Here is a 60,948-nt window from a genome sequence, read left to right as displayed (position 1 = left end):
TGATCAGGAGAATGGGAGGCACTGTACTGTCATGTGATCAGGATAATGGGAGGCACTGTACTGTCATGTGATCAGGATAATGGGAGGGTCCATACTGTCATGTGATCAGGATAATGGGAGGGTCCATACTGTCATGTGATCAGGATAATGGGAGGGTCCATACTGTCATGTGATCAGGATAATGGGAGGCACTGTACTGTCATGTGATCAGGATAATGGGAGGGTCCATACTGTCATGTGATCAGGATAATGGGAGGGTCCATACTGTCATGTGATTAGATAGTATAAGAGCTGCACAACATGAGAATTCTTAATTCCTCAATTTTATTGAATAGTAGTAATAACGCCTCCCTGTGTAACATGAGTTGGTTGAAGAAGGCTTAAAGGGAACCTTAACTGAGAGTGATATGGAAGTTTCCTGTAAACAATACCAGTTGCCTGGCAGTCCAGCTGATCTCTATGGCTGAATCACACCCTGAAACAAGCATGCAGCTAATCCAGTCTGACTTCAGTCAGGGCACCTGATCTGCATGCTTGTTGAGGGGCTGTGGCTAAAAGTATTAGAGACACAGGATCAGCAGGAGAGTCGGGCAACTGGTATTATTTTAAAAGGAAAAATCCATCTCCTTCTCAGTGTAGGTTCCCTTTAAATAGCCATGTTCCACTGAAGAGAAGCAATCATTCTGCACACCAATAAGTCTGTCCAATCTGTCATAGATCAGATCTGTACAATCCACCATGAGATGGACAATTACTATCCCCCTTCCTCCATAGTAACAGAAGCCTAACGGCTAGCACTACGTCTACAGTATCAGCCCCTACCTGTTTCACAAGATTTAGTCCCGATTCTGCTAATAATAAAATCTATAGAAACTTCTATGAAGCTGGAAACTCCCACACACTGGTAGAAAATGAGACATTTACTTCTTAAGTCTGTGCCTGAAATAAATTAAACATCTATATCCCCTAAACAACATTAAATTTTTCTCTGTTTTGTGCTGAAAAGTAAGGCTTTATTAGCTGCTTCTGCTTTAGAATCCCTTTCCTTGGAGTCTCAGGAGACCGTCCTTTCTTAGTTCTCAGAGTCACATCTTCAGTTGTTGGTCCACCAGGCCGAGCCCCGGCTTACTGATGGGAGTCACATCTTCAGTTGTTGGTCCACCAGGCCGAGCCCCGGCTCACTGATGGGAGTCACATCTTCAGTTGTTGGTCCACCAGGCCGAGCCCCGGCTTACTGATGGGAGTCACATCTTCAGTTGTTGGTCCACCAGGCCGAGCCCCGGCTCACTGATGGGAGTCACATCTTCAGTTGTTGGTCCACCAGGCCGAGCCCCGGCTCACTGATGGGAGTCACATCTTCAGTTGTTGGTCCACCAGGCCGAGCCCCGGCTCACTGATGGAGTCACATCTTCAGTTGTTGGTCCACCAGGCCGAGCCCCGGCTCACTGATGGGAGTCACATCTTCAGTTGTTGGTCCACCAGGACAGCAGGCCGAGCCCCGGCTCACTGATGGAGCCCTACAAAAAATAAAACCATACTCAATCTAGTTGTCAACATATTATTGTCCAGTCTAGATGGGCTCAAGGTCGTCCAACATGCACACAAACACGCGGCCAACACAACAAACCACATGACCTGACAAACCACATGACCTGTATGTCCACCCGCCTAGACGGCTAAACAACCAACACAATTAACATACTGCGCACGCAAGAGGAATGACGGACTACACATTTAAAACAAGTACAAGTCTTTTATTCAACTTGTACACACACACCAACTGCACGATATCAGACCAACATAGATCCGACCGTTGGATCGGGCAAACTGCCTGTTATCAGTTGCTTGTCAAGTTGTTTGCAGGCGTACACATGCCTGATTGCCATCCAACAGTCTAAAGTCACATGATAATCAGGCTGCAGGTTGGTCCGTGTGTACTTAGCTTAAAGGCTCGTACACGCTCAACAAAACTGCCTGATTGTTGTCCTACTTTAGCCTGTTTTAGACTGCTGGATGACAATGAGGCGTGTGTACGTGAAAACAAGTACAAGTTGTTTAATGTGTAGTCAATCTTTCCACTATTGTGCGCAGAATGTAAATGAGTCGGTAGTTTTTCCATCAGGTCGTGCGGTACGTCAGATCGTGTGGTTCGTTGCGTTGTGCGGGTGGTCGTTTGCACATTGTGCGCATGTTGAACGTGTATATGTAGCTTGAAGAGACTCTGTAACAAAAAAAAAAAAAAAAGTTCCCCTGGGGGGTGCTCACCTCGGGAGGGGGAAGCCTCAGGGTCCCAATGAGGCCTCCCCCTCCCCTGTAGCTGCAGGCAGTCCAGCGCTGGCTCCCCCGAAGTGCCCGGCAATACAGACTCGACAAGCCTGACAAGCGCTGATATATTTACCTTCCCTGGCTCCAGTGGGGGCGCTGTTGTGCCTCTCAGCACGGAGATAGGCGGAAAAAGCCGATCTCTGCCGAGTCCGCTCTACTGCGCAGGCACAGGAGACTTGCACCTGCACAGTAGGGCAGACCAATAGAAATCGGCTATTTCCGCTTATCTCTGAGTGGAGAGCGGATACTGCGCCTACAACTTTATTACTACTTATCACAACGAAACAATCTATATGTTTTTTCCGCCACCAATTAGCCTTTCTTTGGAGGGTACTTTTTGCTAAGAATTATTTTATTCTAGAAGTGTTAACAGGAAAAAATGTATTTCTCAGTTTTCGGCCGTTATAGTTTTAAAATACATGCTACCGTAATTAAAATCCACATTATTTGCCCATTTGTCCCGGTTATTGCAACGGTTAAAATTTTTACCTAGTAAAATGTATGGCGCCAATATTTCATTTGGAAATAAAGGTGCATTTTTTCAGTTTTGCGTCAATAACTATTTACAAGCTTAGAATTAAAAAATGTTTCCGCAAAATATACCCTCTTCACATGCATATTAAAAAGGTTCAGACCCTTCGGTAACTTTTTTTTTTTTATTTCCATTTAAAATTTTATTTAGGTAATTTTTGGTGTGGGAGGTAAACAGTTAATTTTAAATATAATAATATGGGTTTATTTTATTAAAAAATGTATGTAGATGTAGTTTTACTATTTGGCCACTGTGAGATTTTTATATTTTTTTAGCTCTGAAAGAAAAGTGCTCACTTCCAGGAAGAATAAGGAGGATGGGAATTTTTTTTTGTCAGAAAAACCGCGGCCTCTGATGAAAAGCCGCCTGTTTTTCTGCCAGGGACTTAGATTAATGAAAGGGAACTATGTTCCGATTCATTGATCTCCGGGCTACCAGGGGGCGACACGGGGGCGCGCGCAGAAGCTTGGACGTGACAATCACGTCCAGGTGGCTTAAATGTAAAATGAGGTCAAAATACGTCTTTTATTGAAAAAAAAATAATGTAGATGTAATTTTACTATTTGGCCACAAAACGTCCTTGCGGATGATGCCACCGTCTCATGCACGGCTGCGTTCATTCACACGGGGACTTGGATCAATGAACGGGAACTTCAGTGATCTAACGGATAACGATCTACGGCGGAAGTTGGGGCAAGCATGAACGCGTGGCGGGAAGGGACGTAGTAGCTATGCCCCTGCACGGAGTTATGGCAATTTGCAGGGACCTAGTTACTCGTATCGGGGAAGTGGTTAAACTCTGTATATTTAGGATTAGATACCCTCTTTCCCTGAAATTAAGACATCCCCTGAAAGTAAGCCCTAGCAGCAGTAAGTGGAAAAGGTGTGACGACTTGTGTTATTACAGAGCCCATGGTCTCACAGGTATGACCAAGGTTCCATCATTGGGCCAATCGCTACACTCGCTGCTACTCAGCGAGTGCAGTGATCGGCCCAATAACAGAGCTATGGTCCCGCCTACAGGATCATCGGCTCCAGTACAAACACATGTTGCCGTACTTCTTCCCCATAGGCTGAAGATCGGGGACACAGCAGCATGGAGCTGGGGGGAAGAAAATGATTAGGGGGGTATTGCAGGAAGCGGGGGACAGCGTGACATGGAGCTAGGGGTAAGAGGAGGATGCAGGGGGACATTGCAGGAAGCGAGGGACACCAGGAGGACATAGGGTTACATGGGACTCAGGGGATAGAGGAGGACACAGGTACAGAGGGGGACGCCCGGAGGGCACTAAAGGTACAAGGGGGACACAGTGGCAGACAGTAGGTGGATCCAGCAGAGGAAGAGGCAGCACAGTGGGGAAGGCAGGAGGACACACGGCACAGGAACTTATGTGTTTATAGAAATATAAGACATCCCCTGAAAATAAGCCCTAGAACACCAGTTGGAGCAAAAATTAATGACACGGTGTTATTTTCAGGGAAACAGTCTCCCCTCCATTGCCCCTCAATCTTCTTATCTGGATGTAATTTGAAATGAAGATATATTTTCCCATAAATTACAGACTAATGTAGCATCAATCTATAACGGAAGTGCCATTCTCCTCACACATGTCCTTGTATTACTGATACTCACCACCAGGGTGTAGGGCGCCTCCTTGCGCTGGGTCTCCTCAGTAGCGGTGGACGTAGCGGAAGGATCTGCAGAGCTGGGTCCAGTGGGCGACGTGTCTATAAATGTCTCATCCACCACACGGAAGCGGATATCCTCTCCAATGTCCATGTAGAGATCATGAGCTCCTTCTTCTGTCTCATATTCCCAAACCCAGACCTGCTCGGCCTCATCGCTGGAGGACAAGTTCAGGGAAAATACATCAGCACACGGCTTATATGTGACCTCCAGTGTCAAGCAAAGGAGGCCAATCTGATCAAATCTGATGGGAATAACTCTCCAAACATGTTTAATCGAATATTCATCTCTCCCCCCCGGCATGCTGCAAAGGTAACCATATGCACGGCACCCACAGTAATACAGCCCCGTAAAAGAGAAGGACAGCCCATCACAAAGCTACTCAGTACAAGTAGGAGAGATCATGGAAATACCGGGATCTACCGCACACAGCTACCATCATAATCCTTATCAAGGCCACCACTAGCGATGGTGTCACGTTCTCATATCCATCCTCTTTTCAACACTTTCTGCCTGTCGCCTCCCTGGAAACTCACTGAAAGCCCACCTGTAACCGGAACTCTTAATTGCGAGCTGCTGTGCATGAATTTAGAAAATGTTCAGACAGTATTGCGAGAGGCACGTCGCTCTCGTAGCCTCTGAATGGCCTTCCCCATGCAGCAACTGTCACAAGGACACTTAGTTTTGGGGAGTTTCAAGGGTAGGCCGATACGTGGGAACCAGGTGTAGGCTGATATGGGGGGGGGGGGGGGGGGGGGGGGAGAACAGGCGTCGGCCGATACGTAGGGGCCAGGTGTAGGCAGATATGGGCGGGGACAGGCATTGGCTGATACATGGGGGCCAGGTGTAGGCCGATATGGGGGGAGGGAGAACAGGCGTTGGTCGATACGTGGGGGCCAGGTGTAGGCAGATATGGGTGGGGCAGTTATCGGCTGATACGTGGGGGCCAGATGTAGGCAGATATGGGCGGGGCAGGCATCGTCCTATACGTGGGGGCCAGGTGTAGGCAGATATGTGGGGGCCAGGCATTAGCTGATACGTGGGGGCCAGGTGTAGGCAGATATGGGCGGGGCAGGCATCGTCCAATATGTGGGGCCAGGTGTAGGCCGATATGTGCGGGGCAGGCATCAGCTGATTTGTGGGGGCCAGGTGTAGGCAGATATTGGGGGGTGGAACAGGTGTCGGCTGATTCAGAGGAGCCAGTTGTTGGGGGCCAGGTGTCTGTCACCACCCTTGACAGACACCAGATGTAGGCCGATATTTGGGAGGGCGGGGCAGACATTGGCTGATACGTGGGGGCCAAGTGTAGGCCGATATGGGTGGGGCAGGCGTCGGCTGAATCGTGGGAGACAGTTGTTGGACAATATGTGTGTGTGTGGAGGTGGGGGGGAGGTGTAGGTGGATATGTGCACAGGTAGAGCAGATACTCTAGTGTTCTCTATGAAGCACTACAACTAACAATGCTATACAGTAATATAATCTGAGACAGTTCATCACCAAAACATGACAGAAGGACTTTGCCCATAAGCTTACAATCTATTGCTGCTGCACTCTATAAATGGATCCTGAAGTCCAGTCAGGGGCCTGCGTGACAACTCATGGTTTACTGCTGGAAATATGAAATAACGGTCCTATATGGAGAATGTGCTGTGTCTGCAGGCCGCAGCCAGGAGGAGCTCCGTGGGGAAGATTCAGGTCCACAAACTGACAGAAGACTGTAAAGGATACAACTTAGCCGGCTGCTGTAAGGACTCCGGAGGTATAACGATGTCATCAAAGAAGCCAAGTGACACTGCAGAGGAGGAGGAGGAGGGGAAATGTTATCTTTCCAGGGCTAGAAACCCTTCCGAGCAACATAAACAACCCAGGCCAGTGAGGAGCAGCCCGGTGCTAGTCGAGCAGCAGAAATGCCGACATCAGACCAACAAGCTGTTTGATTTGTTTCCCCGATATATGGAACTCTGCCGGGGACAGGGGAATGTGCCATTCCCAGAATGACCGCTCCTGGCCTACCGACAGCCGGCAAACCTAAGAGAACATCTGGCCAGGAGTTCCCAGCTGCCACCTGAGAAGAACGTCACATGTCCCTGTGGGCAGAAGAGCGGTAGGACCTGCCGCCACATACTATGCACAGCTCGTTAATACCGGACTCTGCTGGTGCTTTCCACGTCCGGGGAACATACACATCATCCAACGTCCAAGTGATAGATTTTGCTTTGATAAGAACCCAAAATCTATTGCAAAATGTACGGCAATCTGATTGGACCGGTTGGAAATATATTTATCTATCTTACCATCTATCTGCCGAGCAATTAAGCATTGTTCTACTCAGCAGGAGACGACCAGAAGACAATGCACCAGAGATAATGACCAGTCTCTACCAGGACTTTACAGAAAATAATCTAATTACAGAAAATGTTACAGAAAGATCTAACAGAAAATTGTATAGTGTGTACTAGGCATTAGACTGGCAGACTTTTTAACACTTCTGCTGTCTGGCTAAGCGATAAGTTAATTGTTGTGCGTGTTTATCTGTAGTGCCAAATGCTGCCAGAGTTCATTAAAACACCGAGGATGTCTTTTTAGGCCTGGTTCACATTAGCGTTCGCTGTCCGGATTCGCCGTGCCGGATCCGGACCGTATACTGTAGAAACAGAACGGACGTTCGGCATACCAATGCAAAGTCTATGCGGCCGTTCACACGCGTCCGTTCCGTACAGAATGGAGCCGGATCGGATCCGGACTCGACACTTTTCCAACATGCTCTATTTTTGGGTCCGGATCATCCGGCTGACGCACCCGGACCGGATCCTGACTGCACCATCCGGATATGGAAACCTATGGGGAACGGAAAGCACAGAACACACTGGCTACAAACACCTGACGTTCTACACCACTTCCTATGCGTTTTCTAGCGGCCATTTTGGATGGGGACACATGGGCCCAGCATATCTGGAGTGGAGCAGCAGTGACTAATGTGCTGGAGCTGTTTGTCAGTATGTCAGAGGTGGAGGTGAGGCCTAAACAGCGGAGGACCTGATTCTACAGGTGCACCTTCTGCTGACCTCCCAGACCCCAGGAATTTATATAGTGTGTATCTCTTTTAAAAAACGGATCCGGATCGCAGCCGTATTCATACCTGATGATACGTATGCAAACGGACCGGATCCGGTCCGGACATCCGGTCCATTTTTTCCAAAAACGCAAGTGTGAACGGGGCCTTACATTTCCAATGTGGGAGATACTGCTGGAGTCTCTTCTCCAGTTCTCCCAAAGCTGTCCCAACGTGGTTGACATGTAAGGGTTCGTTTAGGTGTGGATACAATACCTGCAGGTACTGTTGTGTCCACAACCAGACACGTGAGATCATTTCTATCTCTACAGGTAAGAGATTTGAGATGAAACAATACATCAATTGCAATTCTAGCAATGTTGTTTATCTTATCGCCTGTGTTGCTTGTGGACTACAGTACGTGGGATGTACCACTCGCCCTTTAAGACAACGCATCTCAGAACATTTTAATGGGGCAGCTAGATGTATTAGAAATGAAGCCTATGTTACTCAGGTCTCTAGTGTATCCAGGCATTTTTTGAAGGAGCACCGGGGGGACATGGGCAGTTTCACTTTTCAGGGTATAGATAGAGTGGTTTGTCCACCTAGAGGGGGTGATTTACATCAGATTTTATTCAAATGGGAAGCCTTGTGGATATGGAGGTTAGGCACACGGACACCTACAGGCCTAAACTCAAGAATGGATATTAGTCTAGCCTATGATGTGATGGTTTGACCTTTTTATATATACAAGTCTGTTAGCCCTCCTCTCCATTCTTGTTCCTATTTTCCTTCCTCTATCCCCTTTTTCCCTCCCCTCCTCCTTCATTTCATCTCATTTAAAGGACTTACGAGGTAAAATCTTTAAAAAAGTCAAATACCTCATTTAATGCACGGAGGACGCTGTCTGCGCCCTCCCACCGGGGCCCCTGCGCTCAATATCCCCCGGGCCGGGTCCCGACTGCTCGGCCCGGGTCGGGCTCTCTTGGCTGCACAAAGATGGCCACATGAGCTGGCCGCGGCTGCGCAGTCCGCTTAGCCGCGAGTGTGGCTGCGCAGCTCTAGGGCCAACCCCCCGATCCACGCTACAAGTTGCGGAACGGCACGGAGGGCACGGACGGCGTCCTCCGTGCCTTAAATGAGCATACAGGTATTTGACTTTTTTTGAGATTTCACCTCGTAAGTCCTTTAACATGTATGTTCTCAATCTGTGCATTTATCTTGATGCTTGACCATACCATCATTGGTTTTTTAATGTTTCATTATTATATGTTTGTATATTGGCCTTTGCAATTTTATATGCATATTGTCTATGTTACTTTAAGAGGAAAGGCCACGCCCATTGGGGGCAGGCACTTGACTACTTAAACTTGTGATGATGATTAAGGAGCCTTTCAGAGCTCCGATACGCATCAGCCTTTTAAAGTGGATCCGAGACCAAGTTAGGATGTCCGCATTTTTGTGCTGGTGGACATATTTTGGGGGCATTAAACCCTTTAAATAGCTTTGTTTTGAATATATTTCACAATAAAAACCTTATAAAAATATTAAGCCACGCCCCCCCAGCGCATCTAACGCCGCGGCGTTCAGTCCTGGAATGCAAAGGGTCATGGGATCTAATTATAGGCAGGAGGAGGCAGAGGCGGTGATTCAAGTCTGGAGCTGCTGAACTCTCGCGATACTAGCGTGAGCAGCACAGTCAGTGGTGATTCTAGGAGGAGTGACACCCGGACACAGAGTGTAGCGAGGATGCAGGGAGGGGGGTGCGACCTCACTCCTCCATCACTCACCACGGACCCCCCTCGTGTCAGAGCGCAGCGTGTAGTCTCACTTTGCTCCCATCCCTCCCTCACCATGGCCCCCTTCTTCTGCCTGTGTGTGTGTGTGTATCAGAGCACAGCGTGTCTCTTACCAGTGCTGCTCCTGGACGTTCCCTGGATGTGTTGAATCCGTGCAGGCAGCTGGCAGCTCTCTGCATGTCTGTGTAAACGCGACATGCAGAGAATAGGAAGTGGTGAGAGCTGCTGGCTGGACGGTGTACCATAATTTCTGCCTGCACGGCTTCAACACAGGGAACGTCCAGGAGCAGATGAAGGGGGCCATGGTGAGGGAGGGATAGGGAAGAATTTGTATAGCAGCCACACTGCCTGGAGCTGGAGGATCGGATGTCAGGTGGTACTTTAGCTGCAGCCCCCCCCCCCCCCAACTATCCCTCCAGCTTTTATTGCTCCCCCATCCAGAATTCTCACAACCCCCTCCCCACCCTGAATGACCCTTTCCTCACCATGCTGCAGCCTGTCACCACTTTTCCACTCTCTCCCATCACCTTCAGAATGTTGCTAGAATTTCTCATCTACTCTCCCCTTCTCTACTACCACCTCACTCTGCCACCCTTTCCTTGCCTGCTGACCCCCTCTCTGCCACCTGTCACCTTTCTGCCATCCTCCCCTCCCTTTGTGGGGCCCTCTCTGCCACTTTCCCCCTCCTGTCACCCCAATACCCCTCTCCTCTCCTGTCTCTTCTTTGCCATTCTCCCCAGCTCACACTGAGCATGCACGGGATTTCAGAGGCAAGGGGAGGAGAGGGGCGTGGTGTTATCACAGGTTGAGGTGTGGAGATGCATAGCTAATTACCTGTGTAATGATTACAAGCCTAACATGGCAGCTCTCATTGTGTCACAGGAAGAAATGTTCATATATTGTTTAAGCTGTATGCAGCTAGATTTACTGTGTAAACCATCTAAATTTTAGATAAGATACAAAGACAAGTTACTTGTTATAGTTAGTTTTTCACCTCGGATCCGCTTTAAGTATCCTCTGATGTGCTAATAAATCTGTCGAGCCATCTATCTTCCCACAAATCTCATGGTGTATTCCCAGCATAAGGGACTGTGTGACGTCACAGAATCATATAAAGGTCTGTATGTTACATCCACTGCTGTACGGTTCTGACCCAGCTCTGCCTGAAGAAGAGACGTAACGTTTGGAAAGCTTGCAATAAACCTGTACAGTCTGTCATTAAAGGTATCGCCGGAATCAACACTTGTTAGTTTGATGTCTGCATAAGGAACCCGTCAGCTGCAGCCACACATATATACAGAGCTACAGAGCACCCAGCAAGCTACTGGTGAACCACAACTCCCAGCAGTGTGTGAGGGGCTGCAATGGTCCTAAAAGCCCCCTTACTAAAATGCTATGGAAAACAAAAGATTGCTGCAATAATTCAGGTTGGAGTGAGCTCCGAGATGTCTCCCACAATCCATCACTGCTGAATATGCAAATTGTCCATTGTTGTCCCTGTCAGCTCACTCCAGCCTGAATTACCGCAAATTCCTTCTGCTTTAGGAAAGCAATCTTTTGTTTTAGATATACAGTGGTGTGAAAAACTATTTGCCCCCTTCCTGATTTCTTATTCTTTTGCATGTTTGTCACACTTCAATGTTTCTGCTCATCAAAAACCGTTCACTATTAGTCAAAGATAACATAATTGAACACAAAATGCAGTTTTAACTGATGGTTTTTATTATTTAGTGAGAAAAAAACTCAAAACCTACATGGCCCTGTGTGAAAAAGAAATTGCCCCCTGAACCTAATAACTGGTTGGGCCACCCTTAGCAGCAATAACTGCAATCAAGCGTTTGCGATAACTTGCAACGAGTCTTTTACAGCGCTCTGGAGGAATTTTGGCCCACTCATCTTTGCAGAATTGTTGTAATTCAGCTTTGAGGGTTTTCTAGAATGAACCGCCTTTTTAAGGTCATGCCACAACATCTCAATAGGATTCAGGTCAGGACTTTGACTAGGCCACTCCAAAGTCTTCATTTTGTTTTTCTTCAGCCATTCAGAGGTGGATTTGCTGGTGTGTTTTGGGTCATTGTTCTGCTGCAGCACCCAAGATCGCTTCAGCTTGAGTTGACAAACAGATGGCCGGACATTCTCCATCAGGTTTTTAGGTAGACAGTAGAATTCATGGTTCCATCTATCACAGCAAGCCTTCCAGGTCCTGAAGCAGCAAAACAACCCCAGACCATCACACTACCACCACCATATTTTACTGTTGGTATGATGTTCTTTTGCTGAAATGCTGTGTTACTTCTACGCCAGATGTAACGGGACACACACCTTCCAAAAAGTTCAACTTATGTCTCGTCGGTCCACAAGGTATTTTCCTAAAAGTCTTGGCAATCATTGAGATGTTTTTTTAGCAGAATTGAGACGAGCCTTAATGTTCTTTTTGCTTAAAGGTGGTTTGCGCCGTGGATATCTGCCATGCAGGCCGTTTTTGCCCAGTCTCTTTCTTATGGTGGAGTCGTGAACAATGACCTTAATTGAGGCAAGTGAGGCCTGCAGTTCTTTAGATGTTGTCCTGGGGTCTTTTGTTGCCTCTCGGATGAGTTTTCTCTGCGCTCTTGGGGTAATATTGGTCGGCCGGCCACTCCTGGGGAGGTTCATCACTGTTCCATGTTTTTGCCATTTGTGGATAATGGCTCTCACTGTGGTTCGCTGGAGTCCCAAAGCTTTAGAAATGGCTTTATAACGTTTACCAGACTGATAGATCTCAATTACAGTACTTTTCTTCTCATTTCATCCTGAATTTCTTTGGATCTTGGCATGATGTCTAGCTTTTGAGGTGCTTTTGGTCTACTTCTCTGTGTCAGATAGCTCCTATTTAAGTGATTTCTTGAGTGAAACAGGTGTGGCAGTAATCAGGCCTGGGGGTGACTACAGAAATTGAACGCAGGTGTGATAAACCACAGCTAAGTTATTTTTTTAACAAGGGGGGCAATCACTTTTTCACACAGGGCCATGTAGGTTTGGAGTTTTTTTTTCTCACTAAATAATAAAAACCATCATTTTAAAACTGCATTTTGTGTTCAATTATGTTATCTTTGACTAATAGTTAACGGTTTTTGATGAGCAGAAACATTTAAGTGTGACAAACATGCAAAAGAATAAGAAATCAGGAAGGGGGCAAATCGTTTTTCACACCACTGTATGCAGCATACAGATGGTTGTTTCGGGAGAAGTGGCGGTTTAGGACTTGTGTCAGATGTGAGTTGCGTTATCTGCTCCAGAAGCAAGGTGAGATCTCCGCAATGAGCGCACCTGGAGGAATGTCGGAGCATCTGGAGGTATTTTATTACTGGGGATTTAAGCTGCTTCGTGTTGCAGAGTCCAGGATAAGAAACAGAGGAACCTCTCCCAACACTGGAGGAGACGGAACAACTGACACACGCTCTCCATCCTCTCCACTCTATACAAAGTATGGAAAGGTCTACTACAACACTTCCCATCCCCCGATTTTGCACGTGGGCCTCAGGGCTGCCAAATCCCCCTTTAAATGTGGACTCATAAGTTATACAGGTTCTGGGGCTACTTACACATAATCAGTGCCTAAACTGCATCTAACTAGCCACAAGACCTGTATAACGCATGTGTCAGTAGCTAAAGGGAGGAGGTGGCAGCAGTTGTGGCTCTCAGACTCGGACATAGATCAGGAACAGAGGAGGACGACTTTCAGAAGGTTGTGGTCAGAAAGCTGAAAACCTCAGAGAAAAACCTGAAACACAAAAGAAGAAGAAGGTGGGAAGTTTTAGCCAAATTATCAGTAATGGGGGGGATGCCAAGAAAGATAATTATGGAAATGTCAGCTGGTCGATTTCTAGGCTAAACTGCTCCCATGGCAAGGGCATAAAAATTGCCCCCAGTATAGCTAGCCAGGCATAGGTGCCCCCAGTATAGGTTGGCCAGGTATAGATGCCCCCAGTATAGGTAGCTAGGTATAGGTGCCCCAGTATAGGTAGCCAGGTATAGGTGCCCCCAGTGTAGGTAGCTAGGTATAGGTGCCCCAGTATAGGTAGCCAGGTATAGGTGCCCCCAGTGTAGGTAGCCAGGTATAGATGCCTTCAGTATAGGTAGCCAGGTATAGGTTACCCCCCAGTATAGGTTAGTCAGGCATAGGTGCCCCCAGTATAGGTAGCCAGGTATAGGTGCCCCCAGTGTAGGTAGCCAGGTATAGGTGCCCCCAGTGTAGGTAGCCAGGTATAGGTGCCCCCTCAAGTATAGGTTAGCCCAGGTATAGGTTCCCCCCAGTATAGGTTAGCCAAGTATAGGTTCCCCTCAAGTATAGGTTAGCCAGGTATAGGTTCCCCCAGTATAGGTTAGCCAGGTATAGATGCCCCCAGTATAGGTTAGCCAGGTATAGGTTCCCCTCAAGTATAGGTTAGCCAGGTATAGGTTCCCCCAGTATAGGTTAGCCAGGTATAGGTTACCCCCCCCCCCCCCAGTATAGGTTAACCAGGTATAGATGCCCCAGTATAGGTTAGCCAGGTATAGGTTACCCCCCCCCCAGTATAGGTAGCCAGGTATAGGTTCCCCCACAGTATAGGTTAGCCAGGTATAGATGCCCCCAGTATAGGTTAGCCAGGTATAGGTTCCCCCAGTATAGGTTAGCCAGGTATAGGTTCCCCCAGAGTAGGTTAGCCAGGTATAGGTTCCCCCCAAGTATAGGTTAGCCAGGTATAGATTCCCCCAGTATAGGTTAGCCAGGTATAGGTTCCCCCCCAGTATAGGTTAGCCAGGTATAGGTGCCCCCAGTATAGGTTAGCCAGGTATAGGTGCTCCCAGTATAGGTTAGCCAGGTATAGGTTCCCCCCAAGTATAGGTTAGCCAGCTATAGATGCCCCCAGTATAGGTTAGCCAGGTATAGGTCCCCCCCCCCCCAAGTATAGGTTAGCCAGGTATAGGTTCCCCCCAAGTATAGGTTAGCCAGGTATAGGTTCCCCCAGTATAGGTTAGCCAGGTATAGGTTCCCCTCAAGTATAGGTTAGCCAGGTATAGGTTCCCCCCAAGCATAGGTTAGCCAGGTATAGGTTCCCCCAGTATAGGTTAGCCAGGTATAGGTTCCCCCCAGTATAGGTTAGCCAGGTATAGGTTCCCCCAGTATAGGTTAGCCAGGTATAGGTTCCCCTCAAGTATAGGTTAGCCAGGTATAGGTTCCCCCCCAGTATAGGTTAGCCAGGTATAGGTTCCCCCAGTATAGGTTAGCCAGGTATAGGTTCCCCCCAGTATAGGTTAGCCAGGTATAGGTTACCCCCCCCCCAGTATAGGTTAGCCAGGTATAAGTGCCCCCAGTATAGGTTAGCCAGGTATATGTGCCCCCAGTATAGGTTAGCCAAGTATAGGTGCCCCCAGTATATTTTAGCCAGGTATAGGTGCCCCCAGTATATGTTATCCAGGTATAGGTGCCCTCAGTATAGGTTAGCCAGGTATAAGTGCCCCCAGTATAGGTTAGCCAAGTATAGGTGCCCCCAGTATATGTTAGCCAGGTAAAGGTGCCCCCAGTATAGGTTAGCCAGGTATAGGTTCCCCCCAGTATAGGTTAGCCAGGTATAGGTTCCCCCCAGTATAGGTTAGCCAGGTATAGGTTCCCCCCCAGTATAGGTTAGCCAGGTATAGGTGCCCCCAGTATAGGTGCCCCCAGTATAGGTTCCCCCCCCCCATTATAGGTTAGCCAGATATAGATGCCCCCAGTATAGGTTAGCCAGGTATAGGTTACCCCCCAGTATAGGTTAGTCAGGTATAGATGCCCCCAGTATAGGTTAGCCAGGTATAAGTGCCCCCAGTATAGGTTAGCCAGGTATAGGTTACCCCCCAGTATAGGTTAGCCAGATATAGATGCCCCCAGTATAGGTTAACCAGGTATAGGTGCCCCCAGTATAGGTTAGCCAGGTATAGGTTACCCCCCAGTATAGGTTAGTCAGGTATAGATGCCCCCAGTATAGGTTAGCCAGGTATAGGTTACCCCCCAGTATAGGTTAGTCAGGTATAGATGCCCCCAGTATAGGTTAGCCAGATATAGATGCCCCCAGTATAGGTTAGCCAGATATAGATGCCCCCAGTATAGGTTAGTCAGGTATAGATGCCCCCAGTATAGGTTAGCCAGGTATAGGTTACCCCCCAGTATAGGTTAGTCAGGTATAGATGCCCCCAGTATAGGTTAGCCAGATATAGATGCCCCCAGTATAGGTTAGACAGGTAGAGGTGCCCCCAGTATAGGTTAGCCAGGTATAGTTTCCCCCCACTACAGGTTAGCCAGGTAAGTGCCCCAGTATATGTTAGCCAGGTAAAGGTGTCCCCAGTATAGGTTAGCCAGGTATAGGTTCCGCCCCACATAGTTAAGCCAGGAATAGGCTCCCCCCAGTATAGGTTAGCCAGGTATAGGTGCCCCCGGTATAGGTTAGCCAGGTAAGTGCCCCAGTATAGGTAGCAAAGCAAAAGTAGCACCAGACGGTACCCACTGCCAATCCCACATCCCCCCCCCCCCCCAATCTGCACAAGATACATATTATCTTCATTGCTATATGCCTTTGCACAAAATGAACTTTTTTGAAAAGAGTTAAATGTGAGGGCATTTGCAATGAAATCACGGTTAGCACTGTGGAGCTTTCATCGTGTCTTTTTGTTGCTCCTGTAATTAGTTATCAGCGAGTCTTACTATAGCTGAACGAGAAAGTGTAATTTGCATAATTAAATGTTTAGCCCTTTAAGTGAGAAAATAGAGAACACAGCCTAGGACTATGCAGGCGTGGCACTGAATACACACGTGTTATCTCGTGTCACGTCACTTCCGGTACCCTTTACACGTCTCCTTGTTGTTCCACAAAACTCTGACTTTATAACTAGATAAGATTCCACTGATTTAGAATAAAACTGCTGAGTATTCCGTCTCACTCACCATGGACTCCTTCTGGGCTGCAGCCTTTGATTTTTCCCATCAAGATTTCATCAAGGAATGGGTGGAAGACAACATACCGGAAGTGAACTGAAAGAGAAAACATACAAACTGTAAGGGCCGGAGCCCACGAATGCAGTTGTGCGCAATTGTGTCCGCTTTTCAGCATCTGTAACATTGATGTGTTTCTGAAAAGCGGACACAACTGCGTACAACTGCGTTAGTGGGCTCAGGCCCTTAACAAGACAACAAACTGACACACGCCTGGCACCACACATACACTGCCACTAGCCAACACTGCCACACCTCCAGCACCACACATACACTGCCACTAGCCAACACTGCCACACCTCCAGCACCACACATACACTGTCACTAACCATAAGATCCCGTGTAATAGGCAGTGACACTCACCTTTCGTGTGAGAGGCTCCGTCTCCCGGGAATATGTAGGAATCCTCCAGCTTAGTGATGTCATAGAGACAGATGCAGAGACCCATGTTATACACAACCTATGGGAGCAATCAGATCAGTGTGAGCGTCAGATAAACCTGAGACTGCCGAGCGTCCCCTGACAACAGCAATAATCCCAACACAGGATAAACCACATCCTGATCCACAGCTGCATATCCCACCAGCCACGGATCTCCTGCCAACACAGGATAAACCACATCCTGATCCACAGCTGCATATCCCACCAGCCACGGATCTCCTCCCAACACAGGATAAACCACATCCTGATCCACAGCTGCATATCCCACCAGCCACAGATCTCCTCCCAACACAGGAGAAACACATCCTGATCCACAGCTGCATATCCCACCAGCCACAGATCTCCTCCCAACACAGGAGAAACACATCCGGATCCACAGCTGCATATCCCACCAGCCACAGATCTCCTCCCAACACAGGATAAACCACATCCTGATCCACAGCTGCATATCCCACCAGCCACGGATCTCCTCCCAACACAGGATAAACCACATCCTGATCCACAGCTGCACATCCCACCAGCCACAGATCTCCTCCCAACACAGGAGAAACACATCCGGATCCACAGCTGCATATCCCACCAGCCACGGATCTCCTCCCAACACAGGATAAACCACATCCTGATCCACAGCTGCATATCCCACCAGCCACAGATCTCCCAACACAGGAGAAACCACATCCTGATCCACAGCTGCATATCCCACCAGCCACGGATCTCCTCCCAACACAGGAGAAACCACATCCTGATCCACAGCTGCATATCCCACCAGCCACGGATCTCCTCCCAACACAGGAGAAACACATCCTGATCCACAGCTGCATATCCCACCAGCCACGGATCTCCTCCCAACACAGGAGAAACACATCCTGATCCACAGCTGCATATCCCACCAGCCACGGATCTCCTCCCAACACAGGATAAACCACATCCTGATCCACAGCTGCATATCCCACCAGCCACGGATCTCCTCCCAACACAGGAGAAACACATCCTGATCCACAGCTGCATATCCCACCAGCCACGGATCTCCTCCCAACACAGGAGAAACACATCCTGATCCACAGCTGCATATCCCACCAGCCACGGATCTCCTCCCAACACAGGATAAACACATCCTGATCCACAGCTGCATATCCCTCCAGCCACGGATCTCCTCCCAATACAGGATAAACCACATCCTGATCCACAGCTGCATATCCCACCAGCCACGGATCTCCTCCCAACACATCGCATCGCCCCCCTAAAATCCATCATGAACGCAGCAGCCAGACTCATCTACTCCTCCCACCGCTCTGTCTCCACAACTCCCCTACGCAAATCCCTTCATTGGCTTCCAATTCACTTCAGAATCAGCTTCAAGATCCTATGTTTGGCATACAAATCCTTACACAAGTCCTGCCCAACCTACATCTCTGACCTGGTCAGCAGATATACACCTGGCCGCCCACTTCGCTCCTCCAACGACCTCCTCTTAACCACCCCACGCATCTCGCACTCCCATGCCAGACTGCAGGACTTCACTAGAGCTGCCCCTATCCTGTGGAACTCTCTCCCGCTGCCCATCAGGCTCGCTCCCACCTTCAACACCTTCAAAAAAGCACTCAAAACTCACTTCTTCAAGGAGGCCTACATCAACTCAACACTACCCTAATCCTTTCTGCCAATAACTTCTTGATGCACCCCCTCCTTTTGTGTCACCAGCCCCTCCCTCTAGATTGTAAGCCTTTAGCAGGGCCCTCTTCCCTTGTGTATCATACTTGACTGTGTGCACTTTACCCAAAATTTGGAACTGGTAATTTTTACCACTACCATTCCAGTTTATGATCTGGTATGTACTACTATCTGCATTGTGTTGTGTATCTTATTGCTATTACCTGTATTGTTGTATCTATGGTCTGTTACCTGTATTGTTCTGTCACCCCTGTTATCATTGTCTGTAATCCTATTTATTGTACAGCGCTGTGTAATTAGTTGGCGCTATATAAATCTAATAAATAATAATAATAATAATAATAACACAGGATAAACCACATCCTGATCCACAGCTGCATATCCCACCAGCCACGGATCTCCTCCCAACACAGGATAAACCACATCCTGATCCACAGCTGCATATCCCACCAGCCACGGATCTCCTCCCAACACAGGATAAACCACATCCTGATCCACAGCTGCATATCCCACCAGCCACGGATCTCCTGCCAACACAGGAGAAACACATCCTGATCCACAGCTGCATATCCCACCAGCCACGGATCTCCTCCCAACACAGGATAAACCACATCCTGATCCACAGCTGCATATCCCACCAGCCACGGATCTCCTCCCAACACAGGATAAACCACATCCTGATCCACAGCTGCATATCCCACCAGCCAGATCTCCTCCCAACAGAGGAAACATCCACTCCCAGGGTCCCCCAGTGTCCTCCCCAGACTCTGCTAGCCGAGTGCTCATCCAGCTAATTATGGTGAGCACCCGGATGTCATCGCCTCTTCATCCCCCTCCTGTGCTGTAAGCCATACATGTCAAACTCCGGCCCTCAGGCCACATCTGGCCCTCAGAGCCATTAAATGTGCCCCCCCCCCCCCCAGTGGTTACCCCACTTTGCATTATGTTTGGCCCACTCTAGACCACCAGGGAAGCTATATTGGAGGTGAAGCCCTAGATCACCAAGGAAGCCATATGGGGGAGGTAGGGGGAAAGCACTAGACACCAAGGAACTGTATAAGAGAGGGTGGGGACCTCTAGGCACCAGGGAACTGTATAAGGGAGGAGGGCGGTCCGTAGACATTGAGATTGGCCCATGACTTGGTCCCAGTGTTCAATTTCGGCCCATTTTTTATTTGCGTTTGACACCCCTGCAGTAAGCAGAGTTGCACCGGCCCTGCATTCCCTGATACGCTCCACCCGCCTTTGTTTTTCATGCCTCCTGCCATGTTGTTGTCCAAAGTACAATACACACAACTGTGGCTCACACACCCATATTCATATGTGACCATTCCTGAGCCAAACTTCAACCATCATAGACTACTCATTTACCTTACCTGGTTCACCTTTAGGCATTCTATACAATCTATATGTATTATAGATACACTGTGAGATACCATAGAACCCCTTATAGGACTTGCAGAATCCAGGCCTGACCACCAGGGGGAGCTGAACTATATTAGGCTGATTGTATTATATGTATTATAAATATATAGTCTGATACCACAGGACACCTTCACAGGTCTTGTGGAGTTCAGGCCTGACCACCAGGGAGAGCTGCACTATATTATAGGCTGATAGTGTATTATATGTATTATAGATATATAGTCAGATACCACAGGACACCTTCACAGGTCTTGTGGAGTCCAGGCCTGACCACCAGGGGGAGCTGCACTATATTATAGGCTGATAGTGTATTATATGTATTATAGATATACAGTCAGATACCACAGGACACCATCACAGGTCTTGTGGAGTTCAGGCCTGACCACCAGGGAGAGCTGCACTATATTATAGGCTGATAGTGTATTATATGTATTATAGATATATAGTCAGATACCACAGGACACCTTCACAGGTCTTGTGGAGTCCAGGCCTGACCACCAGGGGGAGCTGCACTATATTATAGGCTGATAGTGTATTATATGTATTATAGATATACAGTCAGATACCACAGGACACCTTCACAGGTCTTGTGGAGCCCAGGCCTGACCACCAGGGGGAGCTGCACTATATTATAGGCTGATAGTGTATTATATGTATTATAGATATATAGTCAGATACCACAGGAGGCCTTCACTGGTCTTGTGGAGTCCAGGCCTGACCACCAGGGGGAGCTGTACTATATTATAGGCTGATAGTGTATTATATGTATTATAGATATATAGTCAGATACCACAGGAGGCCTTCACAGGTCTTGTGGAGCCCAGGCCTGACCACCAGGGGGAGCAGCACTATATTATAGGCTGATAATGTATTATATGTATTATAGATATATAGTCAGATACCACAGGACACCATCACAGGTCTTGTGGGGTCCAGGCCTGACCACTAGGGGGAGCTGCACTATATTATAGGCTGATAGTGTATTATATGTAATATAGATATATAGTCAGATACCACAGGGCACCTGCACAGGTCTTGTGGAGTCCAGGCCTGACCACTAGGGGGAGCTGCACTATATTATAGACTGATAGTGTATTATATGTATTATAGATATACAGTCAGATACCACAGGACATCTTCACAGGTCTTGTGGAGTCCAGGCCTGGCCACCAGGGGGAGCTGCACTATATTATAGGCTGATAGTGTATTATATGTATTATAGAGATATAGTCAGATACCACAGGACACCTTCACAGGTCTTGTGGAGTCCAGGCCTGACCACCAGGGGGAGCTGCACTATATTATAGGCTGATAGTGTATTATATGTAATATAGATATATAGTCAGATACCACAGGACACCGTCACAGGTCTTGTGGAGTCCAGGCCTGGCCACTAGGGGGAGCTGCACTATATTATAGGCTGATAGTGTATTATATGTATTATAGAGATATAGTCAGATACCACAGGACACCTTCACAGGTGTTGTGGAGTTCAGGCCTGACCACCAGGAGGAGCTGCACTATATTATAGGCTGATAGTGTATTATATGTATTATAGATTTATAGTCAGATACCACAGGACACCTTCACATGTCTTGTAGAGTCCAGGCCTGACCACCAGGGGAACTGCACTATATTATAGGCTGATAGTGTATTATATGTATTATAGATCTATAGTCAGATACCACAGGACACCTTCACAGGTCTTGTGGAGTCCAGGCCTGACCACCAGGGGGAGCTGCACTATATTATAGACTGATAGTGTATTATATGTATTATAGATATATAGTCAGATACCGCAGGACACCTTCACAGGTCTTGTGGAGTCCAGGCCTGACCACCAGGGGGAGCTGCACTATATTATAGGCTGATAGTGTATTATATGTATTATAGATATATAGTCAGATACCACAGGACACCCTCACAGGTCTTGTGGAGTCCAGGCCTGACCACCAGGGGGAGCTGCACTATATTATAGGCTGATAGTGTATTATATGTATTATAGATATATAGTCAGATACCACAGGGCACCTTCACAGGTCTTGTGAGGCCAGGCCTGACCACCAGGGGGAGCTGCACTATATTATAGGCTGATAGTGTATTATATGTATTAAAGATATATAGTCAGATACTGCAGGACACCTTCACAGGACTTGTGGAGTGCAGGCCTGACCACCAGAAGGAGCTGCACTATATTATAGACTAATAGTGTATTATATGTATTATAGATATATAGTCAGATACCGCAGGACACCCTCACAGGTCTTGTGGAGTCCAGGCCTGACCACCAGGGGGTGCTGCACTATATTATAGGCTGATAGTGTATTATATGTATTATAGATATATAGCCAGATACCACAGGACACCCTCACAGGTCTTGTGGAGTCCAGGCCTGACCACCAGGGGGAGCTGCACTATATTATACAGGGCTGTGGAGTCGGAGTTGGAGTCGGGGCAATTTTTGGCACCCGGAGTTGGAGTCGTGGTTTCAGAAACTGAGGAGTCGGAGTCGCATGATTTTTGTACAAAATCCACAGCCCTGTTAAGTATTAGACTAAGGAGTCGGAGTCGAGGAGTCGGAGTCTGAGCAATTTTGGGTACCCGGAGTCGGAGTTGGAGTCGGAGTTGTGGTTTCAGAAACTGAGGAGTCGGAGTTGGAGTCGGAAGATTTTTGTACCGACTCCACAGCCCTGATATTATAGGCGGATAGTGTATTATATGTATTATAGATATATAGCCAGATACCACAGGACACCGTCACAGGTCTTGTGGAGTCCAGGTCTGACCACCAGGGGGAGCTGCACTATATTATAGGCTGATAATGTATTATATTTATTATAGATCTATAGTCAGATACCACAGGACACCTTCACAGGTCTTGTGGAGTCCAGGCCTGACCACCAGGGGGAGCTGCACTATATTATAGGCTGATAGTGTATTATATGTATTATAGCTATATAGCCAGATACCACAGGACACCTTCACAGGTCTTGTGGAGTCCAGGCCTGACCACAAGGGGGAGCTGCACTATATTATATATGATAGTGTTTTATATACAGTCCGATACCGAGCCAGGATCTGACCACGGAGCCAGTATTTCCCCTCTGCTCACCTTATTTGCTAGCTTCTTGTTTAGTTCTTCAGCAATCGAGTCATTAAGTTTGCGGTCAAACTGCCACGGGGTTGTGCGCACGGTGTCCACCATCTCCACCAGGACAAACATGGCGGCAGGACCTGCACACCAAACAAAGGAGGTGTTATGACATGTCAATCCATCAAAAAATGCGATGCCTGACGAAGGGAAAACTATACACCAAAAGCTGTCAGCCAATAAATGCGCTGATTCTGTGACACGAGTGCAACGTATAGCGCAGACAACGTGCAGAGCAAAGCACGGATAATGCGCAGCGCAAAGCACGGATAATGCGCAGAGCAAAGCACGGATAATGCGCAGAGCAAAGCACGGATAATGGGCAGAGCAAAGCACGGATAATGCGCAGCGCAAAGCACGGATAATGGGCAGAGCAAAGCACGGATAATGCGCAGAGCAAAGCACGGATAATGCGCAGATAATGGGCAGAGCAAAGCACGGATAATGGGCAGAGCAAAGCACGGATAATGCGCAGAGCAAAGCACGGATAATGCGCAGAGCGAAGCACGGATAATGGGCAGAGCGAAGCACGGATAATGGGCAGAGCGAAGCACGGATAATGCGCAGAGCGAAGCACGGATAATGGGCAGAGCGAAGCACGGATAATGGGCAGAGCGAAGCACGGATAATGGGCAGAGCAAAGCACGGATAATGGGCAGAGCAAAGCACGGATAATGCGCAGAGCAAAGCACGGATAATGCGCAGAGCAAAGCACGGATAATGGGCAGAGCAAAGCACGGATAATGGGCAGAGCAAAGCACGGATAATGCGCAGAGCAAAGCACGGACAACGCGCAGAGCAAAGCACGGATAATGCGCAGAGCAAAGCACGGATAATGCGCAGAGCAAAGCACGGATAATGCGCAGAGCAAAGCACGGATAATGCGCAGAGCAAAGCACGGATAATGCGCAGAGCAAAGCACGGATAACGCGCAGAGCAAAGCACGGATAATGCGCAGAGCAAAGCACGGATAATGCGCAGAGCAAAGCACGGATAATGCGCAGAGCAAAGCACGGATAATGCGCAGAGCAAAGCACGGATAATGCGCAGAGCAAAGCACGGATAATGGGCAGAGCAAAGCACGGATAATGCGCAGATAATGGGCAGAGCAAAGCACGGATAATGCGCAGAGCGAAGCACGGACAACGTGCAGAGCAAAGCACGGACAATGTGCAGAGCAAAGCACGGATAATGCGCTGAGCAAAGCACGGATAATGCGCTGAGCAAAGCACGGATAATGCGCTGAGCAAAGCACGGATGATGCGCAGAGCAAAGCACGGATGATGCGCAGAGCAAAGCACGGATGATGCGCAGAGCAAAGCACGGATAATGGGCAGAGCAATGCACGGATAATGGGCAGAGCAAAGCACGGATAATGGGCAGAGCAAAGCACGGATAATGGGCAGAGCAAAGCACGGATAATGCGCAGAGCAAAGCACGGATAATGCGCAGAGCAAAGCACGGATAATGCGCAGAGCAAAGCACGGATAATGGGCAGAGCAAAGCACGGATAATGCGCAGATAATGGGCAGAGCAAAGCACGGATAATGGGCAGAGCAAAGCACGGACAACGTGCAGAGCAAAGCACGGACAATGTGCAGAGCAAAGCACGGATAATGCGCTGAGCAAAGCACGGATAATGCGCTGAGCAATGCACGGATAATGCGCTGAGCAAAGCACGGATGATGCGCAGAGCAAAGCACGGATGATGCGCAGAGCAAAGCACGGATGATGCGCAGAGCAAAGCACGGATGATGCGCAGAGCAAAGCACGGATAATGGGCAGAGCAAAGCACGGATAATGGGCAGAGCAAAGCACGGATAATGCGCAGAGCAATGCACGGATAATGCGCTGAGCAAAGCACGGATAATGGGCAGAGCAAAGCACGGATAATGGGCAGAGCAAAGCACGGATAATGCGCAGAGCAAAGCACGGATAATGCGCTGAGCAATGCACGGATAATGCGCTGAGCAAAGCACGGATGATGCGCAGAGCAAAGCACGGATGATGCGCAGAGCAAAGCACGGATGATGCGCAGAGCAAAGCACGGATGATGCGCAGAGCAAAGCACGGATAATGGGCAGAGCAATGCACGGATAATGGGCAGAGCAAAGCACGGATAATGGGCAGAGCAAAGCACGGATAATGCGCAGAGCAATGCACGGATAATGCGCAGAGCAAAGCACGGATAATGGGCAGAGCAAAGCACGGATAATGCGCAGAGCAAAGCACGGATAATGGGCAGAGCAGAGCACGGATAATGCGCTGAGCAAAGCACGGATAATGCGCAGAGCAATGCACGGATAATGCGCTGAGCAAAGCACGGATAATGGGCAGAGCAAAGCACGGATAATGTGCAGAGCAAAGCACGGATAATGGGCAGAGCAAAGCACGGATAATGGGCAGAGCAAAGCACGGATAATGCGCTGAGCAATGCACGGATAATGCGCTGAGCAAAGCACGGATGATGCGCAGAGCAAAGCACGGATAATGCGCAGAGCAATGCACGGATAATGCGCAGAGCAAAGCACGGATAATGCGCAGAGCAAAGCACGGATAATGCGCAGAGCAAAGCACGGATAATGCGCAGAGCAAAGCACGGATAATGGGCAGAGCAAAGCACGGATAATGCGCAGAGCAATGCACGGATAATGCGCAGAGCAAAGCACGGATAATGCGCAGAGCAAAGCACGGATAATGGGCAGAGCAATGCACGGATAATGCGCTGAGCAAAGCACGGATAATGGGCAGAGCAAAGCACGGATAATGGGCAGAGCAAAGCACGGATAATGGGCAGAGCAAAGCACGGATCATGCGCAGAGCAAAGCACGGATCATGCGCAGAGCAAAGCACGGATAATGCGCAGAGCAAAGCACGGATGATGCGCAGAGCAAAGCACGGATAATGGGCAGAGCAAAGCACGGATAATGCGCAGAGCAAAGCACGGATAATGGGCAGAGCAATGCACGGATAATGCGCAGAGCAAAGCACGGATAATGCGCAGAGCAAAGCACGGATAATGCGCAGAGCAAAGCACGGATAATGGGCAGAGCAAAGCACGGATAATGGGCAGAGCAAAGCACGGATAATGGGCAGAGCAAAGCACGGATAATGGGCAGAGCAAAGCACGGATAATGGGCAGAGCAAAGCACGGATAATGCGCAGAGCAAAGCACGGATAATGCGCAGAGCAAAGCACGGATAATGCGCAGAGCAAAGCACGGATAATGTGCAGAGCAAAGCACGGATAATGCGCAGAGCAAAGCACGGATAATGCGCAGAGCAAAGCACGGATAATGTGCAGAGCAAAGCACGGATAATGCGCAGATAATGGGCACGGATAATGCGCAGAGCAAAGCACGGATAATGCGCAGAGCAAAGCACGGATAATGCGCAGAGCAAAGCACGGATCATGGGCAGAGCAAAGCACGGATAATGGGCAGAGCAAAGCACGGATAATGGGCAGAGCAAAGCACGGATAATGGGCAGAGCAAAGCACGGATAATGGGCAGAGCAAAGCACGGATAATGGGCAGAGCAAAGCACGGATAATGGGCAGAGCAAAGCACGGATAATGGGCAGAGCAAAGCACGGATAATGGGCAGAGCAAAGCACGGATAATGGGCAGAGCAGAGCACGGATAATGCGCAGAGCAAAGCACGGATAATGCGCAGAGCAAAGCACGGATAATGCGCAGAGCAAAGCACGGATAATGGGCAGAGCAAAGCACGGATAATGGGCAGAGCAAAGCACGGATAATGGGCAGAGCAAAGCACGGATAATGGGCAGAGCAAAGCACGGATAATGGGCAGAGCAAAGCACGGATAATGCGCAGAGCACGGATAATGGGCAGAGCAAAGCACGGATAATGCGCTGAGCAATGCACGGATAATGCGCTGAGCAAAGCACGGATGATGCGCAGAGCAAAGCACGGATGATGCGCAGAGCAAAGCACGGATAATGCGCAGAGCAAAGCACGGATAATGCGCTGAGCAATGCACGGATAATGCGCTGAGCAATGCACGGATAATGCGCTGAGCAAAGCACGGATGATGCGCAGAGCAAAGCACGGATAATGCGCTGAGCAAAGCACGGATAATGCGCTGAGCAATGCACGGATAATGCGCTGAGCAAAGCACGGATAATGCGCAGAGCAAAGCACGGATAATGCGCAGAGCAAAGCACGGATAATGCGCAGAGCAAAGCACGGATGATGCGCAGAGCAAAGCACGGATAATGGGCAGAGCAAAGCACGGATAATGGGCAGAGCAAAGCACGGATAATGGGCAGAGCAAAGCACGGATAATGGGCAGAGCAAAGCACGGATAATGCGCAGAGCAAAGCACGGATAATGCGCAGAGCAAAGCACGGATAATGCGCAGATAATGGGCAGAGCAAAGCACGGATAATGCGCAGAGCAAAGCACGGATAATGGGCAGAGCAAAGCACGGATGATGCGCAGAGCAAAGCACGGATAATGCGCAGAGCAAAGCACGGATAATGCGCAGAGCAAAGCACGGATAATGGGCTGAGCAAAGCACGGATAATGCGCAGAGCAAAGCACGGATAATGCGCAGAGCAAAGCACGGATAATGCGCAGAGCAAAGCACGGATAATGCGCAGAGCAAAGCACGGATAATGCGCAGAGCAAAGCACGGATAATGCGCAGAGCAAAGCACGGATAATGGGCAGAGCAAAGCACGGATAATGGGCAGAGCAAAGCACGGATAATGGGCAGAGCAAAGCACGGATAATGGGCAGAGCAAAGCACGGACAACGTGCAGAGCAAAGCACGGATAATGCGCTGAGCAAAGCACGGATAATGCGCTGAGCAATGCACGGATAATGCGCTGAGCAATGCACGGATGATGCGCAGAGCAAAGCACGGATGATGCGCAGAGCAAAGCACGGATAATGCGCAGAGCAAAGCACGGATAATGGGCAGAGCAAAGCACGGATAATGGGCAGAGCAAAGCACGGATAATGGGCAGAGCAAAGCACGGATAATGCGCAGAGCAAAGCACGGATAATGCGCAGATAATGGGCAGAGCAAAGCACGGATAATGGGCAGAGCAAAGCACGGATAATGGGCAGAGCAAAGCACGGATAATGGGCTGAGCAAAGCACGGATAATGCGCAGAGCAAAGCACGGATAATGCGCAGAGCAAAGCACGGATAATGCGCAGAGCAAAGCACGGATAATGCGCAGAGCAAAGCACGGATAATGCGCAGAGCAAAGCACGGATAATGCGCAGAGCAAAGCACGGATAATGCGCAGAGCAAAGCACGGATAATGCGCAGAGCAAAGCACGGATAATGCGCAGATAATGGGCAGAGCAAAGCACGGATAATGGGCAGAGCAAAGCACGGATAATGGGCAGAGCAAAGCACGGATAATGCGCAGATAATGGGCAGAGCAAAGCACGGATAATGCGCAGAGCAAAGCACGGATAATGGGCAGAGCAAAGCACGGATGATGCGCAGAGCAAAGCACGGATAATGCGCAGAGCAAAGCACGGATAATGCGCAGAGCAAAGCACGGATAATGGGCAGAGCAAAGCACGGATAATGGGCAGAGCAAAGCACGGATAATGCGCAGCGCAAAGCACGGATAATGCGCAGCGCAAAGCACGGATAATGCGCAGAGCAAAGCACGGATAATGCGCAGAGCGAAGCACGGATAATGGGCAGAGCAAAGCACGGATAATGGGCAGAGCAAAGCACTAATAATGCGCAGAGCAAAGCACGGATAATGCGCAGAGCAAAGCACGGATAATGCGCAGAGCAAAGCACGGATAATGGGCAGAGCAAAGCACGGATAATGCGCAGAGCAAAGCACGGATAATGCGCAGAGCAAAGCACGGATAATGCGCAGAGCAAAGCACGGATAATGGGCAGAGCAAAGCACGGATAATGGGCAGAGCAAAGCACGGATAATGGGCAGAGCAAAGCACGGATAATGGGCAGAGCAAAGCACGGATAATGGGCAGAGCAAAGCACGGATGATGCGCAGAGCAAAGCACGGATAATGCGCAGAGCAATGCACGGATAATGCGCAGAGCAAAGCACGGATAATGGGCAGAGCAAAGCACGGATAATGCGCAGAGCAAAGCACGGATAATGCGCAGAGCAAAGCACGGATAATGCGCAGAGCAAAGCACGGATAATGCGCAGAGCAAAGCACGGATAATGCGCAGCGCAAAGCACGGATCATGCGCAGAGCAAAGCACGGATAATGGGCAGAGCAAAGCACGGATAATGCGCAGAGCAAAGCACGGATAATGGGCAGAGCAAAGCACGGATGATGCGCAGAGCAAAGCACGGATAATGCGCAGAGCAAAGCACGGATAATGCGCAGAGCAAAGCACGGATAATGGGCAGAGCAAAGCACGGATGATGCGCAGAGCAAAGCACGGATAATGCGCAGAGCAAAGCACGGATAATGCGCAGAGCAAAGCACGGATAATGCGCAGAGCAAAGCACGGATGATGCGCAGAGCAAAGCACGGATAATGGGCAGAGCAAAGCACGGATAATGGGCAGAGCAAAGCACGGATAAAGCGCAGAGCAAAGCACGGACAACGTGCAGAGCAAAGCACGGACAACGTGCAGAGCAAAGCACGGACAACGTGCAGAGCAAAGCACGGATAATGCGCTGAGCAAAGCACGGATAATGCGCTGAGCAATGCACGGATAATGCGCTGAGCAATGCACGGATGATGCGCAGAGCAAAGCACGGATGATGCGCAGAGCAAAGCACGGATAATGGGCAGAGCAAAGCACGGATAATGGGCAGAGCAAAGCACGGATAATGTGCACAGCAAAGCACGGATAATGCGCAGAGCAAAGCACGGATAATGCGCAGAGCAAAGCACGGATAATGCGCAGAGCAAAGCACGGATAATGGGCAGAGCAAAGCACGGATAATGGGCAGAGCAAAGCACGGATAATGGGCAGAGCAGAGCACGGATAATGCGCAGAGCAGAGCACGGATAATGGGCAGAGCAAAGCACGGATAATGGGCAGAGCAAAGCACGGATAATGGGCAGAGCAAAGCACGGATAATGCGCAGAGCAAAGCACGGATAATGCGCAGAGCAAAGCACGGATAATGCGCAGAGCAAAGCACGGATAATGGGCAGAGCAAAGCACGGATAATGGGCAGAGCAAAGCACGGATAATGGGCAGAGCAAAGCACGGATAATGGGCAGAGCAAAGCACGGATAATGGGCAGAGCAAAGCACGGATAATGGGCAGAGCAAAGCACGGATAATGGGCAGAGCAAAGCACGGATAATGCGCAGAGCAAAGCACTGATAATGCGCAGAGCAAAGCACGGATAATGCGCAGAGCAAAGCACGGATAATGCGCAGAGCAAAGCACGGATAATGGGCAGAGCAAAGCACGGATAATGGGCAGAGCAAAGCACGGATAATGCGCAGAGCAAAGCACGGATAATGCGCAGAGCAAAGCACGGATAATGCGCAGAGCAAAGCACGGATAATGCGCAGAGCAAAGCACGGATAATGCGCTGAGCAAAGCACGGATAATGGGCAGAGCAAAGCACGGATAATGGGCAGAGCAAAGCACGGATAATGGGCAGAGCAAAGCACGGATAATGGGCAGAGCAAAGCACGGATAATGGGCAGAGCAAAGCACGGATAATGCGCAGAGCAAAGCACGGATAATGCGCAGAGCAAAGCACAGATAATGCGCAGAGCAAAGCACGGATAATGCGCAGAGCAAAGCACGGATAATGCGCAGAGCAAAGCACGGATAATGGGCAGAGCAATGCACGGATAATGCGCTGAGCAAAGCACGGATAATGGGCAGAGCAAAGCACGGATAATGGGCAGAGCAAAGCACGGATAATGGGCAGAGCAAAGCACGGATCATGGGCAGAGCAAAGCACGGATCATGGGCAGAGCAAAGCACGGATCATGGGCAGAGCAAAGCACGGATCATGCGCAGAGCAAAGCACGGATCATGCGCAGAGCAAAGCACGGATAATGGGCAGAGCAAAGCACGGATAATGGGCAGAGCAAAGCACGGATAATGGGCAGAGCAAAGCACGGATAATGGGCAGAGCAAAGCACGGATAATGCGCAGAGCAAAGCACGGATAATGCGCAGAGCAAAGCACGGATAATGCGCAGAGCAAAGCACGGATAATGGGCAGAGCAAAGCACGGATAATGGGCAGAGCAAAGCACGGATAATGCGCAGAGCAAAGCACGGATAATGCGCAGAGCAAAGCACGGATAATGCGCAGAGCAAAGCACGGATAATGGGCAGAGCAAAGCACGGATGATGCGCAGAGCAAAGCACGGATAATGGGCAGAGCAAAGCACGGATAATGGGCAGAGCAAAGCACGGATAATGCGCAGAGCAAAGCACGGATAATGCGCAGAGCAAAGCACGGATAATGCGCAGAGCAAAGCACGGATAATGCGCTGAGCAAAGCACGGATAATGCGCAGAGCAAAGCACGGATAATGGGCAGAGCAAAGCACGGATAATGCGCAGAGCAAAGCACGGATAATGCGCAGAGCAAAGCACGGATGATGCGCAGAGCAAAGCACGGATAATGGGCAGAGCAAAGCACGGATAATGGGCAGAGCAAAGCACGGATAAAGCGCAGAGCAAAGCACGGACAACGTGCAGAGCAAAGCACGGACAACGTGCAGAGCAAAGCACGGACAACGTGCAGAGCAAAGCACGGATAATGCGCTGAGCAAAGCACGGATAATGCGCTGAGCAATGCACGGATAATGCGCTGAGCAATGCACGGATGATGCGCAGAGCAAAGCACGGATGATGCGCAGAGCAAAGCACGGATAATGCGCAGAGCAAAGCACGGATAATGGGCAGAGCAAAGCACGGATAATGGGCAGAGCAAAGCACGGATAATGGGCAGAGCAAAGCACGGATAATGGGCAGAGCAAAGCACGGATAATGGGCAGAGCAAAGCACGGATAATGGGCAGAGCAAAGCACGGATAATGCGCAGAGCAAAGCACGGATAATGCGCAGATAATGGGCAGAGCAAAGCACGGATAATGGGCAGAGCAAAGCACGGATAATGCGCAGAGCAAAGCACGGATAATGGGCAGAGCAAAGCACGGATAATGGGCTGAGCAAAGCACGGATAATGCGCAGAGCAAAGCACGGATAATGCGCAGAGCAAAGCACGGATAATGCGCAGAGCAAAGCACGGATAATGCGCAGAGCAAAGCACGGATAATGCGCAGAGCAAAGCACGGATAATGCGCAGAGCAAAGCACGGATAATGCGCAGAGCAAAGCACGGATAATGCGCAGATAATGGGCAGAGCAAAGCACGGATAATGGGCAGAGCAAAGCACGGATAATGGGCAGAGCAAAGCACGGATAATGCGCAGATAATGGGCAGAGCAAAGCACGGATAATGCGCAGAGCAAAGCACGGATAATGGGCAGAGCAAAGCACGGATGATGCGCAGAGCAAAGCACGGATAATGCGCAGAGCAAAGCACGGATAATGGGCAGAGCAAAGCACGGATAATGGGCAGAGCAAAGCACGGATAATGCGCAGCGCAAAGCACGGATAATGCGCAGCGCAAAGCACGGATAATGCGCAGAGCAAAGCACGGATAATGGGCAGAGCAAAGCACGGATAATGGGCAGAGCAAAGCACTAATAATGCGCAGAGCAAAGCACGGATAATGCGCAGAGCAAAGCACGGATAATGGGCAGAGCAAAGCACGGATAATGGGCAGAGCAAAGCACGGATAATGCGCAGAGCAAAGCACGGATAATGCGCAGAGCAAAGCACGGATAATGGGCAGAGCAAAGCACGGATGATGCGCAGAGCAAAGCACGGATAATGCGCAGAGCAAAGCACGGATAATGCGCAGAGCAAAGCACGGATAATGCGCAGAGCAAAGCACGGATAATGCGCTGAGCAAAGCACGGATAATGGGCAGAGCAAAGCACGGATAATGCGCAGAGCAAAGCACGGATAATGCGCAGAGCAAAGCACGGATGATGCGCAGAGCAAAGCACGGATAATGGGCAGAGCAAAGCACGGATAATGGGCAGAGCAAAGCACGGATAAAGCGCAGAGCAAAGCACGGACAACGTGCAGAGCAAAGCACGGACAACGTGCAGAGCAAAGCACGGACAACGTGCAGAGCAAAGCACGGATAATGCGCTGAGCAAAGCACGGATAATGCGCTGAGCAATGCACGGATAATGCGCTGAGCAATGCACGGATGATGCGCAGAGCAAAGCACGGATGATGCGCAGAGCAAAGCACGGATAATGCGCAGAGCAAAGCACGGATAATGGGCAGAGCAAAGCACGGATAATGGGCAGAGCAAAGCACGGATAATGGGCAGAGCAAAGCACGGATAATGGGCAGAGCAAAGCACGGATAATGGGCAGAGCAAAGCACGGATAATGCGCTGAGCAATGCACGGATAATGCGCAGAGCAAAGCACGGATCATGCGCAGAGCAAAGCACGGATAATGCGCAGAGCAAAGCACGGATAATGGGCAGAGCAAAGCACGGATAATGGGCAGAGCAAAGCACGGATAATGGGCAGAGCAAAGCACGGATAATGGGCAGAGCAAAGCACGGATAATGGGCAGAGCAAAGCACGGATAATGGGCTGAGCAAAGCACGGATAATGCGCAGAGCAAAGCACGGATAATGCGCAGAGCAAAGCACGGATAATGCGCAGAGCAAAGCACGGATAATGGGCAGAGCAAAGCACGGATAATGGGCAGAGCAAAGCACGGATAATGGGCAGAGCAAAGCACGGATAATGGGCAGAGCAAAGCACGGATAATGGGCAGAGCAAAGCACGGATAATGGGCAGAGCAAAGCACGGATAATGGGCAGAGCAAAGCACGGATAATGGGCAGAGCAAAGCACGGATAATGGGCAGAGCAAAGCACGGATAATGGGCAGAGCAAAGCACGGATAATGCGCAGAGCAAAGCACGGATAATGCGCAGAGCAAAGCACGGATAATGCGCAGAGCAAAGCACGGATAATGCGCAGAGCAAAGCACGGATAATGCGCAGAGCAAAGCACGGATAATGCGCAGAGCAAAGCACGGATAATGGGCAGAGCAATGCACGGATAATGCGCAGAGCAAAGCACGGATAATGGGCAGAGCAAAGCACGGATAATGGGCAGAGCAAAGCACGGATAATGGGCAGAGCAATGCACGGATAATGCGCAGAGCAAAGCACGGATCATGGGCAGAGCAAAGCACGGATCATGGGCAGAGCAAAGCACGGATCATGGGCAGAGCAAAGCACGGATCATGGGCAGAGCAAAGCACGGATCATGGGCAGAGCAAAGCACGGATCATGGGCAGAGCAAAGCACGGATCATGGGCAGAGCAAAGCACGGATCATGGGCAGAGCAAAGCACGGATCATGGGCAGAGCAAAGCACGGATCATGCGCAGAGCAAAGCACGGATCATGCGCAGAGCAAAGCACGGATCATGCGCAGAGCAAAGCACGGATCATGCGCAGAGCAAAGCACGGATAATGGCCTTGATTCACTAACCGGCGCTAAGCCGGTTAGTGTGCCTTATCACTTAGTGGGCACAAACTACAGCGCTAACCTTATCTGAGGTTAGTGTGCCTTATCTGAACTAAAAGATGCACAAAGCTACATCATGCAATGCACAGCGTAATGCGTAGATTTTTGCGTGCGGTGCGACGATAACGGCGCACCCGCTATACTGTATATTAGTGCCGGTTAGTGAATCAAGCCCAATGTGCAGAAGCGGCTGCGCATGTACGCGGGGGGGGGGGGGGGGAGCAGCTGCACATGTACGCGGGGGGGGGGGAGCAGCTGCGCATGTACGCAGGGGGGGCTGCACATGTACGCGTGGGGGGGGAGCGGCCGCGCATGTACGTGGAGGGGAGGGGGCAGCGGCTGCGCATGTATGGGGGGAGCGGCTGCGCTTATACAGGGAGGGGGGAGCGGCTGCGCATGTACGCAGGGGGGGGGGGGAGGCTGCACATGTACGCGGGGGGGGGGGGGGGAGCGGCCGCGCATGTACGTGGAGGGGAGGGGGCAGCGGCTGCGCATGTATGGGGGGAGCGGCTGCGCTTATACAGGGAGGGGGGAGCGGCTGCGCATGTAAGCGGGGGGGAGCGGCTGCGCATGTACGCGGGGGAGCGGCTGCACATGTACATGGGGGGAGGGGGGAGCGGCTGCGCATGTATGTGGGGGAGCGGCTGCGCATGTAAGCGGGGGGGAGCGGCTGCGCATGTACATGGGGGGAGGGGGGAGCGGCTGCGCATGTATGGGGGGGAGCGGCTGCGCATGTAAGCAGGGGGGAGCGGCTGCGCATGTACGCGGGGGAGCGGCTGCACATGTACACGGAGGTGAGGGGGCAGCGGCTGCGCATGTATGGGGGGAGGGGGGAGTGGCCGCGCTTATACAGGGAGGGGGAGTGGCTGCGCATGTATGGGGGGCAGCGGCTGCGCATGTATGGGGGGAGGGGGGAGTGGCCGCGCTTATACAGGGAGGGGGGAGCGGCTGCGCATGTACGCGGGGGGAGCGGCTGCACATGTACATGGGGGGAGGGGGGAGCGGCTGCGCATGTATGGGGGGAGGGGGCAGCGGCTGCGCATGTATGGGGGGGGGGGAGCGGCTGCGCTTATACAGGGAGGGGGGAGTGGCTGCGCATGTATGGGGGGGCAGCGGCTGCGCATGTATGGGGGGGGCAGCGGCTGCGCATGTATGGGGGGGAGCGGCTGCGCATGTATGGGGGGGAGCGGCCGCGCATGTACGCAGGGGGGAGCGGCTGCAGACGGAGGGCAGTGGTGATGCAGCGCCCCCGGGAGGCAGGAGGGGGTAACAGCAGCACAATGTGACGGGCAGGCTGGAATGTGGGGACACCCGGCCTGTGCGGTCACATGACTCTCCTGTAACACGTGACACACCGGCAGACAGACGGTCAGTGTGGAGGGGGAGGGGTAAGTCTCCGGAGCAGTGCTTTTCAGCGCTGCTAGCTTTGGGCGCAGCCAGCGCCGCCATAGACTGTAATGGGAATCAGTCTATAGCGGCGCTCAGTGAGGAAGGTCGGCTCCGTCAGAAGACGGAGCCGAAGTTGTTTAAAAAACACAATAATTCGGCCTCCAGCAATCGCTGGAAGCCGAATTATTTCATTCCCCCACTATCCATGTCGGCCTGGAGGGGGAATAGTAATTAAAACGCCCCGGACTTGTGCAGAAGCAGGACCAGCCATTTAACAGCTGGATCCTGCGCCCAAGTCTACCAGCGCCGTATTCAAATGTACGCTAAGTCTCTCGGCTCAGCTCACATATTACATATTACTGTATAATATCCACAGCACAGCTCACCTCCCGCGTGTCCCCGGCCACTTCCGGCTCCCTCCGCACATGCGCACTGCATCCGACACGCAGCAACGGCATCGCTATTCACTGCTGGCCACACAGCGCCATCTGGCGGCCATTCACGTCACTGCTGCTCCAATACCTCCATCTGGCGGCTATTGATCTTCTGGTCACACAGCGCCATCTGGCGGCCATTCATTCCTATTACAGCGATAGTCTCTGCTTGTTAGAAGATAATTACGTTCATTTTTAACCTCCATATTCATTGACATCACTTATGGTGTTTTATTTGCACTCTCTCGTTTCCATGTCTTTTCTTAATTTGCACCATCTTGTGGTTAATGTTCCCATTTTACTTACAGCAGACAGACCTGGACTGAAGATTATCACATTAGGAGGCTCATCAGCTCTTTGTTGAGAGTTTCCACATTCAGAATTATTGCAAATTCTTTCTGTTTTAGGAAAGCAAGCTTTTATTTTTCTTAACATCTTAGTAAGGGGGCTTTTAGGACCATTGTAGTCCCTCACACACCCCAATGAGTTCTGGGTCACCATGAGCTTGCTGGTTAGTCTGTACCTCTCGGTGTTACAAGTCCTACTGCATAGAGCCATAGTAATCCATGCCATGCACTGATGAGGATCAAACAATCTGAAACAGTCTGTATGCATGTTGGATTATTATGGCTCTGTACAAATTAACAAGCTGACACATCATTGCATTCCAGCGGTTCTGGAGGTGTGTTTAGCTTCTAAGGGTAGAATGGTTAATTTGCATATATTCAGCAGTGGTGCTCTGGGAGACATCTCGAGCTCACTCCAACCTGAATTATCGCAAATTCTTTCTGTTTTAAGAAAGCAAACTTTTGTTTTTCTTAACATCTTAGTAAGGGGGCTTTTTAGGACCATTGTAGTCCCTCACACACTCCAATGAGTTCTGGGTCACCATGAGCTTGCTGGTTAGTCTGTACACATTCAGAATAGACTTGTGTATGGCAATGAAGATACAGATAACTGCCGACCTTTCAGGGTCTCCGTGCAGCGTTCATTCACCGCCCAGTTTCTTTGCTGAGTCCATAAAGGAGATTTGGTGAATGATCCATCCGGCTTCAGTCCTGGTCCTGGATGTGTTTCCTGTATCATCTCCTCCTCTCCAGTCTCCCTCTTGCAGTCATTATATTAAGAGGCCTCTCTCTTCACACAATGCTAGTTCCAGACAGCAGCAATCACATGTGGTGGACAGGCTGACCCCATTCACTTCTATACAGCTAAGGTTAGAGGGGGTCATGTGGTCAGGAAATACTGGAGGGGCCATGTGATCACAAATAACCTTTGCCTAGTGCTACACTGCTACTCTGTCTGCCCTGACCTTTGGCTAGTACTACTCTGCCTGCCCTGACCTTCACCTAGTGCTACTCTGCCTGCCCTGACCTTTGCCTAGAGCTACTCTGCCTGCCCTGACCTTTGCCTAGAGCTACTCTGCCTGCCCTGACCTTTGGCTAGTGCTACCCTGTCTGACTTGCCCTTTGCCTATTGCTACTCTGCCTGCCCTGCCCTTTGCCTGGTGCTACTCTGCCTGCCCTGACCTTTGCCTAGTGCTATTCTGCCTGCCCTGACTTTTGCCTAGTGCTACTCTGCCTGCCCTGACCTTTGCCTAGTGCTACTCTGCCTGCCCTGACATTTGGCTAATTCTACTCTGCCTGCCCTGACATTTGGCTAATTCTACTCTGCCTGCCATTACCTTTGGCTAATACTACTCTGCCTGTCCTGACCTTTGCCTAGTGCTACTCTGCCTGCCATGCCCTTTGCCTAGTGCTACTCTGCCTGCCCTGACCTATGGATAGTATTATTCTGCCTGCCCTGCCCTGCCCTTTGCCTAGTGCTACTCTGCCTGCCCTGAACTTTGGCTAGTATTACTCTGCCTGCCCTAACCTTTGCCTAGTGCTACTCTGCCTGCCCTGACCTTTGCCTGGTGCTACTCTGCCTGCCCTGACATTTGGCTAATTCTACTCTGCCTGCCATGACCTTTGGCTAATACTACTCTGCCTGTCCTGACCTTTGCCTAGTGCTACTCTGCCTGCCATGCCCTTTGCCTAGTGCTACTCTGCCTGCCCTGACCTATGGATAGTATTATTCTGCCTGCCCTGCCCTTTGCCTAGTGCTACTCTGCCTGCCCTGACCTATGGATAGTATTATTCTGCCTGCCCTGCCCTTTGCCTAGTGCTACTCTGCCTGCCCTGAACTTTGGCTAGTATTACTCTGCCTGCCCTAACCTTTGGCTAGTGCTACTCTGCCTGCCCTGACCTTTGGCTAGTACTACCCTGCCTGCCCTGCCCTTTGCTTAGTGCTACTCTTCCTGCCCTGGCCTTTGCCTAGTGCTACTCTGCCTGCCCTGACCTTTGCCTAGAGCTACTCTGCCTGCTATGACCTTTGCCTAGTGCTACTCTGCCTGCCCTGACCTTTGGCTAATACTAGTCTCCCTGCCCTGACCTTTGGCTAGTATTACTCTGCCTGCCCTTTTCCTAGTGTTACTCTGCCTGCCCTGACCTTTGCCTAGCGTTACTCTGCCTGCCCTGACCTTTGCCTAGTGCTACTCTGCCTGACCTGACCTTTGGCTAGTACTACTCTGACTGCCCTGACCTTTGGCTAGTACCACACTGCCCGCCCTGGCCTTTGGCTAGTATTACTCTGCCTGCCCTTTGACTAGTACTACTCTGCCTGCCCTGACCTTTGGCTAGTACTACTCTGCCTGCACTGAACTTTGGCTAGTACTACTCTGCCTGCCCTGACCTTTGGCTAGTACTACTCTGCCTGCCCTGACCTTTGGCTAGCATTTGTCTTGACCTCGACCTTTCTTGACTTTTGATTGATCATGGCCTGCCCTTGACCACCACTTACCTGATCCAGTTTTCAAATGTTACCTTGCCCGTGCCAGTACTCTTGTGGTGGTATCCTCTGTTCTCTCCATCACTGGTGGCCTGCAGGGCAATTCCAGGGCTAATAACCTGGAGGCTACAAGGCAGTATAATTGTCCATCACCCGTTTGGGGTGGCGTCTTATCATCCCTTTCACAGTGCTCTGGTGCATAACTGTAGACCCTCCAATTTCTGGAAGAGACCACGCCTACTGCTAGTGTCCTGGAAGAGACCACGCCTACTGCTAGTGCCCTGGAAGAGACCACGCCTACTGCTAGTGCCCTGGAAGAGACCACGCCTACTGCTAGTGCCCTGGAAGGGACCACGCCTACTGCTAGAGCCCTGGAAGAGACCACACCTACTGCTAGTGCCCCAGAAAAGACCATGCCTACCGTTAGAGCCCTAGAAAAGACCACGCCTACTGCTAGTGCCCTGGAAGAGACCACACCTACTCCTAGAGCCCTAGAAGAGACCACGCCTACCGCTAGAGCCCTGGAAGAGACCACACCTACCGCTAGACCCCAGAAAAGACCACGCCTACCGCTAGAGCTTTTGAAGAGACCACGCCTACTGCTAGTGCCCTGGAAGAGACCACGCCTACTGCTAGAGCCCTGGAAGAGACCACGCCTACTGCTAGTGCCCCAGAAGAGACCACGCCTACTGCTAGTGCCCCGGAAGAGACCACACCTACTGCTAGTACCCCGGAAGAGACCACACCGACTGCTAGTGCCCTGGAAGAGACCACGCCTACTTCTAGTGCCCTGGAAGAGACCACGCCTACTGATAGTGCCCTGGAAGAGACCACGCCTACTGCTAGTGCCCTGGAAGAGACCACGCCTACTGCTAGAGCCTTGGAAGAGACCACGCCTACTGCTAGAGCCCTGGAAGAGACCACGCCTACTGCTAGTGCCCAGGAAGAGACCACGCCTACTGCTAGTGCCCCGGTAGAGACCACGCCTACTGCTAGAGCCCTGGAAGAGACCACATCTACTGCTAGAGCCCTGGAAGAGACCACACCTACTGCTAGAGCCCTGGAAGAGACCACGCCTACTGCTAGTGCCCTGAAAAAGACCACGCCTACTGCTAGTGCCCTAAATGAGACCACACCTACTGCTAGTACCCTGGAAGAGACCACGCCTACTGCTAGTGCCATGGAAGAGACCACATCTACTGCTAGTACCCCGGAAGAGACCACGCCTACTGCTAGTGCCCTGGAAGAGTCCACGCCTACTGCTAGTGCCCTGGAAGAGACCACGCCTACTGCTAGAGCCCTGGAAGAGACTACGTCTACTGCTAGTGCCCTGGAAGAGACTACGTCTACTGCTAGTGCCCTGGAAGAGACCACACCTACTGCTAGTACCCTGGAAGAGACCACGCCTACTGCTAGTGCCATGGAAGAAACCACATCTACTGCTAGTACCCCGGAAGAGACCACGCCTACTGCTAGTGCCCTGGAACAGTCCACGCCTACTGCTAGTGCCCTGGAAGAGACCACGCCTACTGCTAGAGCCCTGGAAGAGACTACGTCTACTGCTAGTGCCCTGGAAGAGACCACGTCTACTGCTAGTGCCCCGGAAGAGACCACGCCTACTGCTAGTGCCCTGGAAGAGACCACACCTACTGCTAGTGCCCTGGAAGAGACCACACCTACTGCTAGTGCCCTGGAAGAGACCAAACCTACTGCTAGTGCCCCGTAAGAGACCACGTCTACTGCTAGAGCCCTGGAAGAGACCACACCTACTGCTAGAGCCCTGTAAGAGTCCACGCCTACTGCTAGTGCCCTGTAAGAGACCACACCTACTGCTAGTGCCCTGGAAGAGACCACACCTACTGCTAGTGCCCTGGAAGAGACCAAACCTACTGCTAGTGCCCCGTAAGAGACCACGTCTACTACTAGTACCCCGGAAGAGACCACACCTACTGCTAGTGCCCTGGAAGAGACCAAACCTACTGCTAGTGCCCCGTAAGAGACCACGTCTACTACTAGTACCCCGGAAGAGACCACACCTACTGCTAGTGCCCCGGAAGAGACCACGCCTACTGCTAGTGCCCTGTAAGAGACCACACCTACTGCTAGTGCCCTGGAAGAGACCACACCTACTGCTAGTGCCCTGGAAGAGACCAAACCTACTGCTAGTGCCCCGTAAGAGACCACGTCTACTACTAGTACCCCGGAAGAGACCACACCTACTGCTAGTGCCCTGGAAGAGACCACACCTACTGCTAGTGCCCTGGAAGAGACCACACCTACTGCTAGAGCCTTGGAAGAGACCACACCTACTGCTAGAGCCCCGGAAGAGATCACACCTACTGCTAGTGCCCCGGAAGAGACCACACCTACTGCTAGTGCCCCGGAAGAGACCACGCCTACTGCTAGAGCCCTGGAAGAGACCACACCTACTGCTAGAGCCCTGGAAGAGACCACACCTACTGCTAGAGCCCTGGAAGAGACCACGCCTACTGCTAGAGCCCTGGAAGAGACCACGCCTACTGCTAGTGCCCTGGAAGAGACCACGTCTACTGCTAGAGCCCTGGAAGAGACCACGCCTACTGCTAGTGCCCTGGAAGAGACCATGCCTACTGCTAGTGCCCTGGAAGAGACCACGCCTACTGCTAGAGCCCTGGAAGAGACCACGCCTACTGCTAGTGACCTGGAAGAGACCACGCTTACTGCTAGAGCCCTGGAAGAGACCACGCCTACTGCTAGAGCCCTGGAAGAGACCACACCTACTGCTAGAGCCCTGGAAGAGACCACACCTACTGCTAGAGCCCTGGAAGAGACCACACCTACTGCTAGAGCCCTGGAAGAGACCACGCCTACTGCTAGTGCCCTGGAAGAGACCAAGTCTACTGCTAGAGCCCTGGAAGAGACCACGCCTACTGCTAGTGCCCTGGAAGAGACCACGCCTACTGCTAGTGCCCTGGAAGAGACCACGCCTACTGCTAGAGCCCTGGAAGAGACCACGCCTACTGCTAGTGCCCTGGAAGAGACCACGCTTACTGCTAGAGCCCTGGAAGAGACCACGCCTACTGCTAGTGCCCTGGAAGAGACCACGCCTACTGCTAGTGTGCAATACGGGGTGGATGGATGATGTCAGAACCTGAACAATTTGTTTTGCCAGATAAGTTTGCACTTACAAGGAATTTTACATGGGAGTTGCTTAAAGGACAACTGTAACGAGAGGGATATGGAGGCTGCCATGTTTATGTCCTTTTAACCTCCCTGGCCTTCAATTTCCCCAGAATTTCTGTGCAAAAAGTGATCCAATTAATTTGTATAACCTTTTTTTTCCTGTAACTTGCCAAAATGTGTCAAGCAAGGGTCTAGTATACAGTGCAGGAGAGTATTGACGTGTATGCATGTCACTACTGTTCACTAGGGATGGCCCGAACGGTTCCCGGCGAACTTCCGTGGTTCGCCTTCGCGGAGAACCGGGAACTTTTGAGGAAGTTCGGTTCGCCCTCATAGTGCATCATGAGGGTCAACTTTAACCCTCTACATCACAGTCAGCAGGCACATTGTAGCCAATCAGGCTACACTCCCTCCTGGAGCCACTCTACCCCTTATATAAGGCAGGCAACGTCAGGGATTTCACTCACTCGTGTGCCTGCAGTAATTCTAGAAGGGACAGCTGCTGCAGACTCTCTCATAGGGAAAGATTAGTTAGGCTCTTGGCTTGTTAGCTTGCTCCTGGCTGATTCTTATTGCTAAAATAGCATCCCTCAACAGCTCTTTTGAGAGCTAATCCTGTTCTTGTGATCTATTTTTTGTGTGTGTGTGTCCCACTGACACTTGTGTTGCATAGACAGCCTTGCTAATTCATACTGTGTGTGCCACTGCCAGGCCCAGCACATTCAGTGACTACCTGTGTGTGTGACAGGTACACATTGTAATACCCATCACTGCATATACCTATTACCTGTTGTTCACAGTGCACCTACCTACACACATGAGCTGAGCGCACGCAGTGTGATATACCACTCTGTGCATACCTGTTAACTGCACCTGTGTGACTGCACATTGTATTAGTCAAGTCAGTGCATACCTTTCACTTCATCCCCCCCCCCCCCCAATATGGACAAAAGAAAAGGCAGAGGCAGGCCACCTGGCAGGTCTGTTCGAGGTCACACTGTCGTGATTTCATGCGGCCCTCGACCAAAGTAGAGTGTTCAGAATAAGGCACGTGCCATCAACCCCCAATATTGTCAGGACGCAGTTAACTATTTAACACAGAACACCTCATCTTTCTCAGCTTCTGCACGGAAGCGTGACATATCTTCCTCCTCCTGCTCTGATTCTGGCACCCCACTTAACACTCAGTCGGCCGCCACCACCAAAGTGCCATCACCCCAGGGCTCAGCGTTGTGGAATTTTTGTGTGTGTCTGCCTCAGATGAGAGCAATGCCATCTGTACTCTCTGCCACCAAAAATTGAGCCATGGAAAGACCAAGACACGCGTAGGGACAACTTCCTTACGAAGGCACATGATTACAAAGCACAAACTGCAATGGGATGACCACCTGAGGAAAGCAGCACACAAAAGCAAATCCACACACCACAGTGGAAGATACCAGGCCGCAATTATTTCTCAAAAAAGGCGATACCCAAACTGTACCGTGATGTTGAAAGGCAAGTGGTGACATCTCTGGCACACAGCGTTGGGTCAAGGGTCCATCTGACCACGGATACCTGGTCTGCAACGCACGGTCAGGCCTGCCCAAAGACTAAGTCAGTCGCCACACACAGCATCTCTGCCTGCACGCCGTGTGACTGGCTGCCCCAAGACTAAGTCAGTCCCCACACACAGCATCTCTGCCTGCACGCCATGTGACTGCCTGCCCCAAGACTAAGTCGGTCCCCACACAGCATCTCTGCCTGCAGGCTGCTTGACTGCCTTCTCTGCCACCACCAACAGGGTCCACCAGGACTCCTGGCAGATACCTGAATTTTTAAGGCCGCTGCTAGCATAATAATTTTTCTGCTGCGTACACATGCCTGACTAATGTTTCTGGCTGCACTGCGGCTGCAACAACAAAACAAAAGGCATGTACATGTGTCAATTCCCCTTCGTGATCATTACCTTGCCGCGGTGAAGGGGCTTGCGTATCACAATGAAGCAATGACTACCGGCTATATGAGTGTCTCGGGTGGGAGGGGGGGGATAATAATAAGGTCTTTGCTTCATTGTGGACAGACCAGATTTGATCAGCTGGACAGTCACTGTTGTTCTGTCATTGAGCTACCTCAGCCCGGCGACCATATGGGCTTGAAAACCGCCATCACCTGCACTCTCGTCATGGTGCGCACCAGTCCAGCACGGCCGTCACTACACAAACAGCTGTTTGCGGTGCGTTACACAGTGAGTTTGGTGTGTCAGTGTGAAGCAGTACTCTAATTACACTCCCTGATTGATGTATACACATGCAAGATGTTTGAAAGCACGTTAGGCCTGCAATTTAGCATTCAATGTGATTTCTGCCCCTGAAACGCTGCTGTGTGTCACATCCAGATTTTTCCCCGGGACTTTTGGCGTCTATAACACTCCGCCATGCCCCCCTCCAGGTGTTAGACCCCTTGAAACATCTTTTCCATCACTTTTGTGGCCAGCATAAATGTTTCTATATTTCAAAGTTCGCCTCCCCATTGAAGTCTATGGTGGTTTTCAAAGGTTCGCAAGTTCGCAAACGTTTGCGGAGGTTTGCGAACCTAAAATCGGAGGTTTGGGCCATCTTTACTGTTCACAGCATGTTTTGTATTGACGTGTATAACTGTCAATACCGCTAGGGAGGTTAAGCAATACCAGCTGCCTGGCTATCCTGCTGATCCTCTGCCTCTAATAATTTTAGCCACAGACACTCAACAAGCATGCAGCAGATCGGGTGTTTCTGACATTATTGTCAGATTTGACAAGATTAGCTGCACGTCTATTTCTGGTGTGATTCAGACACCACTGCAGCCAAATAGATCAGCAGGGCTGCCAGGCAATTTATTTATTATTTCAAAAGGAAATAAATATGGCAGCCTCCATAACCCCCTCATTACAGTTGTCCTTTAACAGACAGAAACAATATGATACAATGACAAACAGTATAGGTATTAGAAGTCAAGGACAGTATAGGAGGTAAAATAATTTGAAAACAGGATGAAGCATTCGTTCAGTTCCAGGTCTGTGCAATAAAGTTTTCAATGCAGTCGCCAAAGGGTTTCGCACCATCAAGGTATAAAATAGCTCTTTATTTAAATCTTCATATAAAAACAGTTAAAGGGACATGAAGGAGGCCGGGTCTCAACACATGGCGACGCACGGCGTTTCGCACTGACCGTCCTTCTTCAAGCTTGTCAGACCACTGCACATCACACTGAAATGTCCAACTCCATATAGACCCAAGAAGTGGACCTGATGGAGAACTTTGTGAGTGTAACAAGACCACCAGCCATTACACGTAACATCGACCCTTCATCAGGTGTAACCACCCACCACCACACCACCCTTTGTATGGGACCACCCACAGGAAGTACAACCCCCTGAAAGTCCAACATCATTCCACAGGAAGTTCTATAAAATAAATTGCAAGTGACATAAAAAACAAATAAATATGTACATATCTAAATCCTCATACAGGGAACTACTATACCGTCTACCCTGCAAAAACAAGATGAGGGGTTATCCATATCCCGCAATTTATAGAGGCCCACATTAGAATTCTTTCCTGTAAAAAATGAAAGGAAACATTCTTGTAAGGAATTAAAGGAAACATTTGTAGCTCACATTTTCATGTAGTCCTCTAGGATTCACACAATCTAGTTTCCTTATCCACTCCACCTCTCTGCGGAGTAATACCTTTTCTCTATCCCCTCCTCGTCTAAGAGGGGGAATAGAATCCACTACCATCCATTTCAGCGGAGATGCTGAATGTCCAGCTTGCTAAAAATGTCTAGCCACCGGGACATTCTGTTTCTCAGGATTTTTATAGAAATCTGCGAGCATCATGTAGTGTGTGCTGTTGCTCGAATAAAGAAGTCAAACGCAAGTTTGGAGCCTGTTGAGTGCCTTCTTCTACATATCGAATACTTTGTTGCATTGCAGGGGTGGTGTACCTGCAGGAGAGGAGCACCGGCTGTTGCTACCTGGACAAGAGATAGCAGAGGTGAGATTCATAGGTGCATAGATTGAATTACACGTAACATCCTCTAGAGGGAGTGCTGAATCAATAGAAAAACCCCATACACTATTAACCATTGTAAAACTATCACAAAACCAATATAAGCTCAACCTATGGAGCTGCAATCAATGTCCACTGGAATGTACTCTATCATCAAAGGGATACACATACTAGAATTGTCATACAAGTATAGCATTGTCAAACATCCGCATAAAACATATCACACGCGGAAAAGCGTACATGTATGTCGCCAGCCTATCATAAGGTGGTCGACAATGTCCCCATATAGACTGCAGACGTCAACGCGTAAAACGGCATATAACGCGTAAAAATAGACGCATCCAATGCCGACCAATTGAAAAACAGCCGACAGCGTCCGCCAAAAGACTTCAATAATATACGCGATGAATGAGGAAAAATGTACTTCTAGCAAAACAGCATTAGTGAAAACACAACCAATGCAAAAACACGCATAAAAAATATCTGGTATCCAGAAAAACTGTATACATGCCAGCTGACAACCAATCTCATAAGGGGGATCTACATACGGAAAAAATAACTGGTGAGTCATCCACACCGGTGTTTTCCTCCACTCATATACATAAATCGTAATCTCTATAAACTATTTTATACCTTGACGGGGTACCCCTTGGCGATTGCATTGAAGTTGAAGCCCAGCACAACACTTTGAACTACCATTGGTGATAGATCCTTTGACAGCACAAAAAAGTTTTCAAGTCATAATAGTTTCAGTTCTAGTTTGGTTCAGCATTAAAGTGAACTTGAGACGAACGATAAGGGGCAAGTTATAAGTGATATGGAGGGCGCTTATGGAGATATTCCTGTAGATATATTATTTCACCTGCTGCAAACTAGTCAAATATGGGGACCCACTCACCTCATATAAACTGATAAATCAAGTATGAACAACAATGCTAGTTGCGCTGGCTGTAAATTATTATCGGGTAATTTAACAGATAGTGGATACTGGTTGTCTCAATAAAAAATTGTTTGTCAATTTATTCAAAATATACTTATAAGATACAAACTCTCAATTGTTGCACAGATAAAACAGTGTTACATCACAATATGTACTGAATGTATATGTATATACCATCCATTCACTCATACATACACAGACCCTCCAATGTGCATAGAAAAAATAGGGATAAAAAATGAGATAAAAATGAAAAAAATATATATATAAAAAATATATATAAAATAAGATAGAAGTCAGAAGGTTTTGTAGTAGAAAAAGTTGTTTCCCTCTATAATGGCTCAAAAATATATAACTATAATGTCTCTTAGTCCTAAATAGAGATAAGGTAAGTTGACATATTTCAATGCAGACTCCTATATGGAAGGCTGATTACTCTATCACATAGGTATCCCGTCTAGGTTCCTGTAATAAGATGATCCCAATGGTCCTACTCACGTTCCTGGCGGGTAGATAAAGGTTAGCTTGGAGTCCTATAGTGAAGTCGGAGCTCCGGCCGGCTGCTCCGAAATTCAACTCAGCGTGTGTACACGCTGTATCCTCAGTCCGTTCCACCGTCTATCACCAAAGTGGTTCCGGGTGACGGCTGATTCACTTCCGGTGACGTCACCTATACCCCGCGTCTTGTATTGTTCCACTGTTGCCTAGTTACAGTTTGAATAGGTCAAATAGGGATACGTTCCGTGCCTAGTTGATGCGGCTGCAGAGCGTTCGTTCCTGTGGCAATTTAGGACAGCGTGGGTCATAGAATCAGGGCTTACGCGTTTCAGCGGACTACAGCCGCCTTTCTCAAAGCCTATAATTTGTGAACAGCCATCTTTGGATTGATATACTCCATTAGCTCCTCCTCTCCTCCTGGTATACGTTCCCCTGGGTCCCAAAAGTAGCTGTACTCCATATTCATGTGTGTTTTCCGCATCAATATGCATTCACCATATGTCCTTCACGCTGGGATCCTCCTGTATGTTGTATTCCGTGTTTATATGTATTTTCCGCGTCAATATGTATTCTCCATATGTCCTTCATGTTAAAATCCTCTTGCATGCATTCAGACAGTATTGCAAGTCCCCAAACTGTATAGGGTTTACAGAGGATGTATATAAATTGTATAAAAAAGGTTATATAAAGAAAGGGGAGTAATATAATATGAAGTGATATAAAAATATGGAGTGATATAAAAATAAGGGGACTGATGTTAAAAGTGGGAAGTATGGACAATTGGACTATAGGGAATATAATATATAACATACGCACATATATACACATGTCCACATGTGGTGGGACTACATGGAATGACCCATGTGTCCAAATAAAGAGGGTACATCAATATATCATTTCTCAAAAAATTATTATACATATATATATATGTGGGCATGTACATACATACAAACAAGGAAGGTGCCCATAGGGGACGTTGCTACATAGTTCCTTTTGCATAACAATGGGAGCCATATATTCTAATGCACATATGGATAGTCTGTCACATTGGAAAGGTCTGTTTACACACACTACATTCATAAGAACCCAAATATTTCAAACTCTGCATTCAGTCCTCTCGGGGCCATAGTCCCCAGACTAAAAATCCAGAAGCTTTCCCTATTGGACATTCTGGCTATATAGTCTCCCCCTCTTGGGTCTCTGTTAACTATCTCAAGGCCTATGAATTTGGTGTCCCGAATATTGCAGTTGTGTTTCTCCTTATAATGTCTTGATAGGGGATGTCCATCCCAACCTTTCTTCATATTTTTGAGATGTTCTCCTATCCTTTCCTTGAGTAGTCGTTTGGTCCTACCTACATAATATTTATCACAAGGACATCTTATACAATAAATCACTCCTCGTGTGTCGCATGTGATTAGTTCATTGATCTCCATTGGGCCACTCATTGTGATAATTTCTGTGATTTTGTTGTAACCTCTGGTGTCTCTACAGCTAGGACACCTTCCACATCTGACAAATCCTTTTCCCAATTTCGTGTTGTTTTTGTTCCACACACCTGTAGCTGTGGCTACTTTCAGTCCAACTGTACTGGCTCTCCTGAATATAAAGGACGGTTTCTCTGGGATAATTGTATTTAGGATCTTGTCTCTCCTAAGAACATTCCAATGTTTTGTTATAATGCTTTGTGTTCTTTTATTATTTGTGTGGTATCCCATGCTGATCCTCATTGTATGATCATCTGTTGATATCTTGGGTTTTTTCTTTAGCAATTCCTCCCTATCCCTATCTCCCATTGTCTGGATGGCTATATTTAATTCATTTCTTTGGTACCCTTTCTCCATGAATTTCTCTCTGAGTATGTTGGCCTCTTGTTTAAATTGGTCATCTTCAGTACAATTCCTTCTGATTCTCGCCATTTGTCCCTTTGGGATATTCAGCAGCCATGGTGGAAAGTGACAACTTGTGGTAAGTATATAGCTGTTTACATCCGTCGGTTTTATATAAGTTCTCGTTTTCACAACGTTTTCTTCAATGTATATATCCAAGTCCAGGAAGTGTATGTTTTTTGTACTATTCTCTCCTGTGAAGATCAACCCCAGGTCATTGGTGTTTATCTTTATTATAAATTCCTCCAGTGCTGCCATACTCCCCCTCCAGATAAACAAGATGTCGTCAATAAATCTACGCCAGAGGACCAGGTTCTCTCCGGGTCCCTCACTGCCATAGACATAATTAGATTCCCAGTATGCCATAAATAAATTTGCATAACCCGGAGCGAACCTGGTCCCCATGGCTGTCCCGCTGTTCTGTAGGTAGTGCTCACCATTATATAGGAAGTTGTTATGTGTTAGGATGAACCATATCGAATCTAATATAAATTGTCTCTGTGCATCCTGTAAAGTATCGTCATGTTCCAAGAAGTACTGTACAGATTCTAGGCCTTTTTTATGATCAATTATTGTATATAGAGAGGTAATATCCAATGTCCCAAGAATCCATCCTTCCTCCCATTTGATTTCTTTCAAGGTGTTAATTACATGTCTGGTGTCTTCCAGGAATGCGGGTGTATTCCGTACATAAGGCTGCAAAAATGTATCGATATATCTGGATAAATTTGAAGTACGGGATCCAATCCCTGATATAATTGGTCTTCCAGGCGGGTTCTCCAAAGACTTGTGGATCTTCGGGAGATGGTACATTATGGGAATTCTCGGATGTTTGATGTTGATGAAATCAAATTCTTTCTTATTAATAATACCTTCATTATATGCCTCCTCTAGTAGGGATTTCAATTCTTTCCCAAATGGACCTCCTGGATCGCTCTTCAATTTTCTATAGACGTTCCGGTCACTTAAAATTCGTAGTGCCTCCTGTTCATAATTATGTGTATCCTGGATCACCATTCCTCCCCCTTTGTCTGCGGGGCGGATGGTTAGTTGATTATTTTTCTGTAGTTCTTTAAGTGCCTTAATCTCCTTTGGATTCATGTTATTATAGTCATATTTCGTTGGGGCTTTTAGTTTCTTTAGATCTTTTTCAACCAGATCTTCAAAAAGTCGCATCTCTTTGCTCATCTCCTGGATGGGATAAAATCTGGATTTATTTTTCAAGGTGGTATGTTTATATAGTGTTTCATCTGGTTCTTCATTGTTTCCATTATCTTTCTTCAGAAAGAACTTTTTAAGACATAATTTTCTAATATATTTCTTAACATCTATATATGCTTCAAATTTGTTGAGTTTCTTTGTAGGAGCAAATTTGAGACCTTTGGAAAGTAGACTGCGTTCTGCCTCTTTCAATTGGTAATTACTCAAATTAAAGATTCCCAATTCTCTATCAGTTTTTTCTAGCTTCTCTTGTGCCATCTCTGTTTCCCTTGGGAGTGTGCCCACCCCTCTCCTCCTCCTCCGCCCTTTTCCTCTACACCCCCTCTTCTTCCTAAAAAATATCTATCCAGGGTGTTGGTCACGGTATCCCCCTTATTACCCCGGTCCCAACCCCTTGATCTTGTATTATGGGATACATGGTCCCCTTTAGAACTCTCTTGTTTCTGTGTATTTTTTTCTGGATTCAAATGTTGCGGTGTCCTCCGTTTCCTTCCAAGGGGTGAGAACCTATTTTGAACTGGGATGTTGTAGGTGGTTTCTTTGTTGCTATTGGTCGCATCAGTCTTGTCCGTATTTTTATGGTTCTTCTTCTCATTTCTTTTTGTGGTCGTATTATTCATATTATGATTTCCTTTCGGTCTTGCTCCTTTCTGTTCCCAATATTTTTCTTTTACTCTATCCTCTGTTGTATATACGTGATTTTTATTATTGTTAGATTGGAGTTCTTTGGTCTTCCTTAATTGTCTCTCGTCCTGCTGATCTGTTTCCAATAATTGGGTCCTCTTGGGGTTATTTTCCTTCCTAGTTGTTGTTTTAACTGTTTTTGTAGATTTCCCTCTATCTGTTGTCTCTTTGGTCTTTCTGATGGTGCTTGCTGGTATGGTTGATTCCCAAATTCCTGATAGTGCTGTGTTGGTTTGGGTATAGTCATCATTGATCTCACAATCACTTAGATCGCTTGCGGGTTCCCATATATGTTGATCGTCCATTATGCATGGTCCCGTTTCATCCATAGTTTTAAAAGTTTGTGTAGAGATGTATGATGTTTCATGTGTACTCCAATTCAGTTCTACCTCATCCTCCTTCTCTCCATTTGTATTTAATGCACTAATTGGAATCGAGTCCCGTAGAAATTTCCGTTTTTTCTTTTCAATAATCTCTTTTTCTAAGTCGACCAAACGTTTCTGTATACTGATTTCCAACTCCTGATATTCATGCAGATGTCTATATTGTATAATGTCCAGTCTCGTTTGTTTGATATCCTTACCTAAAGATAGACACTGTCCTTTCCTTATATCTCTTATGAATGTCATGACTTGTAGTGAAAATTCATGAAACATTCGGTCCCATTCTGTCTGGGTCTCTTGATTTGCGAGATCCGCAGCTAGTTGTTTATAAATGGTAAGTCCTACTGGGCTGATGTTCCATAGGAGATATTGATCTAAAGTGGCTACCTCCCACATGTTCTTTGTTTCTTTAGTCAGAAGTTTTTCCAAGTATCTTACATCACCAATCATATCTTCCAGGTGTATACCTTTATTCTCTATTTGTTGGTTATTAGTGAAGAAGGTTTTAATTCTATTTTCTCTATTTGATCTAAAACTCCAAATATCTTCAGTAGTCTCCACTGCTGCCATCATTCCGTGGGTATTCAAAAGTCAAAAGGTTTATAAGTGATATGGAGGGCGCTTATGGAGATATTCCTGTAGATATATTATTTCACCTGCTGCAAACTAGTCAAATATGGGGACCCACTCACCTCATATAAACTGATAAATCAAGTATGAACAACAATGCTAGTTGCGCTGGCTGTAAATTATTATCGGGTAATTTAACAGATAGTGGATACTGGTTGTCTCAATAAAAAATTGTTTGTCAATTTATTCAAAATATACTTATAAGATACAAACTCTCAATTGTTGCACAGATAAAACAGTGTTACATCACAATATGTACTGAATGTATATGTATATACCATCCATTCACTCATACATACACAGACCCTCCAATGTGCATAGAAAAAATAGGGATAAAAAATGAGATAAAAATGAAAAAAATATATATATAAAAAATATATATAAAATAAGATAGAAGTCAGAAGGTTTTGTAGTAGAAAAAGTTGTTTCCCTCTATAATGGCTCAAAAATATATAACTATAATGTCTCTTATAATGTCTCTAAAAGCCCCAATGAAATATGACTATAATAACATGAATCCAAAGGAGATTAAGGCACTTAAAGAACTACAGAAAAATAATCAACTAACCATCCGCCCCGCAGACAAAGGGGGAGGAATGGTGATCCAGGATACACATAATTATGAACAGGAGGCACTACGAATTTTAAGTGACCGGAACGTCTATAGAAAATTGAAGAGCGATCCAGGAGGTCCATTTGGGAAAGAATTGAAATCCCTACTAGAGGAGGCATATAATGAAGGTATTATTAATAAGAAAGAATTTGATTTCATCAACATCAAACATCCGAGAATTCCCATAATGTACCATCTCCCGAAGATCCACAAGTCTTTGGAGAACCCGCCTGGAAGACCAATTATATCAGGGATTGGATCCCGTACTTCAAATTTATCCAGATATATCGATACATTTTTGCAGCCTTATGTACGGAATACACCCGCATTCCTGGAAGACACCAGACATGTAATTAACACCTTGAAAGAAATCAAATGGGAGGAAGGATGGATTCTTGGGACATTGGATATTACCTCTCTATATACAATAATTGATCATAAAAAAGGCCTAGAATCTGTACAGTACTTCTTGGAACATGACGATACTTTACAGGATGCACAGAGACAATTTATATTAGATTCGATATGGTTCATCCTAACACATAACAACTTCCTATATAATGGTGAGCACTACCTACAGAACAGCGGGACAGCCATGGGGACCAGGTTCGCTCCGGGTTATGCAAATTTATTTATGGCATACTGGGAATCTAATTATGTCTATGGCAGTGAGGGACCCGGAGAGAACCTGGTCCTCTGGCGTAGATTTATTGACGACATCTTGTTTATCTGGAGGGGGAGTATGGCAGCACTGGAGGAATTTATAATAAAGATAAACACCAATGACCTGGGGTTGATCTTCACAGGAGAGAATAGTACAAAAAACATACACTTCCTGGACTTGGATATATACATTGAAGAAAACGTTGTGAAAACGAGAACTTATATAAAACCGACGGATGTAAACAGCTATATACTTACCACAAGTTGTCACTTTCCACCATGGCTGCTGAATATCCCAAAGGGACAAATGGCGAGAATCAGAAGGAATTGTACTGAAGATGACCAATTTAAACAAGAGGCCAACATACTCAGAGAGAAATTCATGGAGAAAGGGTACCAAAGAAATGAATTAAATATAGCCATCCAGACAATGGGAGATAGGGATAGGGAGGAATTGCTAAAGAAAAAACCCAAGATATCAACAGATGATCATACAATGAGGATCAGCATGGGATACCACACAAATAATAAAAGAACACAAAGCATTATAACAAAACATTGGAATGTTCTTAGGAGAGACAAGATCCTAAATACAATTATCCCAGAGAAACCGTCCTTTATATTCAGGAGAGCCAGTACAGTTGGACTGAAAGTAGCCACAGCTACAGGTGTGTGGAACAAAAACAACACGAAATTGGGAAAAGGATTTGTCAGATGTGGAAGGTGTCCTAGCTGTAGAGACACCAGAGGTTACAACAAAATCACAGAAATTATCACAATGAGTGGCCCAATGGAGATCAATGAACTAATCACATGCGACACACGAGGAGTGATTTATTGTATAAGATGTCCTTGTGATAAATATTATGTAGGTAGGACCAAACGACTACTCAAGGAAAGGATAGGAGAACATCTCAAAAATATGAAGAAAGGTTGGGATGGACATCCCCTATCAAGACATTATAAGGAGAAACACAACTGCAATATTCGGGACACCAAATTCATAGGCCTTGAGATAGTTAACAGAGACCCAAGAGGGGGAGACTATATAGCCAGAATGTCCAATAGGGAAAGCTTCTGGATTTTTAGTCTGGGGACTATGGCCCCGAGAGGACTGAATGCAGAGTTTGAAATATTTGGGTTCTTATAAATGTAGTGTGTGTAAACAGACCTTTCCAATGTGACAGACTATCCATATGTGCATTAGAATATATGGCTCCCATTGTTATGCAAAAGGAACTATGTAGCAACGTCCCCTATGGGCACCTTCCTTGTTTGTATGTATGTACATGCCCACATATATATATATGTATAATAATTTTTTGAGAAATGATATATTGATGTACCCTCTTTATTTGGACACATGGGTCATTCCATGTAGTCCCACCACATGTGGACATGTGTATATATGTGCGTATGTTATATATTATATTCCCTATAGTCCAATTGTCCATACTTCCCACTTTTAACATCAGTCCCCTTATTTTTATATCACTCCATATTTTTATATCACTTCATATTATATTACTCCCCTTTCTTTATATAACCTTTTTTATACAATTTATATACATCCTCTGTAAACCCTATACAGTTTGGGGACTTGCAATACTGTCTGAATGCATGCAAGAGGATTTTAACATGAAGGACATATGGAGAATACATATTGACGCGGAAAATACATATAAACACGGAATACAACATACAGGAGGATCCCAGCGTGAAGGACATATGGTGAATGCATATTGATGCGGAAAACACACATGAATATGGAGTACAGCTACTTTTGGGACCCAGGGGAACGTATACCAGGAGGAGAGGAGGAGCTAATGGAGTATATCAATCCAAAGATGGCTGTTCACAAATTATAGGCTTTGAGAAAGGCGGCTGTAGTCCGCTGAAACGCGTAAGCCCTGATTCTATGACCCACGCTGTCCTAAATTGCCACAGGAACGAACGCTCTGCAGCCGCATCAACTAGGCACGGAACGTATCCCTATTTGACCTATTCAAACTGTAACTAGGCAACAGTGGAACAATACAAGACGCGGGGTATAGGTGACGTCACCGGAAGTGAATCAGCCGTCACCCGGAACCACTTTGGTGATAGACGGTGGAACGGACTGAGGATACAGCGTGTACACACGCTGAGTTGAATTTCGGAGCAGCCGGCCGGAGCTCCGACTTCACTATAGGACTCCAAGCTAACCTTTATCTACCCGCCAGGAACGTGAGTAGGACCATTGGGATCATCTTATTACAGGAACCTAGACGGGATACCTATGTGATAGAGTAATCAGCCTTCCATATAGGAGTCTGCATTGAAATATGTCAACTTACCTTATCTCTATTTAGGACTAAGAGACATTATAGTTATATATTTTTGAGCCATTATAGAGGGAAACAACTTTTTCTACTACAAAACCTTCTGACTTCTATCTTATTTTATATATATTTTTTATATATATATTTTTTTTCATTTTTATCTCATTTTTTATCCCTATTTTTTCTATGCACATTGGAGGGTCTGTGTATGTATGAGTGAATGGATGGTATATACATATACATTCAGTACATATTGTGATGTAACACTGTTTTATCTGTGCAACAATTGAGAGTTTGTATCTTATAAGTATATTTTGAATAAAGGGGCAAGTTATACTTACCGGGGGCTTCATCCAGCCCCATGAGGACCGGAGGGCTGCCTCGCTGTCCTCTCTGCCGCTCCATTAAGGCCCCGTTCACACTCGCGTTTCTGTAAAAACCGGACCGGACGACCGGACCGGATCCGGTCCATTTGCATACGTATCATAAGGTATGAATACGGCTGCGATCCGGATCCGTTTGTTAAAATAGATACACACTATATAAATTCCTGGGGTCTGGGAGGTCAGCAGAAGCTGCACCTGTAGAATCAGGTCCTCTGCTGTGTAGGGCGTCACTTCCACGTCCGACATACTGCCAAACAGCTCCAGCACAAAGTCACTGCTGCTCCACTCCAGAAATGCTGGGCCCATGTGTCCCCATCCAAAATGGCCGCTAGAATACGCATAGGAAGTGGGGTAGAACGTCAGGTGTTTGTAGCCAGTGTGTTCTGTGCTTTCCGTTTCCTATTGGTTTCTATTGCCGGACGGTGCAGTCAGGCTCCGGTCCGGGTGCGTCGGCCGGATGATCCGGACCTAAAAAATAGCGCATGTTGGAAAAGTGTCCAGAGTCCGGATCCGATCCGGCTCCGTTCCGTACGGAAGGGACGCGTGTGAACGGCCGCATAGACTTTGCATTGCTATGCGGAACGTCCGTTCCGTTTCTACAGTATACGGTCCGGATCCGATCAGGCGAATCCGGACAGCGAACGGCGAACGCTAATGTGAACCAGGCCTTAACCCTACGCCACTGGGAAGAGCAAGGATTTACCCAGAAAATTCCATAAGAGATGGTGACTCTGAACAACCACTAGATGGAGCCTCTGTGCTGGAACAAATACACAGGCAGTAATAATAAATAGCGACTAGAAATGGCACTATCACTGCTCACTCATCACCAATCACAGATCTCAGCAATGCCACGCCCCTGCGTCACAGATCTCAGCAATGCCACGTCCCTGCGTCACAGATCTCAGCAATGCCACGTCCCTGCGTCACAGATCTCAGCGATGCCACGCCCCTGCGTCAAAGATCTCAGCCATGCCACGTCCCTGCTCCAAAGATCTCAGCGATGCCACGCCTCTGCGTCACAGATCTCAGCAATGCCACGCCCCTGCGTCACAGATCTCAGCAATGCCACGTCCCTGCGTCACAGATCTCAGCAATGCCACGTCCCTGCGTCACAGATCTCAGCGATGCCACGCCCCTGCGTCAAAGATCTCAGCCATGCCACGTCCCTGCTCCAAAGATCTCAGCCATGCCACGTCCCTGCGTCAAGGATCTCAGCGATGCCACGCCCCTGCGTCACAGATCTCAGCCATGCCACGTCCCTGCGTCACAGATCTCAGCGATAACACGTCCCTGCATCACAGATCTCAGCGATGCCACGCCCCTTCATCACAGATCTCATCAATGCCACGTCCCTGCGTCACAGATCACAGCAATGCCACGTCCCTGCGTCACAGATCTCAGCGATGCCACGTCCCTGCGTCACAGATCTCAGCAATGCCAAGTCCCTGGCTGCGTCACAGATCTCAGCAATGCCAAGTCCCTGCATCACAGATCTCAGCAATGCCATGTCCCTGTGTCACAGATCTCAGCAATGCCACGTCCCTGCATCACAATGCCATGTCCCTGCGTCACAGATCTAAGCAATGCCACGTCCCTGCATCACAGATCTCAGCAATGCCACGTCCCTGCGTCACAGATCTCAGCAATGCCACGTCCCTGCGTCACAGATCTCAGCAATGCCACGTCCCTGCATCACAGATCTCAGCAATGCCATGTCCCTGCGTCACAGATCTCAGCAATGCCACGTCCCTGCATCACAGATCTCAGCAATGCCACGCCCCTGTGTCACAGATCTCAGCGATGCCACGTCCCTGCGTCACAGATCTCAGCGATGCCACGTCCCTGCATCACAGATCTCGGCAGTGTCACGTCCCTGCATCAAAGATCTCAGCGATGCCACGCCCCTGCGTCACAGATCTCAGCGATGCCACGCCCCTGCATCACAGATCTCAGCAATGCCACGTCCCTGTGTCACAGCTCTCAGCAATGCCATGTCCCTGCGTCACAATGCCACGTCCCTGCGTCACAGATCTCAGCAATGCCACGTCCCTGCATCACAGATCTCAGCAATGCCACGTCCCTGTGTCACAGCTCTCAGCAATGCCATGTCCCTGCGTCACAATGCCACGTCCCTGCGTCACAGATCTCAGCAATGCCACGTCCCTGCATCACAGATCTCAGCAATGCCACGTCCCTGCGTCACAGATCTCAGCAATGCCACGTCCCTGCATCACAGATCGCAGCAATGCCACGTCCCTGCGTCACAGATCTCAGCAATGCCACGTCCCTGCATCACAGATCTCAGCAATGCCACGTCCCTGTATCACAGATCTCAGCAATGCCACGTCCCTGCATCACAGATCTCAGCAATGCCACGCCCCTGCGTCACAGATCTCAGCAATGCCACGTCCCTGCATCACAGATCTCAGCAATGCCACATCCCTGCATCACAGATCTCAGCAATGCCACATCCCTGCATCACAGATCTCAGCAATGCCACATCCCTGCGTCACAGATTTCAGCAATGCCACGTCCCTGCATCACAGATCTCAGCAATGCCACGCCCCTGCGTCACAGATCTCAGCAATGCCACGTCCCTGCATCACAGATCTCAGCAATGCCACGTCCCTGCATCACAGATCTCAGCAATGCCACATCCCTGCATCACAGATCTCAGCAATGCCACATCCCTGCGTCACAGATCACAGCGATGCCACGCCCCTGCGTCACAGATCTCAGCGATGCCCCGCCTCTGCATCACAAACGTCGGCAATGTCACGTCCTTGCGTCAAAGATCTCAGCGATGCCACGCCCCTGCGTCACAGATCTCAGCGATGCCACGTCCCTGCATCACAGATCTCGGCAGTGTCACGTCCCTGCATCAAAGATCTCAGGGATGCCACGCCCCTGCGTCACAGATCTCAGCGATGCCACGCCCCTGCATCACAGATCTCAGCAATGCCACGTCCCTGCGTCACAGATCTCAGCAATGCCACGTCCCCTGCATCACAGATCTCAGCCATGCCACGCCTGGTCCCTGCGTCACAGATCTCAGTGATGCCACGCCCCTTCATCACAGATCTCAGCAATGCCACGTCCCTGCGTCACAGATCACAGCAATGCCACGTCCCTGCGTCACAGATCTCAGCGATGCCACGTCCCTGCGTCACAGATCTCAGCAATGCCACGTCCCTGCGTCACAGATCTCAGCAATGCCAAGTCCCTGCGTCACAGATCTCAGCAATGCCACGTCCCTGCATCACAGATCTCAGCAATGCCACGTCCCTGTGTCACAGATCTCAGCAATGCCACGTCCCTGCGTCACAATGCCACGTCCCTGCGTCACAGATCTCAGCAATGCCACGTCCCTGCATCACAGATCTCAGCAATGCCACGTCCCTGCGTCACAGATCTCAGCAATGCCACGTCCCTGCATCACAGATCTCAGCAATGCCACGTCCCTGCGTCACAGATCTCAGCAATGCCACGTCCCAGCATCACAGATCTCAGCAATGCCACGTCCCTGCGTCACAGATCTCAGCAATGCCACATCCCTGCGTCACAGATCTCAGCAATGCCACGTCCCTGCGTCACAATGCCACGTCCCTGCGTCACAGATCTCAGCAATGCCACGTCCCTGCATCACAGATCTCAGCAATGCCACGTCCCTGCGTCACAGATCTCAGCAATGCCACGTCCCTGCATCACAGATCTCAGCAATGCCACGTCCCTGCGTCACAGATCTCAGCAATGCCACGTCCCTGCATCACAGATCTCAGCAATGCCACGTCCCTGCGTCACAGATCTCAGCAATGCCACATCCCTGCGTCACAGATCTCAGCAATGTCACGTCCCTGCATCACAGATCTCAGCAATGCCACGTCCCTGCGTCACAGATCTCAGCATTGCCACATCCCTGCGTCACAGATCTCAGCAATGCCACGTCCCTGCATCACAGATCTCAGCAATGCCACGCCCCTGCGTCACAGATCTCAGCAATGCCACGTCCCTGCATCACAGATCTCAGCAATGCCATGTCCCTGCATCACAGATCCCAGCAATGCCACGTCCCTGCATCACAGATCTCAGCAATGCCACATCCCTGCGTCACAGATCACAGCAATGCCACGTCCCTGCATCACAGATCTCAGCAATGCCACATCCCTGCGTCACAGATCTCAGCGATGCCACGCCTCTGCATCACAAATCTCGGCAATGT

General features: G+C 48.7%; 1 protein-coding gene across 1 annotated transcript; it reads right to left on the bottom strand.

Moving 5' to 3' along the window:
- Positions 1-305: 305 nt before the first annotated feature.
- POLR3H (RNA polymerase III subunit H) lies at positions 306-36,511 on the bottom strand. The gene is made up of 7 exons (XM_068264835.1): positions 36,432-36,511; positions 23,030-23,151; positions 16,744-16,840; positions 16,333-16,419; positions 6,273-6,336; positions 4,491-4,701; positions 306-1,517 (listed from the first exon to the last, which is right to left on the bottom strand). The coding sequence occupies exons 1-7, from the start codon at positions 36,481-36,483 to the stop codon at positions 1,464-1,466; spliced, it is 687 nt and encodes a 228-aa protein (XP_068120936.1). The 5' UTR covers positions 36,484-36,511; the 3' UTR covers positions 306-1,463.
- Between the last annotated feature and the right edge of the window lie 24,437 nt (positions 36,512-60,948).

This window comes from Hyperolius riggenbachi, unplaced genomic scaffold (assembly GCF_040937935.1).
Source record: "Hyperolius riggenbachi isolate aHypRig1 unplaced genomic scaffold, aHypRig1.pri scaffold_174, whole genome shotgun sequence".
Classification (NCBI taxonomy): Eukaryota; Metazoa; Chordata; class Amphibia; order Anura; family Hyperoliidae; genus Hyperolius; species Hyperolius riggenbachi.
This window is presented reverse-complemented; position numbering and strand designations above follow the sequence as displayed.

Excerpts from the sequence above, each read along its gene's own strand:
- POLR3H (XM_068264835.1), bottom strand. The coding sequence starts at position 36,483 with ATGCAGTGCGCATGTGCGGAGGGAGCCGGAAGTGGCCGGGGACACGCG. Across the intron at positions 23,152-36,431 it reads TGGCCGGGGACACGCGGGAG|GTCCTGCCGCCATGTTTGTC; the intron begins GTGAGCTGTGCT and ends TTTGGTGTGCAG. Across the intron at positions 16,420-16,743 it reads CGGAGCCTCTCACACGAAAG|TTCACTTCCGGTATGTTGTC; the intron begins GTGAGTGTCACT and ends TTTCTCTTTCAG.